The 72,089-nt window shown below is 37.0% G+C and overlaps 1 pseudogene; it reads right to left on the reverse strand.

The window, feature by feature from the left end:
- Nucleotides 1–34,024: 34,024 nt before the first annotated feature.
- Nucleotides 34,025–34,383, reverse strand: LOC110216452 (large ribosomal subunit protein eL30 pseudogene; annotated as a pseudogene).
- Between the last annotated feature and the right edge of the window lie 37,706 nt (nucleotides 34,384–72,089).

A 72,089-nucleotide genomic window follows, 5' to 3' on the forward strand; every position in this document is an offset into this window, starting at 1 on the left:
CATGGCCTGAGACCAATTCACATTTTCTTGGAGGTTTTGGATGTAGGACCTTTGACTTTGTCATCTTCTTCTGACTGTATTTTGATTTTCCTTGTCTCCATAGTAAGGTCAACTACTGCAGTGATGGCAAATTCTTCAACTTCAAAAGATTACAAGCCAAGACAAAAGAGGAAGGAGTGCTGGTACATGATTTTCTGTTTGCAGATGATTGTGCACTTAATGCAGCCTCTGAAGCTGAGATGTGACAAAGTATAGATTGATTCTCTGCTGCTTGTGCTAATTTTGGTTTGGCAATTAACACCAAGAAATTGCAGGTGCTCCATTAGCCAGCACCACACCAACCAGACATGGAACCATCAATTACAGCAAATGGAGAAGTTTTGAATGCTGTGGATAACCTTGGTATTGTACTTTCCAGGGATGTACACAATGAGGTTGATGCATTCATTTTTAGAACTAGCTCAGTATTTGGGAGGTTTTGAAGGAAAATATGGGAGAGAAGAGATATTAGAACGACTACCGAACTGAAGGTCTGCAGAGCTGTTGTGTTGACCTCATTGTTGTATGCCTGCGAAACCTGGACAGTATACCAGCTCCATGCCAAGAAACTGAATTTCTTCCTTTTGAATTTTCTTTGGAAGATTCTGAAGGTCACCTGGCAGGATAAGATAACAGACAGTGAGGTCCTTTCTCGAACTGAGCTGCCAAGCATTCAAAGTCTGCTTCAGAGAACACAACTCCAATGGGCTGACTACGTTGTTCGAATGCAAAATGTACACTTGCGAAAAAGACTGTTTTATGGAGATCTTACACAGGACAAGTGTTCATACGGTGATTAGAAGAAGTGATACAAGGACACTCTCAAGGTCTCTCTTAGGAACTTTGGAATTGATTGTATGACATGGGAGACACTGGCAAGGACCACTCAGCATAGTGTGCCCACATCAGAGAAGGTGCTGTGCTCTATGAGCAAAGCAGAATTGAAATAGCTCAGAAGAAATGCAAGATGAGCAAACTTGAGAATCTACCCCAAATGTTCACAGAGACTATTTGTGCCTAACCTGTGGTAGAACATTTCAAACTTGTATTGATCTGATCAGCCACAGTCAGACACACTGAAACCTGAAACCTGATGTCATTTTGGTCCTCTTTGAAAATGAAGGACAACAACAATTCTGATTTTCCTTGTCACCATAGTAACTTTCTATATTCAGTTTTTTTTTCTGTTGTTCACTCATATCCCCAGTCTACTACTTAACTTTTTAACTATGCGTTAAAGTAGGGTTCTGCTTCCAGTTGGAGGTCATACTGTTCCAAGCTTCAGAGGTTTTGGGCAATTGTTTTCAGAGATACTTCTAGGAACCTTTAAATTTTCAGTTCTTCCAAGGTAGTATGATCTAAGGAGAGGTATTTACTATTCTCCTGGCCTGTGCTCTGGTCTGTGAGTGACCATAAGCACTCTTTTCTGCCCTGCAACTGTGACAAGAACTCTTTTCTGCTGTGTCTGCAAGCTCTGGGTACTAGTCCTCTTCCTTGTCCTGCAACTGCCACCTGGAATGGTGACCCAGAACTGAGTAGGGGAAAAGCAATAGAGTCCTGTCTCAGTGTTAGAAAAAGATCCCTGTAATCTTCTTCTGACCCTCTTACCATCTGTGGGCTTAGAGCTCCGGAAGCAGCCACTGTCACTCCCTCTGCCAATTCAGTCACTCCCAAGGCCTATTCCTGGTGTGCTGTGGCCAGGTGTGTCGGCATGGCCTGTCCTGGATTGAACTCCACTCTCATCCAGGTGCAAGAGACATTTCCTGCCAACCTTCCAAGTTTTCTTAGACTGGAAATTTGTTTCACACCATCTTTTTGTGGGTTCTGTTGCTCTAGAATTTCTTTAGAGTCATTTTTAAAGCTATTTAGAAGGCTTGACTTTAGGCGAGTCCCTGCCTTTACTCAGCTATCTTAGTTCTACCTCTTTCCTCAACTTTAAATGATGCAGTTGGAGGAAATGTCTTCTGAGGTCTCTTCCAGATCTATATCTATTATCATAAGTGAGGGAATATCCTCAAGTATTTTAATACAAAACAGCACGTGCTAAGTTCATCAGAAAAGTACAAAGAGCTATTAGCATTTAAAAGAGAGAGAGAGATGACTTCTAGCTGGAGAGGCCCTAAAGCAAGGGTTTTAAATGTAGGGTCCATGATTTTTTTATATATTTTAATTTTTGGTATTAAAATCTATATTTTATATTGAAACTGGATTTTAATATATTTGGTTTTCTTTGTAGTGCTATATGTAGGGCAGGAACTGTCTTTTTTTATGTACCTCAGTCCTTAGAATAGTTCCTGGCATATAGTAGGTGCTTATTAATTTTTTAAAGAAATGAATTGAAAATAATTTTTATTTAAAGACATTATGCTGAAAAAGCAACCATAAATTTCATCAAACTGTCAAAGTAACCACTAAAAGGTTCAGGGTTAATAACTTTTTTTTTTCCTCTAAGGAAATTTTGAGCTTCTGAGGTAATAATTATTAACTGGTGCTTAGTTTACTTTTAGCTTTTCAGGAGGTGAGCAGGAGTAAGCAGGGGAGATAACAATGAACTACCATTACCCTCATTACACCAGAGTAATAGGTCTTACAGATAGGGGCCAGCAATGGACCACCTGAAGAACCGAGTAGGTAGCTTTCTATTGTTATGAAAAAACATTCTATTCATTTGAAATTAGCATGTCTCTTGACATTCAATATCTACTGTATGCCAGGAACAATGCTAAGTGCTATGTATACAAAGACAAAAAGAAAGCAGCAAATGCTCTCAAGGAGCTTTTATTCCACCTGGCACAAGCTGATGAGTAAATGCAAAGTAATTTGTGGCATTAGAATACTAATAATGGAAAGTATCAGAATAGGGGGAAAATTCCAAATTTCCATATAATCATGGATCCAGAAATGTGGGATCACTGGAATTCATATTATTATTGTGGCTTTCTCTCCTACTCTGACTTCTGACTCTGCCTGCACTACTTGGCTACTTTTTTTTCACATCTGAAGACTACAGGGATACTGTTATTTATTCTTCATACATACACAATTTGTTTTTTGGGGTGAGGCAATTGGGGTTAAGTGACTTGCCCAGAGTCACACAGCTAGTGAGTGTTATGTGTCTGAGACCAGATTTGAACTCAGGACCTCCTGACTCCAGGGCCTGTGCTTTATCCACTTTGGCACCTAGCTGCACCCCACACATACACAATTTGATTGGGGCCTCCTCATCATTTTTCCCACATCCTGGTATTGCTGGAGCAGAAAGTTCCAAGGTACAGATCTCATTATGAAATTCTAATGACTTCCAGGCTTTGGATAGACCAGACCCATCATTTTCTTTCCCTCTTTATTTAGCCCACACTTTATTTCCTACAAATAACCACTGGTGATTGAAGCTCTAATTCCTTCTCTCTCTCTCTCTCTCTCTCTCTCTCTGTTCCTTCCTTCCCCAGCTCCTGTTTAACTCCTCCTGACTCCAGTTTTTAGGGAGTCCATACACTTATGTGCTTTCGTCTGTTGCCAAATCTGCTGTGATTCCACTATTGCAAGGGTCTAGTGTCTAAAGGAGATACTTCTTCAGCATCCCAGTCTTTTATCCCTCTTCCCCCACATCTTCCACCTAGCTGACTGAGAAATGATGAAAAGAATTCCCTGTGTGTCATCATTAAATGGTGGAGGATCGGGGAGGAGTTTTCTCATGTCTACCCTCCACTCTCTCCAACCAATGGTAGGGAAGGACTCCAGAGGACCCCACTGAGTGGTTAGACCGAGTCTCTAGGTGTCAGTTTTTGCTGCAAACAATGACACCTCAGCCCCCCAATCAATTTGCTCCAGGTATGCCAGGATTTACAGATATTACTTTATTCTTATATGTGTATGCAATACACCAGGGGGGAAATTAGGAAAGATCATGACCAAGTTGAGGTACAGATAGGCACTGTATATAGTTTGTTTTATGAAGCAAGGTTCTTAGATTTTTGTGTATGTCATGAATTCCTTCGGCAGTCTGAGGAAGCCTGTGGACCCCTTTCATAGAATAGTATTCGTTGTCCACATTCATCATTGATGGAAGTACTAATTTTCAGTTAGAAATTAGTGAAAATAAAGATGTATTTTTTTCTCATTTAAGTTCACAGACCCACCCCCCAAAAATCTATCCATGGATTGCAGGTTAAGAAAACCTACTCTACATTTTGTACTCACCTACCCCTACCCCACCCCTACCCCACCAAGTAGCCAAATAACCACAACCTGCGCAATGCATTAATTAGATCAAATAAAATAAGGTGACAATCTATATGTGGATTCTTCAGGCATTCAGTGGGCCACTTTAAATTCAGAAAAATTCTACTGGAACTCAGTCTGTTCAGTTATTACTTGTAACATCATAAGACATACCTCCCATGATACAGGATTCCACTTAGAGAAAAAAAAAATTACAAGTTGCATAGTATGAGCAAAGATATGAATAAATCATGGGCTGGGTAAATACTGAGGCCAACTCTAAGGCTGTGAATAATTGTCATTCTGTTTTCTCATTTTTACAGTCAACCTTCTAATAACATCAAAAGATTCAACCTGTCTCCAGTTCTGTATGTTAACAACTGGTACCAGCTGGATTGGCCTAGTAATGGGCCAATTCATCCTCATCAAATGATTTGTTTAAAGAAATGGATAACAGTGAACCCTTCCATCAAAAAAAAAAAATCAGTCATCTTTCCCCCTTCTGATCAGCAGTATCTATAGATTCCCTTAAGTTTTTATTATTTTTTAACTCTCCCCTCCCCACACTTCTGGCTGTTCCTAAATGCTGAGTGATAGCGGTGCCCCAGTAGTACTGCTCAGCAGAGCTTGAAATTATCAAGGGTAGCTGAGGCTGTCTGACAGCTACTGCTATCATGGCCACCAAGTTTGAACAAACAGCCCTGGCTATTTTGCTCACAGGGGAAATAAGGTTAGTGAAAATATTAAAGAAAGTGGAATGCCATTGCCCGCACAGCAACACTCTGCAGTAATTGGCTCTTTGTGATTCATGCTGGCCCAATTCAGAAAACTACAAATGGGAAACTTAAAAGCCGTATTTCAGGAAATGACTCTTCTTAAGTAGCAAAAGAAGATCAAATATCTATTCAAGTAAACAGTTTTTAGCTGCATTTATTATTTGTGCACATGGCTTTTTCTTGCATTATTTTCTGTTCTGGAATATTATGCTAAAGCCATTTCTGAATACATGTTTTTGTTTTGGTTTAAAAAGAGACCAGCTTTGAATAGCATTTGTATTCAGGCATGTATTTATGGATGGAAAAAGATCCGTTACCATCTCCTAATTTTCCCTCAAGGTATGATCTACTTGAAATATTGGGCAAATTTTAACTTTAGTGAAACTAGGTTTTGTATAGATGTGGTCATATTATTTTTTTTTGCATAACATTATTTGCAAGCATGTCATTGTAGTTGACCAATTATGTGTAAACAGAATTAACTGGGTGGTTAAAGAAAGGAAACTACATTATGGTACTTGTTCTGAAGAACACAGGAATATGATAGGAAAATAAAAAGAGCCGAACTCTAAGACTATGGGTATGCATATTAGGAAAAACTAAATCTGTAGGAGATAACACTTTCTTTTTTTTCTATTCTTTTAAAAAATGTTCTTTTTTTTTCCACATGACTGTCATATCCCAATAATTTTCTCCCTCAATCCCTTTTCCACAATACTACCCTCAATTTGCTGCAAAGAAGTCCTGTGATGCAAAAACAATCCCAGACATTGACCATGCCTGACAATGTAAGTTTCATTTGGCACCTATCATTCACCCACCTCTCTTCCAAGAAGAGGCATATTTTCTTCTAGTGTCTGATCACCTCACTGATCAGAATTCTGAGATCTTTCAATATTGTATCCTTTTATATTGTTGTGATCATGATGTAATTGTTCTCCTGGTTCTGTTTACTTTGTTCTGTATCAGAACACTACTTTGTTCTTTCAATGGTCCTCTGATAATCATTTATTCAAACACCACTTCTTTTCCAACATTCATATTGTTTTACTGTTCTTAAAACAAGAAGACAGTAGAATTGGATTTTATTTTCCTATATTAACTATTCTGGATTTCTCTGATTAAAAAAGAGAGAGAAACAAAACAAAACAAAGCCCTCAGTTGATCTTACCAATAACTCAAGCTCTTGTCTTTATCTCTCTCTCTTCTCCTTAACAATTTCCTAGCCTAGAAAATTTCATTCTACTCTCCTTGTCTCTACTTCCTCTCTTCTCTCTCCTCAGTAACTTACAATTTGATTTTAACTGTATCACTCCACTGAAAAGTATTCTCTTCAAAGTTACCAGGGATCTCTGAATTGCAAAATCCAAAGCCCTTCTTACTAATTTTTGTCTTTCTTGAAGTGTCTTCAGGATGACACTGCTACCCACCCTTTAATCTTGGCTTTCCTCTCCCCGTTGAGTTTTCATGACATTCCTTTCTTTTGTTCTTCCTCCATATCTGATTGCTGTTGCCTCTTCTTAGTCTTCTTTGTTTGATCATCATCCTCATACCTCTACCTAAACAGTAGTATATCCCAAGTCTTCTCTCAAATCCTCTGTTTAAGAATGGTACTCGGGGCAGCCATCTTATCATTTCCCACCTAGGTGCACTCCTGGATTTCATCAGTCTCCAAAATTCACCATCCTATAAAGTCACATCAACTCTGAAATTTTTGCCCTTGGGGCCCTTCCCTCCTTTGGATTAGAGAGGGTGGAGGGTAGATTCAGATCCCAAATTTAACCAAGGTAGTCAGGGCAGCTGTCTTCCCATCTGGCTGCAGGACTCATTATGCTCGTCTTCCCCCATTAGATTGTAAGTCCATTGAAAACAGGAACTCAGACCTTTTTTGTTTGTTTGTTTGTTTCCTCAGAATTTAGCAGAGTGTAGGTGTTTAATAAATGTTTACTAATTTCCTGCTCTTTGCTCTTTTTCTTTTTCCATTATCTCCTAGGATCAGCTAGGTGGTATAGTGGATAGAGTGCTTAGCCTGAAGTCAGGAAGGGCCAAGTTCAAGTCTGGCTTTAGAAACTTTTTTGCTATGTGTCCATGAGCAACTCATTTAGCCTCTCTTTACCTCAGTTTCTTCATGCACAGCATAGGGTTAATAATATCTCCTAACTCCCAATGTTGTTGTGAAGATCAAGTGACAGTGGTTGTAAAATGCTCAGCACAGTGCCCGGCATATAGTAAGCACTGACAAGTTCTATTATTATTATTAATGTATTATATAATAAATTATTATTATCTTCGTAGTAGATACCCAGATCTATAAATCCATCACTGACTTTTCTCCTGAGCTTCAGTCCCACATCACCACCTGCATGTATATCAAACTTAACATGTCTAAAACAGAACTTATTATCTTTTCTCCAAATCCCTCCTCTGAGTTTCTCTGCTTTTGTGATTGGTACTGCTAACCTTCGTACAGTTGTTTGTTGATTGAGTGTTTTCCTATGTTCTCTCAGTGAGAGTATATGAAAAATTCTACTAATGCAAAATTAGGAAAAACAATTTTGTTTGATCTTTCCCCCCGATAATACCTAAATTTCAGGCTTCAGGCTTCAATTTGATCTTTCAGAGAACCATTCTCATTTTTAAAAAATTTGTGATGTAGTTAGTTGTATCCAACTCTTTGTAACCCCATTTAGGGTTTTCTTGGCAAAGATATTGAAGTGGTTTGCCATTTTAGATCATTTTACAGATGGGGAAATGAGGCAAACTGGGTTAAGTGATTTGCCTAGGGTCACATAGCTAGTAAGTATATGAGGCCAGATTTGAACTCAGAAAGACGAGTCTTCCTAACTTTAGGCTTGGCACTCTATCCACTATGCTACCTAGCTGTGCCCCCCCTCCAAACCCTACTCCCTTATATTAATTTAGTATTTTCTAAATGATTTAGACAAAAAATTAGTATAACAGAGCTTTAATACAACTATTTGTAATACTTTTGTGTCATCTCCATTGTTACTGTCTCTTTGTTCATTCTTGCTTCCTACCCTCTTTCTCTCCCCTCTCTCCCCATTTTTGTCTTTCCATATTGCTGTATCATTGCTAATTCCCATAATTCACTATATGTAGCATAGTACTAGGAGCCGATATTCAACTCAAGTTGTCTGTCAATATAATGGAGCCCAGGGACAGCTAAGTGGCACAGTGAATAAAGCACTGGCCCTGAAGTCAGGAGGACCTGAGTTCAAATCCGGCCTCAACATTCGACACTTACTAGCTGTGTGATCCTGGGCAAGTCACTTAACCACAATTGCCAAAAAATAAAAAAATAAATAAAAAATATAATGGAGCCCAAGAAGGAGAGAGTTAGAAGAGAGATGAATTAGATTTACTTATTGAAACCTAAAAATCTGCTCCAGAGATACAAAGGAGAAAGATACAAAATGTTGTAACGAAAGAACAGGAAGCATCCAATGTAAAGTTAGAGGCTTTTTTCTTTCCCCTTCCAAATTCACTTATTGAGGGTAATTATCCTATTTTCTGCAGTGACTTGGGATCTAAGTTTATATCAGGGCATGATACTAATATCATAACTGAGGGATGGGAAACCAATGGCACATGTTCATTTCAATTCAACTCAAGTTTTTTATTTATTTATTTTTTGGGGTTTGGCTAGGAAATGGGGTTAAGTGACTTGCTCAGGGTCACGCAACTATTAAATGTTATATGTCTGAGGCCTCCTTTGAATTCAAGTCCTTCTGACTCCAGGGCAGGTGCTGTATCTGCTGTGCCACCTAACTGCCCCTTAAAAAGCCTTTGTTAATTACTTATTACACACTTGGTACTATTTAAGGAATTGGGAATGCAGACAAAAATGTAATACTCCCTGCCCTCGGTGATTTTACTTTCAGGTAGCAGGAAATAATATCTTTTCACAGAAAAGTAAATGCAAAATAATTTAGTTTGAGCTGGCACTAAGAATTGGGGGGACAGTATTAGGAAAGGTCATAGGCCAATAGGATTTATAGAGTCAGCCTGTGATTCTCCCAGGTACTTGATAATTTGGCCATTTATTGTTGTTGTTTGAATGATTTTTGTTTGTTTGTTTATCCTTTTTTGACTTAGACCAGAGGTGGGGAATCTGCGGCCTTGAGGCCACACCTGGCCTTTTAGTTTCTTGGGTTTGGCCTTTTGACTGAGCCCAAGTTTTACAGAACAGATTATTTTATTAAGGGGATTTGTTCTGTGAAGTTTGGATTTGGCCAAAGGGCCGCACTTAAGGGTCTAGAAGGCCACATGTGGCCTTGAGGCCTCAGGTTCCCCACCCCTAGCTTAGACATATAATTTCATTGGTATGAGGATCCAGGGAGCAAACTCCTTCTATCAATTCTGACCTTCAATTGTTCTGAAACCTATAGTCTTGGAAAGTTGCCTGGGTACACTGAGATGTTAAATGATTTGCCCTAGGTTTCACAACCAATATGTTAGAGGCAGTGATTTATCCCCAGGAAACTCTTGAATAATGAATAAAGAAACCAACTCAAAGCCAAAGTGATTGGAGTTCAGGTTGTGCCTATGACACATACTGGCTGTGAGAATTTGGGCAAGTCATTTAAATTCTCTGTGCCTTAGGCAACCCTCTAAAACATGAAGTTGCAAAGAAAGTGCCAACCAGCATTAGTAGAAAGAGTTTCCTCACGGAAATTAACAGATACCAATTTAAATCACAAGTTCGCTTTCTACCTGTATCCCTTCCTGATCTGAAAGCCAGTACTGTGTTCCCTATATGCTATGTGGTGTTTTGGTACAGTACATGAAGAACTGGTATTTTATCTCTGAAATTCAAAGCCAGACAAATCTGCTGGTGGTGAATTCCCAATGAGCAGTTAGTCATGTCTTCCTTTCATTGGAGGGCTACATTCTACTAATTTTATTCAGACAACTTTTAGATCTCTTACCGACCCAAAGAGAGGTAGTTTGTGCTTTTCTTGAGATCAAGGCCTCTCTGGAATTCACAGAGGAGCTTCTGGGCTCATCAATCGACCTGAAGTTCCAGTATTCTAACCTAACTAACAGGCTAAGCCAAATACACACACACACACACACACACACACACACACACACACACACACACACACATACACATGGAGGTATATATATATATACACACACATATATATATATATATACACACACACACACGTGTGTATATGTATATATGTGTGTGTATGTATATATGTATATATGTACATACATATACATATAGATATATAGATATGTATGTATTTTTTCCTCCTGGTTCCCTATCTCCTTCTAGCTATTGGGAGGTGACCTAAGGACTTGTATACAAGTGGAATGGCTATTGGCTAACACAAAGATCTTGGTTTTTTAAGGAAACCATAGTAGCTTGGGGTAAAAAAAAAAAAAGAGTAACAGTTTTAAAGAAAACTACTTCCTTCTATCTTATTATTTTATATATCTGATTTCCATTTCCATGGAAACAGGATAAAAAAGGCAGCTTGCAGCCAGGAATGGATTGGAAGTCCTTCTTCTGACTTTGTTAACTGTTGTCTGCCAGCTGAGATAGACAGTTGCCAGTGTGTTAAAAAGAAAACTATGAAATTGAAAGGGCCAATGGTTTCAATACAGGACTTTTGCAACACACACACATACACACACACACACACACACACATATATATTCATTTTAAAAAGCTAACTACTCTTTTAAAACATGCTGTTTTACTTTTAATCCTCTTAGATATCATAAAATATAATTTCATGATGGATGTGGTTAATAAGTATGCAGCTGACTGCATGTTTCATTGGACTCATTTCCTGTAACTAACATAACTGACAACCAAGTGTGCTGAGACATGTCCTTTGAGAAAGTATGAAGTTCCACTGGAGGTACAGGAAGACTATCAGTCTAAGGCATCTTATAGTCTCTGGGGTATGTGAAGGAGCCAAAAGTGCCTTATTGTCAGGCCAGGTTTGCTCATGCATTAAGTAGCATTTGCTGTCCTTCAGTTTCTATTGACATGTATGAAGAGTCATTTTAATGTTAGGAAGCACCTAGACATCACTATTACAGAAAGAAAAAGCTAGTAAGGACTGGTTGTACCTTTGAGAATGAATAAATTTCTCCACTTTTGGAGGGGCATAAAGACTAGGACATTAGTTCTTCCCTTAGCAAGTAAAAGAAATATTATTTTACTGAAAAAATCAAAATACTATAATAATAATAATAATATAATAATAATAATAGCAGCTAGCATTATATAACACTCAAGGTTTCAAAGTACTTTGCTTACATCATTTCATTTGATTTTCACAGCAACTTCATGAGGTAGATGCTATTATCCTTATTTTACAGATGAATAAATGGAAGCTAAGAGAGTTTAAGTACCTTGCCTACGCATATAGCTAGTAAATATCTGAGACAAGAGGTGAATGTAGGTATTCCTAATACCAAGTTCAGCATTCTATGCACTGCCCTACACCCAGAGAACATTGTACTCCCCATCCATTCAGTCACTTCAAAATTATTTACTGAGTGTGGCCACGTGCATAGAATAAATGGCATTGTTTATGGGGAAGCACTTTTTACATCCTGGGCTCTGAATCCTTGTCAGACTTATGATGCCTTTGTGGGAATGTTATGCTTGCAACAATGCACAACATTTATCTCCTTCATCCCTCCCTTAAATTAAGACATCTGCTTGCTGTCAAATATAGAAAAACACAGGTAAGGATTCTGTTCAATCTACTTACTAAAACTTTTTTTAAGTGCATTCATGGCTTCCATTATTTCTCAACAGCTGCGGAAGGAAATTAAGTGGGGGTGATTTTATGGAAAGAAACAAATACCTTGTTCAGTTAAATATCATTACTTTCGGCAGATAAAAAATTCTAAATCAAGTGATGATCAAAACAGTAGGAGTAAAATTTTGCAAATATGTAGTTTCCTTGGGAAATGGGAGTTGCTTGATCTTAAGCTAACAATCATGCCACCTCTTACTGCCCCTCAGAAATGTGAGGTTTCCATGAAGGGTTTGGGTTGAGAACAAGACACAGAGACTCTGTGTGTATGTATGTACATGTGTGGTTTGAGCACACGTATGTAATCAGGTATAATAGACATTGTCAAGCAGAATGAGTTTCCAGTGCCAGGTCACTTATATGCCAGTTGTCTGACCTTAGAAAAGTCATTTACCTACTCTTTTTATCCGCACATTTATCCACTTTTGTATTCCCATGTTTTAAATGAAGATATTTAAACTTTAGGTTTATTAGTGCTAAAAGAAATGCTCAACAAAAAAGAATTCATGCCGTTGATCTTGCCATCACCCATAAGTGTTGCACGTTTGTGTATGAGCTCTGAAAAGCACATGTTGGCATTCTCCCTTTCTCCTTTTCTCTTACTATCTCAAATCGTGTGTTTTTGTTACTGCTTTGACCTCCAATTACTCGTCTTAGTTCTTTACCTAGCCTGGCTACACTTTTCCCTCTTCTTCTTGACCCTTTGGTGAAACAATTTAGCCCTACACTGTCCTCTTCTTTGATTTGCCTTGTTATCTCATCACTGATCTTGCTCTGCCAAGACTCAACCTGGATTTACTCCAACCATCCAGTTGTCTTATATGTTTTTCTTTCCCATATACTTAGCTCCTACTCATGTTGTGCTGTTACATGAAGTTGGAGAAAGTTGCAAAACTGTGCTCAGTGTTTCACTACAAATTCATGTTACATATCTCAACTGCTGAAAGGAAATCGTTTCATACCTACCTAATTAATTCATTATTCTACTCACCACAGCAATTTTTACAGTTTTTCGTCCTTCCTTAAGCCTCCCATTGCTCCCCCGACCTTTCCCTAGGAGCTAAGAATCTTGCCTCAAAATTTCTTGAAATAAATGAAGCCATTCACTGAGAGCTTTCTCTTAGTGTAGCTCCTAATCTTTCCTCCTCTTTCACCATAATCTCTTTCTTCACATCCCTCTTACATGAAGAGGCAGACTTTCTCCTTGCTAAGGCTAACCACTCTACATACATAACTGATCCCATTCCATCCCATCTTCTTCAGTAGATTGTGTTATCCTGTTCACCTTCCCTACTCTTTCATTAATCTTCAATTTCTCCCTGTCTACCAGTTTCTTTTGTACTACCCACAAGCATATCTGTGTCTCTTTAATACTCCCCAAGCCCCTCACTTTACCTGCCCATTGGCTGCTGTTCATCATCTCATATCACTTTTCTCTTTTGTGACCAAACTCCTCAGGAAGGCCAACTACAACTAGTGTCGTCACTTCCTTATGTCTGGTTCTGTTCTTAATTATATTCAATGTGGCTCCCAACCTCATCCTTCAATGGAAATATCTCTCTCCAAATTTATCGATGGTTTCTTAATTACTAAATTGAATGGTCTTTTCTCAGTCCTTAATCCTCCTTGACCTCATTGCATTTTTAGACATTGCCAATCACCCTTTACTGTCTGATATTCTAAGTTTTTGTGACACCACTTTCTACTGATGCTCCTCCTGCACATCTGACTGCTCCTTCGTTGTCTCCTTCGCTGGATCTTTACCTAAGTTGTGCTTGCTAACCATGGATGCCCTCCAACGGTGTCCTCTCTCTGGGCCTTATTCTCCTCACTATTCATACTATTTTGTTTGGTGGTGTCATAAACTCCTATAGATTAAACTATCAGTCTCTATGCTGAATATTCTTTTACATACTTATCCAACTCTAATGTCTCCTCTAACCCCCTGTATTGCAACTCCAACTGCCTATTCGCTATATGAATTAACAGACATCTTAAATTCAACATATCCAAAGCTGAACTCATTTTTCCCACACCCGAAACCCCTGCCTATGCTGAACTTTCCAACTATTATTGAAGGCACCACTATCCTCCCAGTTGCTCAAGCTCACAATATAGGTGGTGGCATTATTGATTCTTCACTATCTTTTACCACCCCCATATACAATCTTTTGCCAAGGGCTATTTATTTTACTTTCATAACATCTCTTGCATGCACCCCCTTCTCTCCTCTGACACTGCCCTTCCTCCGGTCCAGGCTCTCATTATCTCATTACTGGACTTCTGCAATAGCCCACTGCTTGGTCTCCATACCTCAAATCTCTCCTCACCCTAGACCATCCTCCATCCAGCTGTGAAGTGATCTTCTTAAATTGTATGTCTCTGGCTATGTCACCCCACCCCCCATTCATATGCTCCAGTGGCTCTTGACCTCCAAGATCAAATGTAAAATCTCATTAGGCATTACCATTCCAACTTTCCAATTGTCTTGCATCTTATTCTTTCCTATGTACTCTGCATTCCAATGATGCTGGCCTCCTTGCTGCTTCTTACACAAGACATTCAGTCTCCTGGCTCATTCTCATTAGCTTTCTCCCATGCCTGGAATTTTGTCTTGTCATCTTCATCTCCTGGCCTCCATTGCATCCTTCAAGTCCCAGCAAAAATCCCACTATCTACAAATGACCTTTCTCAATCCCCTTTAAAGCAAGTAACTTACTTTTGTTGATTAGCTCAGTCTTATCTTGTACAAATTTTATTTGTACATAGTTGCTAACATCTTATCTCCTCAACCAGACTGAGTCCCTTGAGATCAGGGATTGCTTTTTTGTCCTTTTTTCTCTATATCTTCAGTACTTAGTAAAATACCTACAACATAGCATTTAATAACCTTGCTGACTATCTAAATGTCAAATATTTGACTTGCATTAGTCTAGGTCTGTTGTTAGGTGTTCTAGGTAGGAAACAAAAGAAGTCTAAGGCGTGGTCCTTACCCTTAATATTAGGATCTACAAGTGATTCCAGAGCTACTGTCCTGATCTCCATTAGGGATTATATTTATGAGGAGTGATGTCATCACTATAAGCCATTCATAATAACTAAGAGGTTAACATTTGTCAGGAATCAATAGCTTCTGTCCTAGGATCAAAAGTTCTGAGCTTGTTTTCAATGCCTTCTGCTCACTAGCACTATTCTTGTTAGCCCTTTTACCTTATAGATTCTGGAATATGCTTGGCTCTGTCCCAAATACCAGTTTCATGATTTCAGCTCTACCTACTTATCTTCTCTTAGAATATAAGTTCCTTGAATATAGGGATTCCTTTTGTTTTGTCTTTTTTGGGGGTGGGGGCATCCTCAGTACCTAGTATAATGCCTAGTACATAATAAGTGAATAATAAACATATAGTGATTGATTGATTTCTTATTGCCCAAAAATGGCTCAGACATTAAGTAGTAGCTTTCAGTTTAATTGCCTAAATGAAACTAGCACAATTGAAATGTTTGGAATGAAGATTAAATTTGGAGTCAACTAACTGGGATTCAAATCCTGGGTTTGCCGTGGACTGCCCATGTGACATGGGATGCAGTCTCTCTGGGACTCAATTTCATTTGAAAATAAGATGGTGGAATGAGAATCTATCCACCTCTAAATTTATATCCCTAGCCTTATATTTACTGCAGTAGTAAGAGTTCAACTCTTTTGCTACCATTAAGTACTGTGGGATTTCAGAAAAGAAAGATTACTGTGTCTTAGAGTAGTCAAAAAGAGATTCCCATAGCATATAGAATCCAAATTGGACATGGAAAGATAAACTGAATACACGGTGAGGGAGAAGGAAGATATTTCATTTGTGTGGAAAAGCATGTTTTGGGAATAAGTGTACCTTGTATAGGGATAGAAAGGAAATGGATCAGATTAAAGCAGAGGATCTGTGCCAGGGAATACTGGGAAATAAGGTTGATGAGGTAGGACTGATATTGGATAGTCTTGATTATTAGGTAGACAGGTTTGGACTTGATGAAGTTGAAAAGGGGACCCAACTTAAATTCTTGAAAAGAAGAAAGATATGATAAGAATTGTATTTTAGGAAGATTCTTTTGGCAGCAGTATGTCTTTTTAAATTATTGTTATGAACTAGGATATCATTAACAAACATTTATTTTCATATAAAAAGTCAGAAAAAAGGCTTACAAATGCATTATTGTTGTTCAGTAATTTCAGTCATATCTGACTTCTTGTGACCTCATTTGGCATATTTTTTTTGGGGGGGGAAGTAGAGATCTTGGAGTGGTTTGCCATTTTCTTCTCCAGCTCATTTTACAGATGACGAACTGAGACAAACAGGATTAAGTGAGTTGTCCAGGGTGACACAAGCTATTAAGTGTCTGAGAATAGATTTGAACTCAAGAAGATGAGTCTTTCTGACTTTAGGCACAGTATCCTATCCACTGTGCCACTTAGATGCCCTTTACACATGAAACCAAACCATTATTACAAATATGTTCTAAATATGCAATTAAATCGAACGCAGTAGAACTAACATTGCCCTACTTACTTGTGTATCCATAACTACTTCTCTAAACTTTTTTTTAAAGATGTTTCATTGACATCTTTTTTTTTTTTTAGTCACTACTTCTATGCCTGTGCTTCCTCTCCTCACCAGTAAAGGCTTCTTTTGCATCTAATAAGTATAATCAAATATATTTGTGTTGTGTTGGTCATGGTCATTTATGTCTCCTTTTGTACTCTACCTCTCCACCAATAAGTTCATTGTCAATCACTAGTCACTGCATTTATTCGAGTTTTTAAGCTTGGCAGCAATATTTAGGATGAATCAGAACAATGAGAGACTGGATACTAGAAGATCAACTAGATAATAGATGTGAAAACTCTTTGAGAAAGTTAAAAAGCACTGTATAAATGCAAGTTATTATTATACATAAATTGTTCAGTAGATTTGTATTTAAATTACATGGGTGAATAGAATAGAAATGAACAGGGAAAAGATACAGTTTTCTTGGAAGCCATCATGCTACATTAACACTGACACAAACCTGCCACAGAAGGTGGGTGAACTGTAGCTAGCCAATTGATCTGTGCATGTTTCCTTATCTAGAAGACTTAGTTAAGAAAAAAAAATGTGCAAAATACGTGGGCTCCAAAGTATTGCACAGGCAGAATATTATATACACACAAAGCATGCACAGGGAATGGAAAGGGTGTAGTGTCATTGCATTATCTTCCTTACTGTTACTCTCTTCAGAATCTAACAATTTTCCTTTCATCTCCCTACTTGTGGTCGGAGAGACTTTTAAATTAAAATATTAATTTGCATTTCTCTAGTTAATAATGATTTTGAGCATTTCTTCATATGACTATGGATAGCTTTGATTTCTTCATCTGAAAACTGCCTGTTCATATCATTTGACCATTTATCAATTGGGGAATGGCTTGTATTCTTATAGATTTGGCTCAGTTCTCCACATATTTGAGAAATGAAGCCTTTATCAGAGACACTTCTAAAAATTGTTTTCCAGCTTTCTGCTTTGTTTCAATCTTAGTTGCATTGGTTTTGTTTGTGCAATATTTTTAATTTAATAAAATAAAAATTATCCATTTTACTTTTCATAATGCTCTATATCTCTTGTTTCATCATAAACTTTTCTATTCTCTATAAAGCTGACAAATAAATTATTCCATGTTCTCCTAATTTGCTTAGGGTATCATCCTTCATGCCTAAATCATGTACCCATTTTGCCCCTATCTTGGTATACATAATATAAGGTGTTGGTCTAAACCCAGTTTCTGTAGAATTTTCCTCATTGCTGACTGTAGATAAAAGAATTGTTTTTTAAAAATTACTTTTTTAAATTTTATTTTATGTATTTAAAATCAAAGATAGCTCATCTAAAGACAAAAAATGATTACATGCCAAATTCCAATCCTGGATTACCCTCCACCTTCTCCACCATCTCTACCATCTCCACCATCTGCCTTCTCTATTCCTACTCACTGAATAGTCCTAAAGAATATCATGCAACCACGCCATCCTGGCTAACTACAAATTGCTATGATCTAATCCCTAGTAGCTCCCTCACTGCACACTTTCATTATTCATTGATACTTTTTTTCTAATTTTGAAAAACATATTTATTTTTAGTTTTCAACATTCACTTCCACAAGATTTTGAGTTCCAAATTTTCACCCCATCTCACCCCTCCCTCTACCCTAAGATGGCATGAATTCTGAATACCTCTTCCCCTAGTCTGCCCTCCCTTCTGTCTCCCTCCCCCCTTCTCTTATCACCTTTTCCTTCTATTTTCCTGTAGGGCAGGATAGATTTCTGTACCTCACTTCCCATATTTCTTATTTCCCAGTTACATGTGAAATATTTTTTTTAAACATGTGTTTTTAAAACTATGAGTTTCAAATTGTCTCCCTTCCTCTCTCCCCACCCACCCTCATTGAAAAGGCAAGCAACTCAATACAGGTTATACATGTGCAGTTATGCAAACACTTCCATAGTAGTCATGTTGTGCAAAACTAACTCTATTTCTCTTAATCTTATTCTGCCCCCTCATTTATTCTATTCTTTCTTTTAGTCCTGTCTCTCCTCAGAAGTGTTTGCTTCTAATTATCCCCTCTCCTAATCATCCCTCCCCATTTTCCTGTAGGGTAAGATAGCTTTTCATACCCAATTGAGTGTGTATGTTATTCCCTCCTTAAGCCAAATCTTATGAGAATAAGATGCACTCATTCCCTCTCACCTTCCCCCATTTTCCCTCCACTGTAAGAGCCTTTTCTTGTGTTTTTTTTGTGAGATAATTACCTCATTCCACCTCTCCCTTTCTCATTCTCCCAGTATAATCCTCTCTCACCACTTAATTTTGTTCTCCAGATATCACCCCTTCATCTTCAACTTACCCTGTGCCCTCTATCTATCTCTATCTATCTATCTATCTATCTATCTACATATAATTTTTTCCCTCCAACTACCCTAATACTGACAAAGGCCTCATGAGTTACAAATATCATCTTTCCCTGCAGGAATATAAACAGTTTAATCTTAATAAGTTTCTTATGATTTCTCTTTCCTATTTACCTCTTCATGTTTCAATTGAGTCTTGTATTTGAAAGTCAAATTTTCTTCTCAACTCTGGTCTTTTCATCAAGAATGCTTGAAAATACTCTATTTCACCGAATGTCAATTTTTTTTTTTCCCTGAAAGATTATACTCAGTTTTTCTGGGTAGGTGATCTTGGTTATAATCCTATCTCCTTTAGCTTCCAGAATATTATATTCCAAGCCCTGAGGTCCCTTTATGTAGAAGCTGTTAAATCTTGTGTTATCCTGATTGTGTTTCCACAATACTTGAATTGTTTCTTTCTGGCTGCTTGCAATATTTTCTCCTTGACCTGGGAACTCTGGAATTTGACTACAATATCCCTAGTACTTTTTGTTTGGAGATCTCTTTCAGGAGGAGATCGGTGGATTCTTTCCACTTCTATTTTTTCCCTCTGGTTCTAAAATATGAGGGCAGTTTTCCTTGATAATTTCTTGAAAGATGATGTGTAGGATCTTTTTTTGATCATGGCTTTCAGATAGTCCAACAATTTTTAAATTCTCTCTCCTGGATCTATTTTCCAGGTTAGTGCTGAGATATTTCACATTGTTTTCTAATTTTTCATTCTTTTAGATTTGTTTTACAGTGTCTTGAGTTCTCATAAAGTCACTAGTTTCCAATTGCTCTATTCTAATTTTTAAGGAAGTATTTTCTTCAGTAATCTTTTGGACTTCCTTTTCCATTTGGCCAATTTTGCTTTTTAGAGCATTCTTCTCCTCATTGGCTTTTTGGACCTCTTTTGCCATTTGGGTTAGGCTAGTTTTTAAGATGTTATTTTCTTCAGTATTTTTGGGGTCTCCTTTAGCAAGGTGTTGACTTATTTTTCATGATTTTTTTGCATCATTCTCATTTCTCTTTCCAGTTTTTCCTCTGCTTCTGTTACGTGCTTCTCAAAATCCTTTTTGAACTTTTCCAATGCCTGGGACTAATTTATATTTTTCTTGGAGGCTTTGGATGTTGAAGCTTTGACTTTGCTGTCTTCTTCTGGTTGTATGTTTTGATCTTTGTCACCAAAAATAAGCATCCTATGGTCTGATTCTTTTTATGAAGTTTGCTCATGATCCCAGCCAATTACTTGAGTTGTAAACTCTTTGTTAAGGTAGAGAGGTCTGCTTCCAGTGTGGAGAATGTACTGTCCCAAGCTTCGGGGTTTGTACAGCTGTTTTTAGAGATACTTCTAGGGACCTATAAATTTTCAGTTCTTCCAAGGTGCTATGATCAAGGGCGAGGTGTTTACTCCTTTCCTGTCCTGTGCTTTGGTCTATGAGTGACCACAAGCCCTCTTTTCTGTCTTGGAACTGTGAGGAAGATTTCCTCTCTACCATGCCAGCACTCCCTCTCACCCCAGGACCTCCACCCAGAACTATGACCCAGATCCAAGCATGGGCAAAGCAAGAGAATCCTGCACCAGCAAAGAGATCCCTGCAATCCCCCTCTGATCAGCCACTTGACTCCCCCTCTGTCTGTGGGCCAGAAGCTCAGGAAGCAGCCGCCGCCCTGGGGCTTCTCTCTCTCTCTCTCTCACCACAAACACAGACTTCTCCCACTGACCTCCTAAGTTGTCTTTGTCATTGGGGGGTTGAGAAGTCTGGAAACTGCCACAGTTGCCTGTGATTCAGTCCTCTGAGGCCCGCTCCAGGGTGCTGCAGCCTACATGTCCACACCGAACTGTGCTCCTCTTCCAGCCCAGAGCAATATACCTTTCTGATCAACCATCCAGGTTGTCCTGGGCTAGAAATTTGTTTCCCTCTGTCTTTTTGTGGGTTCTGCTGCTTAAAAATTTGTTTAGAGCCATTTTTATAGGTATTTGGAGGGGTTTAGGGGACAGCTCAAGCAAGTCACTGCTTTCACTCCGCCATCTTGGCTCCACCCTAAAAAAATTATTTTTCCTAATGGGTGTGTCAAAAGATTGATACTTATTTTTGCCACCCTAAAAATGTTTTAGGATAATTCAGCAAGACAAGATATCAGCCATCATACTGAAAAAAATAATATTTGAGAAAAAATAAACTACTATGAAAATGTCTTAAGGTTGTGCTCAAATGTTCATCAGTTATGCTTTCTTTCTCAACATGAAGGTTAAATTCACTAGCCTTTATCCTGCATATGATTTAAAAATCCATGCCAATTCTCTCAGGAAGTAGTGGAATGGGGGCAGTTAGGTGGCGCAGTGGATAGAGTTTCTTCCTTGGAGTCAGGAGGACTTGAGTCCAAATCTGGCCTCCAACACTTAACACTTACTAGCTATGTGATCCTGGGCAAGTCACTTAACCCCAGTTGCCATAATAATAATAATAACAATAGTAATAATAATTTTTTAAAAAGGAAGTAGTAGAAAATACCTGGGAATTTGAATTGTAAGACTTGAACTCCAGGTCTGCCTCCACCAGTAACTAGATCTGTGCCTTTTAGCAAGTGACATACCCCTAAGTACAAGCTTCCTTATCTGTAAAATAAGAAGTTTAAACCAGAGGAGTTCTGTTAAATGTTTAACAACCGGCTCTTGAAAAGGGAAAACCAAAATGTAACTGCAACCTACTTTTAGGTTGAACGCACCTCATTAACAATTTCTCCATCACTTTATTAAAGTCTAGACAATCAGTAAAACAATAAATTAGGCCTTGATTTGTAGTGTTGCTGATTTCCAAAGTGTAAATGATCACACTGAATTTTTTTAAAAATTTATTATTATCTGAACTTTAGAAATAAAACAAACTTTTCCATAACAGAATAGAATAGGATGAAGAAAAGGTGATCGCACAAGAGCAAATCTAGTATGTATGAGTTGCTTTCACTTTTAAATACATAATAAAATTATCGTGTAACTTCCTTTTTTAATTTTCTTTTCCTTTTTTCTTCCCTCCCCTCCACCCTAGAGGTGGCTATCATTAGACATAAATATGTACATGTATATGTATGTATATATAGACACACATATATGTAAAATCATTCTGTACATCTATTTATCAGTTCTTTCGCTGAATGCAGATAACATCTTCAGTCTTTTGTAGTTAATTTGGGAATTTATAATAGCTAAAATGACTTAGTTGCTCAAAGTTGTTCTTAAAACTGAACATTTAACATATGAGCATTTGACAAGTGGTTTTCAAGAGCTGGTTCAGTGGATTCTCTGAAATCCTTTGCTGGCCTGTAAGAGTAAATGACATATATTTTTAAGGTTCAGTTGGGGTTTTATTTGCTATTGCCGTGTCATAAGATCACAAATGACCTTCCAAGTCATCCTCTCATTTGATAGATGAGGAAATTAAGGCCCATGGTATTAAAGTATATTCCTGAAGTCTGTCCATATACTAGGCATCAAGAGCAAGATTTGAATTTGGGTCATTCTATCAATGATATAGAGCCAGAAGGGAACCAAGAAGTCATCTAGTCCAACTCCTTCATTTTAAAGATGAATAATCTGAAGCCTGGGAGGGTTAAGTGACTTGCTCAAAGTAAGCATGTTAGACTGGATTTGAACTTAGTTCCTCTGATTCCAGAGTAAGTTTCCACTGTACCATATGACTTATTTTTCTTTTCTTTTCTTTTTTCTTTTTGTACTTTGATCGTATACAAGGGCTCTCTTTGTTATCCCAATACCATGTATGAGTAAGTACCTAATGAATGACTTTTGATTGTTGTATTCTTACAGTCAAGGACTTTATATTTTTACACCTTTACTTCTCTTCTCACTGTCTTACCATTTCTTCTCCTTAGAACAAGACAAATATATTTTTAATGTATTTATAAATCAGATACCTAACCATAATCGTTTAATATGCATATATGTACATATGCATATCTTTACACACACATATGCAGTGCTTCTATTTTAGGTTCTATAATCTCTTATATCTTCACAGTTGTTATCACTTTATAATTAATATATTAGTCAAATACAAATGGTGAATCTGACAATAAACACATTGGCATTCAATTGGTAACCTGCTATGGGGTTCAGAAATCAGGCTAAAGTGTAAGTCGTGCAGAGGATACTAAGGGGAAGAGATATGTTTGTGGTGTGGTGTGTGGTGTGCATTGTCTGTGTGTGTGTGTGTGTGTGTTTAAGAACCAAAACAGCTAATAAGATTTGTACCTTGTCACTAGTGTTCACGTTGCCAACCCTCATCAGCTCTTTTCGTTATAGTCTGTTTCACGTGTTATCAACAAAATTCAGTTCCTCAAAGTTTCTATTATCAGTATTAGGAAAATACATTCAGAGATGAGCTTTTGAATGAGCTATTTTATATACTCCAAGGCTTCTTTCACATACACAGTTGAGTGAGACATCATGCACACATTATATAGTCAACTAAGGTTTCAATCATATTGCTTTTTGGTTTAGTAATTCCAGAATCAACCAGAGCTTAATCCTTAACACATTTACATTGGGTGGAAAATAAAAGCATATACTTTTGTGATACATCTCAGTTGCTCTCCACAGTTCACTATCCAAAAGGGTATTTGTATTTGTACTTCATATTACACATCAGTGCCAACCACCCTAGTCCTTCCTTATAGATGGGTTAGGACAAAAGATGTATAACTGGTGGTCTAGCATTCTAGTTGAGTGCACACAAGTTATCAAGAATCCTCTTCCCTTGACAAATGCACATTCCTTGCGGCATTCAGGCGAGAGTCAAGGAATCATTTTATGGGACATTAGCTTCTAAAGACTGTTACAATCTGTATTCTCATTGTACAAAGCTTAGTAGAACAAACAAGTCTTTCCAGAATTTTTTTGGGGGGATGATGATGACAATGATGGTGATGATGGCAATGAGTAATACCCAGTGGTGCTTTCATGTTTGCAAAGTGCTTTACATATATTATCTCATTTGATGCTCACAACTATCCTATGAATTAGGTTCTATTATTCCCATTTTACAGATGAGAAAAAGTGAGACTGAGATAGGTTAAGTGACTTTCCCAGGGTTGCACAGCTAAATAAATGTCTGAGGTCGGATTTGAATTGTGGTTAATAGTATTGATGAAGCACAGGAAGGTATCTTTGTAAACATTCTTTTCATTACAACTTCACCATATTAGAACATCAGTACTTTAATATAAGAAAAAAAATATCTACTAAGTCTGAGTAAAGTTAAGTTGGATCAAAGATTACTATTCCTTTTGTTGAAATGCACAGCAAATCTGAACAATCTTCCTGTTTTATAGATAGTCAAATGAAGACACATATATTTTTATGATAATGAAGAACCAGTACCTGGGTATGAGAGAATATATATGTGATACATTGGTGCAGGGGTGAGGGGAGAGTATCCAGATTCATGATTTCATTGGTTTAAGGAACTCCTGATGTGACAGTTCTCTCTACTGATGCAGATCAGCAGTTCCTCTATAACTTAGAGTCTTCGAGTTGACCTAGACAGTTAGAGGTTGCCCAAGGTCACAGCATCATCATGTTTTAAAAATGCAGGGCTTTAAAAATCCTGGTCTTCCTGACTCTAAGGCTATCCCTCTAAATTATGCCAAACTATTCCTCTTCAAACAGATATAGAGATGTAGATGAAGATGTATATATGTAGATGTACATGCACACATATATACATATGCATGTATGTGTATACATAGCTTTCTATAAATTAGTATATAAATGTATGTATGTTACAGAGCTGATTAACATTTTCATACACATTTAATTTTTATGGATAACTGAGCTGCCTGCCCATTGATACTGTAATCCCTGACACTCAAGATAGCCTACCTTTTCTATTCTAGCTTCTGACAAAATTGGCTATGCTACTGGGATGAGAATCACTACATCACACCCAATGATGAGACCCTTATAGTGTTGTCTTCTCCCAAGTTAGCTGCTCATTCCCAACCTGGACTGGGCCTCACCAGTGATGGCATCAACAACAAACTCCAGAGCAAAAAGCCAGTCTGATTTCAGTTCAGGAAAGCTTCCAAGGCTGCTCAGCTACCCCAGTATGCCACAGTTACACATCTTTAAGACGAACCACCTGAGGAAACTGCACTGGGGGGGCATACCCCACTGAGCCTTGCAAATCCTGCACCAGTTATGACTACATCCCTGTGCTCACTCTCCCTCCAGAAGACAATGGCTATAAAACAGTTGGAATGGTGGTGGACCAAGAACTTCTTGTTAGGCTTTTTGTGGCAATGGATACCCATCAGCTATTTGTTACCTTTCTTCTACCTCAGCAGGAAATGTGGGGAGACTCTCAAGCTAACTAAGAAACTGCCAGGCTTGGCTTGGGGACTGCCATCTACCTTTGTATCATATACAGACCTGATTTCAGAAAATGTTCTGCCAAGGACTAATGGCTTTCAGAAGGAGAGTGCATCCATTTCATTGAGTTTATAGCCAGCGTATAAATATGTTTATTATGTGCTATTTTAAAAAAAAATCCCTTTTGAGATTTCTACTCTTTCAAAATATACATACGTATTTATTTAATTTAAAATAACATTGTAGTTAGCCTTCAGTTTCTATGTCAATGTTTTTCTTTTCTTTTTGTTAAGGTTTTCAAATCATTTCATAAATATCTCATTTGACCCTCAGATAGGTACTAAAGTATTATTATCTCCATTTCACAGATGAGGAAGCCAAGGTTTAGAGAGGCAAGAGACTTATCAGATGACAAAGCTATTTAAATGTCCTAGATCTTATCCTGTACAAAACCAGAATAAGAATAAAGCAGGCAATGGAATGGGGATGAAGAGCACTTCACCTATATCTCCACCACTGAGGAAGCCTGTTATAGCAAGCAAGTTTTCATATTAGGAGTTTGCTGTCATGATATCCTTTGTGGACTATGCTTGCTAGTAAGTGACCATTGTCTTCTTTGGAAGTCTCAAAGAACAGCTAGGTGGCACAATAGATAGAATGCTGGGCCTGGAGTCAATAAAACTTGAGTGCAAATCTGGCCTCTGAAACTTATTAGCTGTGGAACCCTGGGCAAGTCAGTTAATGCCCCTTTTGCCTTAGTTTCCTCATCTGCAAAGTGTGGATAATAATAGCACCTCCCACCCAGAGTTGTTGTGAGGATCAAATGAGATATCTGGAAAGCACTTAGCACAATGCCTGGCACATAGTAAGTGCTATTAAATGTTAGCTACTATTATTATTAAGAGAGTCAGGAAAAAGTGCTGGTGGCAAGAAGGCAATATCCCTAAAAGGAAGTGTGTTATTGCTTACTAGTCTTCAGAAATGAGGCTGGATTGGTGCCTTAGTCACTCTATAGTCTATACCCTCACTATTGAATCTTTAAGTAATTGCTCTCTGTTCAAAGTTTCTGAAGAAGGAGGGGCAGAAGGAGACATTAGTTAGCAGAGAGGTTTCCTAATTCCCAGAGCTGACTGGCCTTTCATGCACTCAGTTCCCTAGGCATTTTTGGAAGGGGGCCTGGCAGTCCAGGCCTACTGTTCCTGGAAAGGAGTTTTCTAGGACAATCACTGCCCTCCTTGAAAGCACAGTGTGTCCTTTGCTTACTTGGAAGCATTTCCTGGTGGCCAAAAGTCTGGTTACTCCAGGCTAAGACTGGTTTTGGAAAAGGCTAGGATGTTTGACTCACAGTCTCAATAGCTGAAAACACCTGAAAACACCATAAGATTAATGACAAGCTCAAGGATTCAAATAACTCTTTTTTCTCAGTAAGGATGTAAGTCCAATAATGTACCAGAGTAGAGTTTCTTAAAATGGAGCTTGTGAATATATATTTAGATAACTTTTTCAATATAATTTGTTTCCTTTCTAATCTTATGTACTCTATTTTTGCATTGATAAAAATATTCTGAGTAGTCCATAGACTTCACCAGACTGTCAGAGAAGTCTATGATACAAAAAAAAGTTAAGAACTCCTGCCCTGAAGGGAAGTCCAAAGACTCTGGTTAAGCTTTCTTTGCTGAAAAGGGAGCTCTGAACCCCATAAGCCTGAACCTTTCAAGAGAATGTTGTACCATGTACCACTGGGCTAGCAAGTAGTGAAGAAGGATTCTATCCCCTGACAATAGGGAACCAGACATAATATGATAGAATCAGACCTTTAATAGCAAGCTGAATCTCCCTTTAGATCAGGACTGGTTAGATAAAATCATCCTGCCTCAAGATGAAATGAGGTCTTGGCTCTTGCCTGCTATCAGAGCAACAAGCTTCCTTGGGTGCTCAATGACCTTGGCCTAACCATCTTCCTTATTCTTACTGACTTGCAACTTTGAATACTTGCTTAATGATCTCCCTGTACTTGCTAAATTCATTTTAAACCGGGATTCAAAGTGACCCACATCTGACAGATCACATTTAGGTCTATGTGTTTCTGATGCCCAATCTACATCTTCCAGATTCTGACCTACAATGAGTAAAAACTAATACTAGCTTGAGCACTTTAGGGAAAATAAAATTTTCTGACTTCTTATGGACATGTGTGACTCAGTGCTGAAGGACTCATGCTTTGAGATAATTAAAGTAATCTCCTTGTTCATAACTGATCAGGAAGAGCCAATGACAGAGTGCATTTTTAAAAGGGAATGACTGTACCATTGGCTTTCTTCTTCAGATTGTCTCGTGCGGCAAGTAGCTCTCTTTCACTATATTTCCCATGAAGGGAAAGGGATTGGGCAGTATACTTTCTCTCACCACAGGGATTATGGTGCCCCTTATCATGTGACAGTTAGAACAGGGGTACTCAATGATGAGAGATCAGGACCAGAACTCTGATTGCCTTTCCTTTGACATTTTCTTTCCTGAGTAGGTGACCAAATCTCAATCTTGACTAGGGTATTCCTAGTCTTGAAAGCAACCTTCTTAATCTGCAATGTACAAAGGTAATAGATCTATTGAATTGACTGGTGTCAGGGGAAGTTTCTGAATCAGAGAGGAAACAACACACTAATAAGGCAAGGCATTTAAGCCATGACTTGGCTGACCAGTAGGCATATAACTCGGTGTTTTGGGGAATTCTTTGTCATAGATTTAGAGCTGGAAGGGCCCTTAGATATCATCTAGCCCAAGGGTGGAGAATCTGTAGCCTGAAGGCCACATGAGGCCCTCTAGGTCCTCAAGTGCTACCCTTTGACTGAATCAAACTTTACAGAACAAATTCCCTTATTAAAGGATTTGTTTTGTAACACTTGGACTCAATCAAAAGGTCACACCCAAGGACCTAGAAGGCCACATGTGGCCTTGAAACCACAGGTTTCCCACCTCTGATCTAGCCCAATCTATTCATTTTACATATGAGGAAACTGAAGCCAGAGTGGTTGACTATTTTTCAAGGTCACACTGGTACTAAATAGTGGAACCAGTATTTGAACTCAAGTACTCTGATTCTAAACTTAGCACTTTCTTTGTCATTCTATACAGTCTTTCCAATATAGTATCAGACATAATGCTCTCTCTCTTGTGTGTGTGTGTGTGTGTGTGTGTGTGTGTGTGTGTGGCATTTGGTGTTAAGTGACTTTTCCAGAGTCACACAGCTAGTAACCTTTATATGTCTGAGGCTGGATTTGAACTCAGGTCCTCCTGACTCCAGGGCTGGTGCTCTATCCACTGCACCATCTACCTGCCCCCATAGTGCTTTTTCTTAAGGAGCTTAAAATCTAGTTGGAGAGGCACATAGATACAGAAATACTAAATAGATTTTGAGAGTTTGAAAAGAATGTTAAAAAATCTTGAATAATTAAATAACAAAAGGCCAAAATTTTAGTGATGACCTATGGAGCAGAGAAGCTCACTGCTAGAGGCAGGCAGTTCACTCTACTTTAGAGTAGCTTAAATTGTGAGGAAGTTTTCTACATATTGAAAATCAGCAATTTCTGCCCATTAGTCCCAGCCCTTTCCTCTGGAGCCAAGTGGAGCAAGTCATTTCCTCTTTCACTTAGCAGTCTATCAAATACTTGAAGGTGCCTATCAAACCTATTATAGTATCTTCTCTTCTGCAGGCTAACCATCTCCAGATGTTCCAACAAATGCTTATATGTCATGATTTCACTGTCTTGGCTGCTCTTCTCTGAAAATCATCCAGCTATCAATGTCCCCCTTAAAACGTGGCATCCAGAACTGAGTACAGTGACCCTCACATTAGGTCTGACCAAGCACATCAGTGGGACCACCAGTACCCCAGTCCTTGATACTATGTCCTTTTTAAGATAGCCTAAAATCATATGAGCTATTTTGGCTGCCATGTTGCATTGTTGACTCATATTGAACTTGTAGTCTGATAGAATTTCAATACCTTTTTCTTATGTAGTCATGTCTCCCCCCATTTTGTGTTTGAGAAGTTGACTTTCAAGCCAAAATGCAAGACTAAATTTATACATATTAAATATAATCTTATTAGATTTGGCTCAATGTTCTACCCTGTCAAGAGTTCTTTTGAATCTTGACTGTCATCCAGGGCATTAGCTATTAGCTATTCCTTCCAGCTTTATGTCATCTGCAAATTAGATAAGCATGCCATCTATGCCTTTATCCAAGTCACTGATAAAAATGTTCAACAGCACACCGCCAAGGACAGAACATACCCCGAGTCACTCCACTAGAGACCTCTTTCCAAGCTGACATTAAGCCATTAATGACTACACTTTGGCTCCAGTCATTCAATCAGTTTGGAATTCAGATAACTTCTCTTCCTCATAGCACTCCATCTTGTCCATGATCATTAATTGTCAAATACATGATATAAATGATGAATGCTTTTAGTTCACAGGTGGGAGAAATCACTGTGGGCTTAACTGGGTTGGGAAAGTCTCATGAAGTGGAAGGGTATTGAGCTGGACCTCGCAAAATTGGTAATTATGAGGGAGAGAAAGTATCCCAAGTGAGTGAACCAGTGAAAATATAGCTAGATAAAGAGTACAAATTCCTCCAACACCTTTGAGATTTTTGAATGAGTAAGGAGATGGTGGATGGCTCTTAGAAATAGAAGCCCTAAGTAAAAAGCTGAAATTTAATTTGAAGTATGTTTTATATAGAGCATTATACAAGGCACTGGCTTAAAACAACTTCTTTGTGTTCCTATCTTCTATGATGCTTCTTTTCTAGGGAAAAAAAATGAAAAAAGGAGATTAGGGACAAGTGGCTATGATTATATCACGTATAGGTATCAGAGCTGAAAGGGACTTTAGTGGTTATCTAATCCAATCTCCTTGCTTTACTATATAAAGGTATACACTCAAAGAAATAAAAATGACTTGTTGAAAATCCCACATATAATACCATATGTGGTAGATGGGCAAGTTGAAACTAGACCATCTGAAGCCGAGTTCAGTGTGGTACCATGTTGCTTCTTCCCTATACAATATTCTTTTAATAGTGAGTTCTCATTGTCATTGAAATGTGTCACAGTGCTTATAATACAATAGACATTATTTCCCAAATATGTTTGTTGCTTACTAGAATCTTAAATTTTTGAACTCTTTATATTTTGGCATGAGGATTTCTTGCTACATTAGATATCTTAAAAACCATAGGGAAAATTCAGGAGGTACTTAAAGAAAAGAATATGAAAAGATAATGAGATGGCAACACATAAAACAAATCAAAGTATTTCAAACGTGAATTGTCTGTTGTTTAACTTCACTATTCTTTGTATCTATGAAAATGACCTTATTGACCTACAATGAACTGGCAGGCCTTAAGCCTGGATGGGCACTTTGCATTGTTTTCCCATTACTAGTGATGGGTTGTGCTGAATTATCCTTGCTCTTACCTGAATCTCCTTGCTGGCCAGCAGTTCACATTTATGAGGCAAGGTTATGCAAGCACTTTATGACAATGGAACGGAGGGAAGCTAATTGGCTCAATTGAGGATGACCCAGCAACTTTGACCTCATAAGCACTGTGCTTTGCCTAACCTCATTTGAGTAGAGACAGACTACGTGGTAGACGCCTTTGTCAGGCATTTATTATGAGTCAAATGAAGGACATAGAAAACTCAGAAGACCAGCACCTATAGAAAGGTATGTGTGTTGGTATAATATTAATGCAGATATGTCATTATGCAAATGGTCTGTTACATTAACTGAAAATATGCATTTGAAACACATCTGCCTCTTTCCTAGCTGGCACCAGTGCTCAGTAGAGGAAGAGGAGAGGAAGAAGAGAAGGAATAAATCTGAATTTCAAACTCTGCCATAGCTGGAAGGAGAAAAACACTACAGGACATTTGCCCAATAGGGACTAGGATCAGAGACTGAGCTGGGAGGATCACAGGGGCCACAGGAACAGCTTCAGGGAAGAGCAGAAGACTAAGATGGCCAGAGGGCTAGACATCTGGTGTCTAAAAGGACACAGAGAGGCTAGCCACATGGTTAGAGGAAAAGGAACTCCTTCCAAAATCCTTGGCTTCAACAATTCTGGATGCAGCTACAGGCTCTAGGGGCATGTATATGAGCACAGTTATGCTTTTATGTGTGTAGAATAAAAAGAAAGACCTGCCGCCTGCAGCTTATTTCTTTCTGCTTCCCTTTTCACTTCAAGATGTTAATAAGCTACTGGGAACTCAAAGGCTCTCTGCTGTCTTTTATAGAAGACACTAAGGTACCATCTCTCCTGAAAATAATAATAATAGGCTTTCCATAGCACCTCAGTGTTCACTAAATACTTTCCTTATACCAACCCATTTTACTGCTTAAAGGTGTTGAGTTTCTGAGAGGTTAAATGCATTGCCTAACTAGGCAATGGCCTAACACAACTTCTCTCATGTTCCCATCTTCTATGGCACTTCTTTTTTCTTAAATTAATTAATTTATTTTTAGTTTTCAACATTCACTTCCATAAGACTATGAGTTTTAAATTTTCTCCACCTCCCTTTCTTCCACCCTCCCCAAGATTACATGCAATCTGACGTAGGCTCTACATATACATTCATATTAAACATATTTTCACATTAGTCATGTTGTAAAGAAGAATTAGAACCAATGGGAGGGACCACAAGAAAGAACAAAGCAAAACAATAATAACAAAAAACAGAGTGAATAGTATATTTCCATTTGCATTCAGACTCCATAATTTTTTTCTGGATATGAATAACATTTTCCATCATGAGTCTTTTGGAGTTGTCTTAGATCCTTGAACTGCTGAGAAGAGCTAAGTTTATCAAAGTTAATCATTGCACAATGTGGCTGTTACTGTGTACAATGTTCTCCTGGTTCTGCTCACTTCATTCAGCACCAGTTCACGTAAGTTTTTCCAGGTTTTTCTGAAGTCCACTTGCTTGTCATTTCTTACAGCACATTATATTCCATTACATTCATATACATGGTGCTTCTATTTTAGAGGAAATAAAAGATTAGGGATAAATGACTATGATTATGTATACAGGTGTCAGACCATGGTTATAATGTTGTCCCAAAAATCTTAGTGCGGTTTCAAGCTATTGTGAGTCCTTCTCTAGGATTCTTTTGTTCCTCTTCCATTTTAATTTTTTGTGTCTCTAGTCTGCTTCAAAATTCAGCTCAAGTGTCACCATCTCCACAAAACCTTTTCTGATACTTTCAGCTACTGGCATCTTCCAAATGAAAAACATTTACTAAGTACCAGACTCTGAGTTAAGTGCTAGGAAGACAAGTCCAAGGAAGAAGGACAGTCCCTGTCCTTACAAATCTCACATTTATTAGGGAAAGTTAATATGTAAAGGAGAGTTGTAGCTAGAGAAGGTGTGTGTATTTTGGATAAGGAAGTCAGAGAATGTAGTGACTGAAGTAGTAAGGTAACTGATTAGTTGTCCTTACCAGGAAATGCAGTATTAATTTATTAGGGTAGAAGGGGCTAGAGTTGAAAAGAATTGGGGATAGGGGTAGGAGGTGAGGTTAGTAGAGTAGAAGGCATGCCATAGAGATGCCTGGCAAGTAGTATAGTGGGCCTGAAACTATGCAAGATAAAATTTATGCTCAATGATCAGAATTCAAGGTCAAAGACACCCTTCGATGTACTAAGAGAGGTAGAAGCTAGAGAACAGGCAGTGTAAAATGGAGATGGCCCAGAAGAATATATTTTAAAAATACTTTTATAGGTACATACTGTCTTCCCATAGAATGTAAGCTCTTTGAAATATCTTGTACCTAGAACATAGTAAGTAGGCATTTAATAAATACTTATTGATTATTTGATCCTTTCTACAATACTACATGATAAAAAATGAATGAAACAGTTTTCAAAGGGTCATAAATTGAGATCTATGATCTAGTACAGTTCAAGTGGTAGAAGTTAAGTTCATAATGCTTGAGTGTCTGAAGTATATCCACTATTCAGTATACGGAAATTAGAATTATACTTGTATGACATTCTTACATATACAAACTTGGATCCAGTTGGAGGAAGACTTGTGTAAGGCAAGTACCTGATAGAGGGGAGGGAAAGAGAAAAAGGAAACAGATCAGTTAATGGTTGTACCATTGTTACTTCTGATTGGGTTTTTCCTTAATAACGTGTGTGTGTGTGTGTGTGTGTGTGTGTGTGTGTGTGTGTGTGTGTGTGTGTGTGTGTGTGTGTAAAATCTCCAAGTCACAATATAGAGCCAGGGCACTGGATAAAGTTTTGGGGCTACCTGAGTTATATAATATTATCCCACTTCCTCCTTAGATTATGAATCTTTGGTTTGTAAAATGAAGACAATGTACTATCTCATGTTGCACTCCTCCAGAATATTTTAAAATAGATAGTCCTTGTAATGCTTTACATTTCCTTTCCTTCCTTCCCTTTCTCTTTCTTTTTCTTTGTTTCTTCCTTCCTTCCTTCATTCCTTCTTCCGTTACTGTTTTTTTTTAAATAAAATACCCATCATCTTCTTTTTGAACCTGTGATTTCACTGATACGATTTCATTGATATAATGAATTCCTTGTAAGGGAACTCCCTTTACATATAAAGATAGACAACTCTTCCTTAAAGAGTCTTAAGGAGTTGCTTAGAATTCTAAGAGATGAAGTTAATTGGCCAGGGACTCCTAACTGATGTGTATCAGATATGAGACTGGAACCCAGGACTTCCTGATTCAGAGATCTGAAAATGACTTTGAGAAAGCCATTTTTAAAAATGGCCAGTTTATTTAATAATAATTTTGTACAGTTTTACTTTTCACTGACCTGTTCTGGCATGCTTCTAATGATATTAGAATTACCTGGATCAATGATAGCCAGTGTACATACTCTGTAGTACTTCCCACATGTAGTTCCCGATTCAGTGTTATTGCCACTGTAGTGATGTATGCCAGTTTTGGCCAACATAGCATAATATTCAATCTCTGATTTCCTCAAGGCTGGGCAGTTGTTAGCTAAAATGACCAATTTGGCTTTGCCTTGTCTGATCATTTTCAGGGTCTGTTTGTAGCCTAGCACGTATTTGCCACTTTTCATGACCAGCTGGAGCCTCAAGTTGATGAATTCCAGCAACTTTTTCATCTTCTTTGTGGCCACCATCTTCTTGCCTGAGGACCCTCAGCCAGAGACCTGCTGCCAAGATGGCTGGGAAGAGAGAAAAGTGAGAAACTAATTTTCTTAAAAAATGTGGTGGGTTTCGTTTTTAAATTTCTTTTCTGAAATTTGAATTTGACTTTCTCAAAGGTGCACAGGAATGTATTACAGGTACATTAAAAATTCCCTTTGACTAAAAATTTTAAGGAATTATTAGCCACATTTTAAAAACAGTAAATAAGAGAATTTTAAACTTGTAGAACCTTATCTTTTCAGTTTAACTCTTAGGAAATGTTCAGTCTTGACTTGGTATATAATAAATTTATTTTTGACAAAATGTTCATTATTCCAAAAATGATTTAGTCAGACATATAGTTAAATAACTTATTTGTATGACTGTGTACCGTTTTAATTTTACTAAGACTGCTAATATCTATAGTGTTTTATATATAAAAGTATAAGATGAAATTATATTATCTTGGAATGCCATTTGAATTAAATTATTTTGTGATGTTATCTCTAAAAGGGACCTCAGACCAATTAAAGATTTTTTTTGCTCCAAATCTATCTTTTAAATTTGCGACATGGACTTTTATGCTGATCTGTATTAAAATTTAACTTTCTACACAATCTGTTAATGTTGATAATTTTTTTAAATAGCAAACAGTAAAATTTTGGGTGGATTTTTTTTTAAAGCAAGCAATGGAGCATGCAAGCACTTTTAATAAAATGAGGAATGTCAGGTCAACATATGTGTGTGTGTGTGTGTGTGTGTGTGTGTGTGTTTGTGTGTGTATAAACTTTTGCTTTTTAGGCAGGATGAGTTTTATCTATATTCTTATCCTGCCTCCAGAAAACCAATATCTTTCCTATGTAGTGCTATTAGAGTGCCCTGTAAAACTGCCTGGTTCTGGAAATGTCACCATAGACAATATACATACTGTGTTATTTTACTGATGGCAGTTAATGAAGCTTGACATAATTCTGGTCCTTTTCACCGTGAAGACTTTGTGTAAATGTGAGTCAATACCTGTGTCTACTTTCTTGAGGTTCTCATGGATTTTAGCCTCGAAGATCTCTTTGATTTTTCATGTGTCATTACATTTTGATCAGCTTACTGCCATATACATGAGTGCTAGAGCCTCCCTGCAGGTATTTTAAAATGTGTTGAAGTGCTGGCTTTTGGAAATGTGCCATCATAGCTGATGCATAGTTTCACAACTATGAAAAGGATAAGAGCCTGTCATCTGTGGGTCCCTTGCACAGCTCTATTATTCTGTAAGAAATGGGAGGGAACCAGAATGCAACCAGTTTTGCTTTTCCTTCTTGTTTTCTGTTACCACTTTATTTATTCATTGATTCAATCTTATTGATTAGCTATCACATAAAAAGTTTCATGCTAGGGGAAATTCTGTCCCATCACAGGATTAAATCTATGTTTATATCTATTTCCATATCTATATCTACACACATATATATGTATATAACATGTATGTCACAGTACCTGCCTTAAGGATCTTACATCTCATCTTCAGTGAAGATAACACAATAATTGTCCTAAACAGAATGCATTCTATACTATCAGAAAGTTTTTGTATCAGCTATTTTGCCTTTGTTTTTCAAAGTCATTATGGAGGATTCAATCTACCCTCAAATTGCTTGTCATATACATAGATGTATTTGTTGCATTCTCACAATTGAATGTAAGTTTCCTGAGGGCAGTGATTGGTACATTTGACCCCTTTTGTATCTGTATCCATAGTATATTACATCTTAATAAGTAAGTGCTCAATAGATGTTTAATCTTTTTCATGTGGAATAGTTAACAATGGAAAGGGAAAATAATAGTGTTTTTGCACAAAAATATGGAATTCATGTTTATTATCAAAGGACTTAAGATATTTCCACAATTATAGATAAGCATTTAGTGTCTAATATGTATGGGAAAAGAACTTTGTTTTAATATAAAATGTTCAAAAATGTTTATAAAGAAAACAGCTTTAATATAGGGTTTGGAAATATTCAATGGTATGGATTTGAAGATTTTGATCTCTTTGATAACACTTTGGACACTGAGGTTTCATTGAAAAATAACTGTCAGTTTGATAGAATTTGAAGAGTTTTGACTTTTTAAGTAAAAACTAAGCCACTGAGAGACACGAGGCACTTATTTAAGCTATTGTACTCTAAGTACAAGAGAGTAGCTAGAGGACAAGAGAAGACAACAACATCTGAGAAATAAAGACAAAGCAAGGTGGGGTTGAAAGTCAGATTCCAACTGTGGAAGTTAAGGTCAACTGACAGAAGCTTCGGTTGAGTGATTCCTTATTGAGTGAGGGAGAATGATGTCTGCTCAAGAGCTATACTCATAGGTGTTACCCTTTAGTGCCACCTGGAGTTGAAGAAAAGTAAAGCTTTGCTCTAGGGCTTGTCTGATTCCTCTGACTTGAGCAGGAAAGTAGAGAAACTTTACACCTACTTTGCTATCCTATCCTGGTGAGGGGAACAATGGTGATATTTGATATTTGCTCCATTCTGATTGGTCCAGACAACATCTGGGTGAGTGAACAACTGGCTGATCTGGTCTGTTATAGCCCAGAGATAGCAAGTTTGATGAGCTTCACAGCTGTCTGGCTTAAAGAGAACAGCTATTTATATTAAGAACTAACACTTTCTAAACATCCTTTTAAGGGTGATGTTTAATTCAAAGAGTTTTTAAAGGCTGTGTTCAATTAGAGAAGATGATTTCCTCAGCTGAAGTGGTAGTGATCAACAGTCAAGCAGCAAGAGGGAAACAGTTTTTTTTTTTCAGTGCAGATGTTATTGAATGGACCAATAATATTGAAGTCTTCAGTCTAGAGTTATGAATTGCCTTGAGCGCATGAGGTTTTATCCTATGTGAGTTTAGAGCCAAGTACCTATAAGTGTGTGCCCAGTCTTCACAATAGTTTTTGAGTGCTTTACTGAGGGATAATGATCTAAGCTTATATGTATATTGTGATGAATTATATTAATACATTAGTATCTATAATATTTATTTTGCCTTAAGTAAATAGTTACATTTAAGATCTAAAATTGTTATTATTTTGTGTAGGCAGAAAACTTATTGAATGGGGTGCAAGAGCTAGTTGGTGAGGAGAGGAATTATATTTTCTCTTAATAGCATTAATTCTCTTATGCTGCCTGGGTGTGTATGTCATTGTGTGGTGGTGATGGTATCTGAAAACTTAATGCTGCTAGCATGAGAACAGAGTGGGAGAGTGAACCAAACCCAGAGATGTGGGGTTATTTACAAATCTCGCTGAGAGATTAAAAAGTCCCAAGACCTACATAGTATAGGTGACTATGCTCCATTTTGTGTGTAGGTCCCACCAAAGCACATATTATAAGGTGTAACACTGCACAAGTATTAGAATAGAACATACCATTACTGTCTTTATAAATTTGAACTAAGAAGCATATAACCAAGAGAGCATATACTAAATGACCCTAGCAGCAATTTGTGGATACTTTACTCTGTAGAGGAGTAATATGGAATGTGAAGCTAAAATGTAGTGAGGATTGCTTTATTCTATTGTAGCTCTATTACTTGTCACAAGAAAAAAATATTTCTATTTACTTTTTATTATAGAGAAATCTAATAATACAAGAATGGATGTGAGAGGCAAGGTGGTACAGTGGAAAGAGAACTGGATTTAGAGTCATGGGATCTGGAGTCAAATCCCAGCACTGATACTTACTGTGTAACCTTTAGCAATCAATCAATCAATCAAAAGGCATTTGTTAAATCTTAATATGAACCAGATACAGCACAAAGCTCTGGGCATACAAAGGAAGGTAAAACATTCATTGTCTTCAAAATGCTCATATTCTAAGGAGAGAGATAACATGTAACTAAAAGGTGACTACCAAATATATAAAAGAGTAGACAGAAATGGCTAGGTGGCAAAGTGAATAGAGTGCTGGGCCTGGAGTCTGGAAGACTCAGTTTCCCCGAGTTCAAATCTGGCCCCAGACACTTACTAGTTGTATGACCCTAGGCAAGTCACTTAACCTTGTTTGCTTCAGTTTCCTCATCTGTAAAATGAGCTGGAGAAGGAAATGGCAAACAATTCCAGTATCTTTCCCAAGAAAACCCCAAATAGGGACACAAAAAGTCAGACACAACTGAAATGACTGAACAACAAAGATGAAAGGTAAACTTGGCAAGCAAGGCATTAGCAGCTGGAGGTGGGTTTGAATGCGGTGAGCTGGAAAGGTTTCTTGAAGAAGATAGGATTTGAGGTGAGACAGAACATATCAGGCTTTGGGCACAGTCAATCAGAGACAAGGAGTTGGGAATGCAAGGAACGCTTAAGTAGGATTCAATGCCCTTTGGTCTGCTCTAGGCCTATGATCCTATGATGTGATATAGTGAGAGGTTTATGAATAATCTGGATTAGCATTTTAGAAGAAAAAAAATCAGGCTAGGTAATCTCTTGGTTGAGGACAAAACTTTGGGAGAAGGGCATCTGATAAAGTTTTAAATTTATGTTTCTTTTTAACACATTTGACACTGTCAGAAATACTTTTGTTTTAGCAGCAGTTCTACACCAAGCATTGGCTTCTACTGCTGTTGGAATACTTAGCCAATAAGCAAAGTGGGTTTGTATTTCAGAATGTTATCATGGGACCGTGGGAAAAAAATCCATTACCTCTAAACTTCAGCTAAGAAAGCTCTTTTCACCTTGTGCATAAAACTCAGTGACAGTCAATCCTTGAAAATTGCTACAGGAAAGGTTTTGAGAGATGGAAAGTAGAATCTGAGTTCTTGAGGGACAAAGAGTCTAATTTATTCAGAAAATGGATCATAAAGGTAAGTTTTTGAAGGATACTTCAACTGGCAGAGCCCAAATGAAATGACTGGCAGAATTGAGGGTGACAAGATCTTGGACATTCATTCAGAAAGCCTGCACATTTTCTTTGACCGGGCAGCACATTCTTTGGTGGCAGGATGGAAAGCATAGGACTAATGTCAAAATGCAATGTTAGTATTTTTTGATGAATGGAGATGGTGTTATTAAGAGCTCCTTCAGGCAATACCTAATTCATTCCATAGCAAGTCATTTTTTATTAACCTGACTTTTCTACAAAAAGTTGAGTGCTCTTTGACAAAACAGTATAGTGGAAACCAGAGAAAGAAAGAAGTATCAAAGTGCAGAGAAAAAGAGTATATAAAATTTGGACTCAGAGAACCCAAGTTCAAATCCCACTTCGGCTAGTTACTACCTCTGTGAACCTGAAAAAAATTTGTTAAGCTCTCTAAACTTCTGTAACATCTGTAAAATGAGGAAGTTGGCCTAGGCGGCATTTAGGATTCCTAAGAATGCATGAAAAAGAAAACATTAGCATTGGAAGGGATGTCAGCAGCTGTATACAATTAACTCATACCTGACAAAATATCCCAATTATAACACACTGTGGTCATCAATATTTTGCTTGAATACTTCTGAAGGTACTGTTTTACCAAAAAAAAATTCACCTTTTAATCTTTAAGTGTTTCTTTTCATTAAACATAAGCTTGATTCTACACCTTATTCTTACTGCTCCCAATTTGGGGCAAATTAGAAGAGGTAGAATACTTCTATCACATGATATTATTCTAGGCACGTTAAAGTCTCCAATCAATGAAATAATATTGAATAGGAGACTTATGGTCCAGCCCTGGGACTGCCAGTAACTTGTGATATTGAAGAAGTTAATCTTTCTGGCTCTCAGTGTCCTCATCTGCAAAAAGTGTGCAACAGTCACATTCCCTTCCTGCTTTTACAGGGTTATTTTAAGGAACAGCATGTAGTAAGTGCTTAATAAATGTTTTTTGACTGACTAAATGATTAAATGTAAGAGTGCTTGGAAAATGAATATGAATATTAGGTGGAAATTATTATTAAGCACATAGAATTAAAAATAGGCAATAAGTCTGCTTAACACCTTTGCCCCACTCTATCCCCCAACCATCTAGAAAGACAAGTCATATAAACCTAGTATTTTAGGTGATGTCATTTCCTCATCTAACTTATGAGACTCAGTAAACCACAACTGTTGTCTTAAGAGGAAGGTCATAAAGAAGAAATATGGAATGTTTAGAATAAATATCAACATAAATGTATACATTGAACGCTGACTTGGACTTTTGTAGTGAAGTTATTCTCACTCAGCTGAGATTGCTCAAACCCTCAATTCAAATTCAGCAATAGGCACTAAACATTTTAAGAAATACTTCACAAGATCCCCCCTTGGAAAAAGGAAGCACATTATTAGGTAGCGCTAAATCATCACTTTACAAATAACCTCATTGTTTGTGACATTCCTGTTCTCCAGGTATCTCCATGTTTGCGTGCTAAATAAATCTAACAAATTTATTGCTTTAAAAGAAAAAAAAACACAGCTTTTGCAGATGTGTATTGGCCAAAGGGCTGAAATTTTGACATAAAACTGTGATTTGTTAATTTTTGGATCATCTCTATTTCTCTTATTATGTTTTCCTTTTCCACATACAATAGCAAGGTTTTTTTCCCTGTTATTAGCTCTTAAGATACATTCTAGCATCCTTGGCTTGTCAGCACTATGGTGACTGTCATCAGTGTCAGTGCCTCCTATCTATGACCTTGACTTTCAATGTATAAGTACCATGAGGATAGTCCTCATGATCAATTCCTGTCTAATCTTAGATATATGCATCCTGATTAGTTCTCTCTCTCCTTTTCCTACTTATTAGGTAACTATGAAGAACTCTATAAAGCAACTCAGAAGCTCCAATGGAGCTATACATAGATAGACACACACACACACACACGTAGGTATAAGTGCTGGTATGTGTGTGTAAATGCAATGAAATATACCATACATGTATTATATATACATATACATACATAAATGTATATGTGTGTGTACATATATATGTATATCCTTACTAAATAATTTTGACAATTATCATAATTAATATATATTAATTATGATAATTAATATATAATTATAGATAACATTTATGTAGCTCTTAAAGTTTTGTGGAGAACTTCATGTTATTTCATTTTATCCTCACAACAACCTAGTGAGGTAGATATTATTATTATGACTATTACAGCTGAAAAAAATGAGCTAAGAGATATTAAAAGATTTGTTGAGCATCATGGAACCAATAAGTCTATGAAAGTAATTGAACTCATATCTTCCTGACTTCAAGTTCAAAATTCTATCCACTATGCTACCTAATTATCCCTTATAACAATCACAATGTCACATTTACATGGCTCTTTAAAATCTAAAAAAAAAATCCTTTTTATTCAATCCTGTGAAGGAGATAGCAATTTATAGATATAGCCCCAACTAATGTCACTAATTAATTCCTTGAAAAAGCAATTTTAGGCAAAACAATGTTATAGGGACAACAGCTCTAGAGGAACAACAACGATACTTTGAACATTTGAACAACCTTATAAATGGCCAACAAACCAAAAACTAAGACAGCATCTCATAGCCTTATATATTGGGGTCCAAACTTAATGGCATTTCTGTGGAATGGCATTGATTAAAGCAACAACATATATTTGGATGATGTCTGCATTTCATGCTTTAGCGATTTCATATTCATTATCTAATTTGGTAATAATAGTTGACATTTTGTATATGGTTTATAAAGCACTTTACATACATCATCACTTAAATTTTCAATTCTTTTTTTCAAGTCACAAGGTTAATAATCTTAAGGAGAGTCATTTTTGTCTTTTAACTCCTCCTACTCTCCCCAACCCCCCATCAATAAGTTGCCGGTTCCCATTGGTTCTACTTTCACAACATACTTCACATCTGTCTTTTTCTCTCCTACCTTATACTGTAGTTCAGGTGTTTATCACCTCTCTCCTGGACTACTGGATTAGCCCCCTAAATAGTCTCTCTGTTTCTAGTCTTCTCTCAACTTTCATATATCAACAAAATTACTATTCTTTCAATTTAGGATCTGGCCCCATCATCTACCTAGACAGGAGTCTTCCGTTGCTCCCTATCCAGAGTCTAGTACCTAAAGTCCTCTATAAACAGATTCCCATATATCTTTCTAGTAGTATTTCCTATAGTCTCCCTTCATATATTTTCCATTCTCATCAAACTGGCATGCTGTTTGCTACACACAACAGCCCTCTATATTCTGTGTGTTTGCACAAGTGGTAACATATAAAAGGAGTACACTCATTGCCTTCTTGCCTTTGCCTCTTACAATTACTTTTTTTCTCCTGATAAGAATTGATTCATCATGAAGTAAGCAGAACAAGAGAAACAATATTCATAATAACTCCAACAGTGTAAAGAGAAAGAACAACAAAAATGAAACATTGGAATAATGTGAAATTTAAATGACCAGACTTGGGCCCAAAGGAGATAGGAGAAGGTAACTCCTTCCCAATCCCTTCTCTCAGAAGGGTGAGCTATGGGTGTGGAACACTGGATGTAATATCTGACTTTCCATTTATTGGTTCATTTTTCTGTACTGTTTTTTTCCTTCTCACTTTTAAAATTTGTTCTAAGGGATAGCACCCCACAAGGGTGCAGCTAGAGTGACTAGAAATTTGAAAAGAACTTGAAAACTCTCAAGCTCAAAGGTCTAACGAAAAGTGATGAGATCTATTCTCTCTCACTCTCACCACTGTCCCACTACTTCACTTATGTCTACAGATAAAGAAAGAGTCTCCTACAAATGGGCTTTGGGTCAGGGGTTACCTAATGATGATGTAACTGGGACATAGAGATGGGAGCTGGCTTGTCGCGTGGATAGAGAATTAACAAATATAAGAGCTAGGAATAGAACATGTATGTCCTCTGCCTTCAAGATCACTGCTCATTGTACTCTACCACAGTACCTCCAACAAAAATCAAACTTTATGTACAAAACATGGCTGACATAGATTAATGTTCTATGAATCCTTTCTCTATATTTCTTTCTATAAACACACCTATGAAAACACTCTAAAAAAGTCTGGACCTGTAATTTTCAGTATTAGGAAGTTCTGTTGTAGAAATTCTTTCCACTAGTGCAGATCACTTAGTTTTCTACAACTTATAGGACTAGAGAATTTTCTGGGGGCACTAAGAGTTAAATTGATTAGCCAAGGTTATACTGATAACATATCAGGAACAGAATATGAAGCCATTTCTTCCTGATTCTAACCCTTGGTTCCTTATCCAAAATAGCACTTTACCTCTTATTTATACTTAGATTTCATACATATACATACTTATAGGCATGTATGTATCTATCTATATATCTATTTATTTGAGTTACCTAATATCTATAACCTTTTAAAAGAGCCTGACTAGTACAAGCTTTTTAATTATTCAGTTTAGTTGGACTCCAGTCTCATATTTAAAATTCACCATCTTTGGTCATTTTGTAGTAAATGAGTGACATGTGTACTCTGATAAGCAGGGGATGTCAATTAACCTTTCTTTAAAAGTCACAAGGTTAGAATATAAGGAAGGAGCTTATCTGTGCCAGGATTACAGCTCTGTGATTTTCCTAGGAAATATAGCATAGTGCTGAGTCAGATTGTCTTTGAAAATGTGTCTTGCCCCTCCCCAGATAATATGCACTCTGTAGCTATGATTGACAATATGGTTGCACACCTCTCCCCACCTCCCCCATCTCTGAAATGAAAATGATGTTCTAACTAAGATGGAAAGAAAATATCAGTATTGTGGCCACTACTCCTGTCTACCTGTGGGTGGTAGCAAAACATCTGTTTTGCATCATCATTGTCTATTTCTTCTGTTGTGGTTTTTCCAGGTGTTTTAAAAACCTTATTTCTAAGAGTTTTGATGGAAATGACATATCTCATCATGTTGTGTTGTTTTCCCCATGATATAACTTGACTGTCTCCAATTGAGTGTGAAACATTTCTGAAAAACATGTCTGTGGAATTGAGAGTTTCTCTGTAATAGATAGCAAACCATAGTTAGTTATAAGTCTATTTGTGCCCCATATTTGGTGTCAGCTATCTTGTCTCTTTTTACATTTATGTTCTCTAGCAATAGTTTCCTATAGAGGTCTATTGTTCTCTGAGTAACATAAGCCCTACAAGAAAAGGAAATGAAACAGCTATATTTATGAAAGGGAGAAGAACAAAGGATAACAAACCAACCCTAACAAAACTGTTCGATAAGATTTTAAAAATACATATTTGTACAAAAGTCATGCTCTGATCCCTCACCATGGGAGACCCATGGATGACCCTGGGTTTTCAAGACTTTGCCCACAGAAAGTAAATTCTGGCTGGTCCTAATCTGTTAAGAAGACACTCCAGCAATGTGCATTGTTTGCTTTGCAAAAACCAATCTAAGTATGGCTAGGCACATTGCTAGTAGGCTGATCAGTGAACACAACATTCTTTGGTCATGGTAATACACGACAAATGACACAAGATAGCCCTTTTTCCAGTATGGCCTCCTTTGTAGTTATCATAGTAGAGTGGTTGAAAAGTGGCTGTAATTAATAAAAACACTTAAAATACATATAAGCATAAACACAGCTATAGATATTCTAAATGTGAGAAACATGTCCAGTTTCCAATAAATTAGCATACAGATAGAAGAATGGAATGAAATCGATACTGAGATTCTCACTTTAAATCAGGGGTTCAGATCCTTGTGTTTATAATCTCCTGAGGGTTCTATGGATAGAGAAGTCACTGGACATGGAAGTCCAGAATGGTAATACAAAAAATTAAATGAATCCTTCCTAATGGACAAGAACCCATTGATACTAATGTGGGAACAATTCTGAAATCAAAAGATTAAAATAAATAATACATTAGAGGAAAGGATAAAAATGTAAAGCAGGAGACGTAAGTCTCGATTCTAGCACAAGTGTTGCCTTCCCCACCATTTACATCACAATTCTCCTATTACAGTAATGAGGTTTGGCTATATGCTAATACAGTGAAAATAAACTAGGGACCTTAGTACATAATAAGCTGACCATGAAATATTAATTATAATTTTGACTTGGAAATATATATGTGATGCATATATGCCATATATATATGCACACACAGAGACGGAGAGGGAGAGAGAGAGAGAGAGAGAGAGAGAGAGAGAGAGAGAGAGAGAGAGACAGAGACAGAGACAGAGACAGACAGAGAGAGACAGAGAGAGACAGAGAGAGACAGAGAGAGAGAGAGAGAGAGAGAGAGAGACAGAGACAGAGACAGAGAGAGACAGAGAGAGACAGAGAGAGACAGAGAGAGAGACAGCCTAGTGAGCCTGGAGTCAAGAAGACTAAGCTACTGATCTTCCTGAGTTCAAATCTGTGTGACCCTGGGCAAGTCACTAAACCCTGTTTGTGTCCTTTTCCTCAACTGTAAATTGACCTGGAGAAGACAATGGCAAACCACTTCAGCATGTTTGCCAAGAAAATGCCCAAAGCTGTCAGAAAGAGTCAGACACGACTAAGAGGACTGAACAACAACAAAACATGCAAAGCAGGATGCCGTCATCGAGGGTAAGATCAAACATGTTTCAGTCTTGTCTTTAAATCCTCATTCCTTGCATTGTTCCTAATATATGGTAAATGATGAATCAACACTTTTTCATTCATTCATAACAGGATAGATGCACAAATAGTATAATATAAAATGTTATGTGAAAACTGTATAACAAAAGTGTTAGTTGTTATGTGAAATTTGAAGGAGGAAAGATTGTTATTGATAGGGTGACCAGAAATTTCATAGAGCAACATGTTTAACTGGAATTGTACCTTGGAACATTAAAGTCCTTCTATAATACTGCTTACTGTTGAGATCCTTATTTTCAGTATTGTATTCAGTGCTGAAGTATAACTGTATAACTAAAGAAGAATATGGAAAACATTGAGGGAGTTCAGAAGAGATTCATGAAGATGATTAAAGGGTTAGAAAATAAGCCCTAAGTGGTACCTTATTTAGACTATAGAAGAGAAGAGTGAAATAATTATAGTTTTCAAATACACTTAGGACTTTTATATAAAGGATAGTGACTGACTGTTCTCAATGTTCACTGAAGATGAAACAAGGAAAAGTGATTATTAAACTTTGGGCATAGAATTTCCTATGAGTGAAGGTATTAGATATTGGAATGGATTTGTAAAGGGTATAGTGAAGTCTTCTCGGAAGATCTTCATAAAAATAGTATTCATTCATATTTATCCCAGGTGACTTTAAGAAGAAGAGAATTCTTCTCAAGGATCTTCCATCCTTATTAATCTTTGGTATTCACATTAACTTTAAACATTTTCTGCACTCTGCTTTATAGACTTTTACCTGTTTTGGTCACTCTCACCTGTGTTCACCCACACATATGTACTAATCACTGAATTAGATAAAGAGAGAGGACATTCATGAAATATATTTTTGTTTGTTGTCATTCTTATAAGCTAGTATTAAAACTATTTTTTAAAGTAACTACTGTACAACAACCACAAAAATCCCCTTATCATCTCACACTTGTAGCAAGGTTAGGGGGATGGTGTGATTATCAGGTTTCTTCAATTACCTCTTTTGCCCTTCACTCTACTACTGACTCTTTGTCTCTGAGATTAATGTTCTTTCTCCCATCTGGAAACATCAAGGGATCTGTAATTCTGTTTCTTTTTATTAGCTCTGAGCTCCCAGAATTAGTCAGCATTTTCAGGAAACAGGCTTTGGTATTCTATCTCTACAATGAGGACATTTTCCCCCTTAGATTGCCTCCAGACAATTGCAAGTTTATTTCCAACAAGTAAACCTGTTGGTGGTTAACATTGGTAATAAAGGAAGGTAAACAGACTTTCCCTAGCTCAAAGTAAAGGGTTTCAGGCTCCGGCAAAGGAGCTCCAGGGAGAAAGGAAGAAAGGATATATCTTTATATACCTTTATTTTCATGTATCTTTATGCAGTATTCAGGCCCTGGAGTATGTTGCCTAGGGGCACTGTGAGGGTGGTGATTTCAACAATGGGGCTTTCCTCTGGACAACTCTAGCCAGATCAGCCTCAGCTTCCTCATATTTAAGTGGTGATAACAATAGTGCCCACCTAACAGGTTTGTTGGGAGCATCAAATGAGATAACGTGTATAAAACACTTTGCATACTCCAAAATATTACATAAAGGTTAGCTATTTATCTGCAGGCATGCCATTCCCATTCAATGCATCCAAAATCTGAAGACTCTCTGTTGATAGAAATTTCCAACTTAAGCTGTTTATGAAATAATTATTTTCCCTCTCTTCTCTTTCAAGGAACAGGAAGAAGGGGCAAAATGCATGGAGTGTGAAAAAGAATACAAGAATTCATATAATATTTCTCCACATAAGGAGTCTCCCTTAAGAAAATATTTCTTTCAAGAGAATATAAAAATATCAAATTCGTAGGAAGGAATGGCCAGTTAGCAGCGAACAGATCAATTTCTCATCACTGTTGTTCCATCTCATTTGGAATTTCTTTCCCACCCTCCCATACCTTCCCCACTTCCTGGAGCTAAGCCCAAGCTTTACTTATGCCAGAGGCTAAATTTGGTGAGAAAAAGTAGAGATGATCAGATCCTTGGGAGGTCTTGAAATCCAGCCAGGGAGACATTTGCCTGACTTTGCATGCCAGGCGGCAGAGGAAGGGAAGGTAAAACTCAGTGTCACGATCTCATTCTGAATGCATTCTGTTCCCTTTGGTGTGGGTAACTCAAAACTAGTATGAGAGGCAGGGATGGGCTCATACCTCTAGCTGTGATGAAGAAGTGTTATGACAAGCTTACGCCCTCTGCCATCACCCCCACCTATCAACAATAGAGTTAACTCTGAAAAAAGGACCCACTTCTAAACTCTTCAGGGGTCCAGACTGGATAAAATTGAGGGGCAAGGGTTATGTAATTAGCTAAAACCATAGCATGTAAACACAATCTAAGTAGTATCATTTTTCAAAAGCTTAGAGCAGCCATGTCCTATTTGAAGTGCTTAATGGATTTTTTTTCTGAATGATTTTATTATTCGGTAAAGTACAATTTCCCTCCCATTATTTATTTATAGATTGTCAAAGAAGATGAGTACAAAAGTTCTAGATTAATAACAAACTGTTTTTTTTTAAATATATCACAAAATTTGGCAACCAAAAGAAACAACTAATGAAAAGCAATGTAGCTTAAAATTCAGTCCTGGCAAGATACAAAATATGTAAGGTTACTAACTGAATAATAATAAACAATATTAAGAGTAATATTTTTATTTTATTTCAACTGTATTTGAGGTCTTTCTATGTTTATGGGTAAAGTGAAACAGTGCAATATAGTGGAAAGAGAGCTGCATTTGGAGTCAAATGACCTTGGGATTGATTCCTGGTTCTCACTAGCTGTGTGATCTCTGATAAGTCACTTTACTGCTTTGATCATTGATTTACTGATGCTCAAAATGAGTGGCGCCGGATGATCACCAAGGCCTTTCCCAGGCCTGATTCTATGATCTTATAATAATTCAAGAAAACATCCTTACACAAACTATCCAGATAACTGAGGCAAACGTACGGGGTAGAAGGTAGAGTCGCTTGCTTTGCAAATCAGACTGCCTCCCTTCTATAATTTTCCACATAAATATGGTCTTGGATTTGTAGATGACCCTTTCATTTCAAGGGAAAAGAGATGTGAGATGAAGGCTCACTTTTGAGTTTCTATACCAACACATTGAGGTAGGTAGGATAAGTACTATTTATCTACTACCACTACTAGTAGAATGTAAGTTGCTTGAGAGCAAGTACTGTCTCACATTGGTATTTGTACTTCCATCACTTAGCACCTACCATGAGACTGGCATATAATAGACACTTAATGAATGCTTAATGATTGACTTATTAATTGATCTTCATTTCGAAGATGACAGCATCCCAGCTCATGAAGATCAAGTGGGTGTGCCCATAATCAACTATTGTGGTTTTAGAATCAGAACTTGGATCCAATACTCCTTGCTCATGTATTTAGTATATGCCTCTGGTGTTCTGGGCACAGTATTAGGTGCTGATGGATGCACAAAGATTCATAAGACATAGTGCCTACAAAAGCATAATTGTAAATATGAGATACATGCCATGTGTCAATTGACTAATACTAGGCCAAGGTTAGCTAGAGTGTTCACCCTCTCCCACTTATTCCCACTCAGGTACTGGATTCAGTTTTGGGGAAGCTTCTTCTCTAAAAGGAAAGGTAGGCTCTTTTCTTGAACTTTCTAACTGTTTACTTTCCCACCTTGGAGTGCTTGGGTAAACCATTTAAAGATTAAGAATTAGATAAGGCTCACGTGTAGAGTCTTTACAAAATGGAGTAGAAAGCTAGCTGGGGTGCACAGGCATAGGACAGCTATTTGTTTCCTCCACATAAAAGATGTGCTTGAAATACAAGAAACTCACGAGTATATTTTGAGAAAGATTTAAAATTTGATAGAGTGAATTCAAACTCCCTGTCACCTTCATCTTAGGCCCTTCACTGTTAAAACAGCTTCCTCATTATCTATGCCTTCTCTTTTGGCAAGTCAGACAGGAGTTGGGGCCAGGAGTATGAGGAACTCAGGAGCTCCTGACCTCTTGAACTCACAAGATTGCCTTCCTCTTTGAAAACATTCATTGCAGGTTGCTGGTTCAAGAAAGGTAATGGAGACAGGGTCCCAAGGCTAAGTTCCTCTAGGTAGCACATACACATATAAGAACTGATGCTATGTTTTCAGGGAGGCAAGCAGGTATCAGATAGAGTTTCACATGATAATTTCTCAAGATAAGAAAGGCAAAGTGAGAGCAGAAATGTTCTGTCCATTCAAAGTCTGCTGAGTTATCCCAGCCTTAATGGTCAATACTGGGATAGCTTCATCATCTAAAAGCACAAGTCCTTTACAGTTGAGCCACATGCATGGCTCAGGTAGTGGCCAAAGCAGATTAGCTAACTTCCACACTTGTTCCATGAGATGGCATAACTCTGACCCCCACCACATACATAAACAGACATTCTTACTCATACTATGCAGAAGGTCAGTCCTCAAATGATATCACTCAGTTGACTGGGGCCAACCTGAATAGTTTAATTGAATTGAATCAACTAATATTAATTATCTACTTTGAGAGGCAATGCAAAGTAATGAACAGAGAACAAGCTTCAAAGTAAGGAATACCTATGTTCAAGTCCTTCCTCTGACACATGCTAATTATGTGTTAAGTGAATAAGAAAGTCATTTAACCCTTCAATGTGCTAGATAAACCTAAAAGAAAGAACTTAAAAATTGAGTTACCAATTTCCATTGATGGAATAGATTCATTAACTGGAAGTTCTTACATCAATGAAAAAATGGGCCAGGAAAACGCAAACATGTGCATGTGTCTATGTAGGAATATACGTATGCATACATATATATGTGTATGTATGTATGTATGTATGTGTGTGTATGTATATATGTGTGTATATATACATATATTTCCAGATCTGCAATAAATTAAGAGATAAAAATGAAATAGTCCTCACTCTCAAGGAGCTTATATTCTACTGTGGGGAAACAAATTTTATAAAACAAAATAACCTATAAAATAAACAGAAAAGGTGATATGGTGTAGTAGAGAAGACCAATTCAAATCTTTCCTCTGATGAAGATTTGCCACAGGCAAATCACTTAACATCTCCATGCCTGGGGCAACTAATTAATTGGAAAGATTTTCCACACTGGGACTTCCCCATGCCAATGAAATCTGAAAAGAAATAAGCAAATGTTAAAATGAAGAGAAAAAAAGCATATTGAAATTGTGATTTAAAAAAAAAAACTACCACCTCTCCCCAAAATCATCCATTCTGAGGTGAAGCCACTGAGCAAAACACAGTGCTTAAAGTTTTAAGCTTAGTACATAACAGTGCAGAAAAGCATTGCTCTTCTCCTTAAATTAATGATCCTTTCCACAGTTCTCCACCTCCATCATCAAGAGACCCTTATGGAATTGATTGAAATAAACAGTCATGCTTTGAAATTTGTCCCCATATTATCTTAAATGGCAAATGTAGCAACAAAATAGCAAGGCAAATGTCTTGCTTGCAAACCATATTATGTTGACAACTAAACCTAGGAAATGCAAAAGTCCTAGTGGATTCTGATAATTCCTTTTTATTATTTTTGGTTATTCTTTTTGGAAGATGAAATTTTCATCTGCTGGCCAGAGATCACATAGGCTCATTGACTTTATTGCATGCACACATTGTGTGCAAACATATATACATCTATATGCATATATATAGAAATTTATGTACCTATTCGTATTTGTATATGTATATACCTTTCTTTTTTTTCTTCTTTCTTTCTCTCTTTCTCTCTCTCTGTCCCTCTCCCTCTCTGTCATCATCTCTGAATCCCTGACTGCATACCCTACTAGAGAGTCAAGCACTGGGGAAAGAAAAGCAATGTCCCATAAACAAAAATAACTATAATATCCATTTCAGTTTGGGCAGGCTCTTTGCCCAAAGTCCTAATTCAAGTGATACTGAAGAGTTCTCTGGAGGTTGTAGATGAAGATAATTGTGTAAATATAGCTCATGTAGTCACTTTCACTATGTATGAAAGCTATCCAGTACAGAATTCTCTCATTCTATACTAATAGTTGAACTATTTTCGTAAAACAAATGGGTTGTGTCCCAAATGTCCTTTTGAGGAGGCAGCATATAAGAGTGATGGGATATTCTTTCTTTTCCTATGGTGTGGCAAAAGTGCTAGATGTACAGGTTATTCTGATGTTCATTGAGCATAATCTCAGTTACCCTTTGGAGCAGCTTGACCCCGGTGACTGACTGCTAAAGGCAAGATGATTTATATGAGAATTTTTGGGAAATTAATTTTATTATTCATATAGCATATTTATATGAATAGTCTATGTTTATCATGTTAATCTGGAAGAAATGACACTGAAGGTAACAAAAAGAAGAAAAGAAACTAGAATAACCAGTTCTCTCTCTCTCTCTCTCTCTCTCTCACACACACACACACACACTCTCTCTCTCATCAAAAGCATTTATTTTGTTTTGTTATATTCCAGGAACTGTGCTAAGTGACAGGGATACAAAGAAAAGCAAAAAAAAAAAATAGTTCCTACTCCTAAGGAGTTCACAGTCTAATGGGAGAGACAACATGGAAACAACTCTGTACAAACAAAATACATACAGACTAAACTGGAGATATTTAACACAGAGGAGAATACTGACAATAGGGATTGGAAAGGCTTCTTATCAAATATGAGATTTTTTTTTTCCTGAGACCTGAAGGAAGCAAGGAAAACCAGGAGATGGGAATGAGAAGGGAAAGAATTCTAAGTATGGAAGACAACCAATAAAATTTGACAGTCAGGATCTCTGCAGTGTGTTGTAAGAGGAACAGCCAGGATACCGGTGCCACTGTATTGCATAGTACATGGGAGGGGAATAAGATAGAAGGAATATAGTTGTAAGGGTTTTAAGGGACAGATATGTTGTTGTTTGTCCTATATTTTCAAAGTTATCTGAAAGTGGAGAAGATAATAAAGATATGGAAATATCACTAGTTTTACTAATACTGAAAAAAATATATATTATGAGAACATCAATAACTATTGACCCTATATGACTGCTTTCCCATTTACACAAAATTGTCATATGGATCAATTATATATGAATCAAGAATGTTCTCAGACTTTTACAAAACCATATTCAATAGTGGGCTCTTCCTTATCTTAACATTAACTAAAATATGCGTTTTTTTGTTTTTCTCAATTAAAAAGCTTTATTTTTCTGTTCCTCCCATCTTTCCCACAATGAGAAAAATAAAAAGTAAAATTTTAGTAAAGAAAAATAAATTTTCACATTGGCTATATCCAAAAATGTATGTTGCACTTTGTATCTTGAGTGTACTACCTCCTGTCGGGAGGTGGACAGCATGCTTACTCATTGGTTCTCTAGAATCATGGTTGATTATTGCATTGATCAGTGTTCTAGAGTCTTCCAAAGTTATTTGTCTTTGCATTGGTGTTGATATTTAATTAATTAATATTTAATAAATGGTTGTGCCCATTTCACTTCACTCTGTATTACTTCATACAAGTCTTTAGAGGCTTCTCTGAAATCATCCCTTTCAACATTTCTCATAACTCAATAATATTCCATTATATTCCTATACCACATGTTGTTCTGCTATTTCCCAATTGACGGGCACTCAATTGATTTCCATCTCTTTGCCACTATATGTATTACTGTACATGTTTGTGTACATATATGTCTGTTCTCTTTTATCTCTTTCATGTATACTAGCAGTATTGATACTGCAGGGCAAAAGGATATGTACATTTTAGTGACTTTGGGAGCATAATTACAAATTGCTGTTCAGAATGATTATACCAATTCACAGTTCCACCAACGGTACATTCATGTGCCAGTTTTCCCCTAGCCTCTCCAATATTTCTCATTTTTCTTTTTTGTCATGTTTGCCAATCTGATGAGCATGATGTAGAACCTCAGAGGTGCTTTCATGTATATTTCTCTAATCATCAATGATTTGGGAGCAATTTTTCTACATTATTATTGAGCAAAGACATAGAGAATATAAGATTTCATTGTGCTCATTGTTTGTCAATTACACACACACCCTTTGATCATAAACACCAAGGGGAGGTATACAACTGGGGGATGTATGCTCACTAAAGGTATTTGCTAAAGTGTGGAAGAGAACAGGCATAGACTTCAGGTTGAGGAGGAAGAGATTACCAGAGAGATTACGGTCCTCCAGATGCCTTTATTTATAGTGATGTTGTACTTATGCTATCAAGTCTTAAAGAACTACTGAGCTTCCTGAAAGAGATCTGTAATGACTCAAAGGAGTCTGGTCTGCCTGTCCATCCACACAGGAAAAAATGATTGAAAGAAGATGGCATATTGCCCAGATTCCAAAATTCATTTGTGTAGCTATCTTATAGAGTTTGTCCATTCGTATGTATGTTGGGGACAAACAATAAAGATAGACAATGATCTGGACCCAGAGTTGAGAAAGGAGAGGACATAGGCTTGATGGCTTTTGAGAAACTGAAACTTTTCTTTACCCCAAGCTTCCCATGAGAGCAAAAGCTCACCTTTCAAATACTAACATTTTGCTGGTATTGCTACATGGAAAAAAAAATACACAGAATATAACTACCTCTGATGAACAATGAGCATCTGAGAGACAGAGACAGAGAGAATGAGAGAAGTAAAAGAGAAGCATATATAGGATGGTGGTACAAGCAGGATGCAATCCATAACCAATCACGAATGTCAAAGAGGAACATTAGAAAAGAAGTCATCAATGAACTACATGACATAAAGGAAAGATGGGCTGCTTATGTGTCAGGAGTTGGAGATAATTGATCAACAGCCAAAGGGTTTCACTGCTAATCATAAGTTATAAAGAGAGAAAGCAAGGGAGCTCTCCAGAACACTGGGTGGATGCCCAGGGATAATCTTTTGGAACAACATAGTTCAGAGTCACATAAGACAGGCAAGATTGGATGAATTATGCTTTTTATTATTGGAAGGAAGTCTCAAATTAATGGGATCACAGATTTATTTGAGTTTTTGAGTAATCAGGAAGGGTAAAACATTGATTTACAATTTATCATAGAAATTTAAAACCATTATTAAACTTAATTTTTTTTAAAAAAGCTTTTTCCCCCGACAACATCAAATATCCCAGTCATTATTTGACACTAAATTGAAGTAAGGTTGCTTCTCTTTATGATTCTAGTTTCTAATATTAACAAATCAGTCTTACTTCATGCATATATATTTGAGTGTGTAGGTAGAGAGAGGGCATTTTTGAACTAATGTTTAACACAATGTGCATAGTAAAAAAAAAAGCTTCTTTTTTTCCTAGAATAATCTGATGTAAGCAGGAAGCCTTCTCATTTTAGATTTGTAGTTCAATTTCTCCAAATGCACAGGTTAATGTATGTGGGCCTCTACTCTTTACCTGTTTATCCAAATCCAAACCTTTATGCCTTTTGAAGGCTTGTTCATCATTAATGGAGAAGTAGAGCATATACTCTGTTTTATGGTAAGGTTTTTGAGGAAAACATCTACATTTTTTTCTTTTCCCTATTTCCAAAGCCTTATACATAGTACATACTTAACGTTTGAATTGTCCCTAACAGAATACATACTTCAGGTTGAATTTCTCTAGGTAAGGGTGTCATGGATTTACTTAGAAAAATACATTTAGTTTCTTAAAAAAAAATCATGATTCACATTCTATTGATTGTCCTTTTGAGGTCTTTTCTTTAAAAACAGAAGGAAAAAAAAGATAAAAGATAAGAAAAAGGTAAAAGCTTTTTTACTCTTGCTTGTTTCTGGAGATACTGTATCTGAAAACTGTACTGGTGGGTCCGTTACCTAGTAGCAAGTAGGTAGAATTTACAGCCTTGCAAGGCCTAGGGAGCAGCTTCTCTGCCAAGGGTGCTCCAAGATTTTTTTTTTAAAGCCTCTCACTTACCCGGTGACTGCCTGCAATGAGTGATTTTAGGACTGGATAAAAGTAAAGAGGCTGATATATGGAATCCACTTTCATTACTGTAAATGATATCATGTGTTTGCATTTACTTTAAAGTTGATCAAATGTAACAGAAGACAGTGTTGACAGATACTGGAGAAGTGTTAACCTTTCCTTTTATCTTTCTTGTGTGCATGGAGCTTGTACTATAAGGCTCCTTAGATAGTTTTATTAGCTGATAGATGAAGAGCTGTACAAGATACACAGACAAAGAATTTCATTGTTAGAAAGAATTGTCTGAAACACGATGAATGAGCTACTTAAACTGTTTGGTTCATGTACAGTAACACCAGGCCTTTTAACTGAATAAAGGAATTAGGATTTTTAAAAAAGCCTGATTTTTTTCTAGTTTGTTTTTAATGTAAATTGAATTTATATTAGCTGATCAAGTCCAGACATGAGGGTAATCAGTTTACATTATGTGAGAGAGTTGTTCCTTTTATCTAAGGAAACAAGCCTGGCTGATTTATGTATATGTGAATTTGTGAATTTTCTTAAAAGTTTGCATGAAGAAATATTTTAAAAGATTATTTGTCATATCAACCTATCTCCTTTTATATTGTGAGACATGGTAAATGATATACATACATGTATATATACATACATGCATGTATATGTTCAATTCATTAAACTTTAACAGCTTAAAAACAAACTAAGATTTTTTTGAACATCCTGTATGTGCATAGCTAACTGTGTGTGTATGTGTATCTCTCTCTCTGTCTCTGTCTCTCTCTCTCTCCATACGCACATACACACATATACATACACATATATGATGTATCTATCTGTCTAGAGAGAAATAGAAAGACATCAGAGACAGAGACAGAGAGACAGAGACTGGCGGTAGCATATGGTACAGCAGAAAGTGTTGGATTTGGAGTCAGAGGACCTTCATCCAAATTCTGCCTTTGTAGAATTTACCTACTTGTGTGATCTTAGGCAAGTCACTTAACTTCTATGGGATTTGGTTCCCTTATTTGTAAAATGAGGGGGTTGGACTAGACAATTTGGAAAGTCTCGTCTACCTCTAAATCTAGAATACTGTACAGCTTTCCTCTCAGCAGGTTTAAATAAAACAAAAGTACTAGGCCAAGAATCAGGAGACATAGGTTTTATACATCTCTTTGCCACCAACTTACAATCTGACCTTAGACAAAATACAACTTCTTGAGTGTTGAATTAGATTATGTCTAAGGTCATTAAAGGTTACTGTCTATTACTACAATCCTATAGAATCTGGTCTTCTGTTTCTTCATCTGTAAAAAGAAGAGATAGTATTACAATATCTCTACGTCTCTTTTCAGGCATGAAATTGTATAACAGAATCTATTTGTATCTGTGTTTTGAGGAGATTCTCATATGTTTGTTCATATATTTGGACTTTCTAATCAAAATTTTAAAGACTAGGCATTGCCCACTGTCACCAATGCCTAGACTTTAACATTTTGACTAGAAAGTCTAAATATTATAAGAATCCCCTCAAAACATAGGTTCAAATAGATTATAAAATTTCATATCTGGAAAGAGACTTAAAAGATCATAGTGGTACATGCACATATAAAACAAAACAAAATTTTAAATGAATATTTTCTACTTTTTCTTTCAAACTGTTTCTAGTTGAGTTGTGATTTTTTTTTAAGAGAAAGGAAGTAAATGGAAAGGGTTATATGGGTAAGAAAAATGAAATCAATGGCAGCAGAAGTTGTTTTGATATTTTTAATAGAAAAACTTTCTGGGGCAAAAATATCCTCAACCAAGGGAAATTCTTTGAATTAGTGTGGTCTATGGTTCTTGACAAGTCAACTCTAAGAACTTGCTGTTTTTGTTTTGTTTGCTAAGTAATGTTGTTAAAATTCTTCTTATCAATCTTAAGCCACCTAGGATAAGTAACATACATACAGCAATATAGCATCCAGTCATTTTTAATTATACCTCAGACAACCCTTTTTGACCTTTCCACAGCATTTGATACTCTTGACTACACCCTCCTCTTACATATTCTTTCCTCCTGGATTTTTATAACACTAGTTCTCCTCCCACCTGACTAATCTTTTCCAGTTTTCTTTGCTGAACCATCAACTATGTCCATGTCTGGATATATTCCAGGACTTTACCCCAAGTCTGTTTCTCTTTTTTTCTCTATATGCTCCCTTTTCTATATCATCAGCTATACTGGGTTCAAATATCATCTTTATGTAGATGATTTCCACTTCTACATATTCAGAACTCATCTCTCCTCTAACTTCCAACCTGACACAATCAACTGCCTATTGGATCTTTCCACTCAAATGTCCTATAAACATCTCAAACTCACTTTGCCAAAAAAAAAAAACAAAACTCATCTTTCCCCTAAAACTCATTTTTCATCCTAACTTCCATTTTTCTTTTATTCTGAACACAACCATCTTTCCTGTCACTCAGACTTGCATTTCAGTGTTATCCTCAACTCCTCACCCTCCTTTACCTCTAACCCATCCATATTTAATCTATTTCCAAATCTTATTCATTCTGTCTCTACAATATAGCCCATATCTGTTCTCCTTTCACCACCCACAAAACCTTAGTCCAAGTTCTCATCACCATTCTTCTGTCTTATTGTGAAAATCTCTCTCTTTTTTTGAGAGGGGGAATTATACTGTGTTTTTATGCATGCAATAATCTGTTCCAGAGAAATAGATTATAACTTCAGGGAGATAATATGCATAAGAAATTTATGAAAGAAGGAAAAAGTCACATGTAATAGCATTTTAAGTGTATACGGTTCTTAACTTCTTCAGAGTTCCTTTGAATTCCACTAACTGAACCTCACAAATCTGAGACTATTGTCATTATTTTATAGAAGAGGAGACTTACAAGGTTCCTACCACAACTGTGTTAGGGATAAGAAAACCGATAGAGTAAAAGTTAAAAGCGTTACTACTCTTGGCCCTCAGTCACAAATATTACCTGAGACCGTACTCCCAAATTCCGGTTTCTCCCTTTCCAATCTTTCCTCTACACAGTTGCCAAATCGGTATTCCTAAAACAGGCAGGTCTGATAACTTCACTTTCCTAATCAAGAAGCTTCAGTGACTGACATTTGGCTCTAAGATAAGATGTAAATGCATTTGTTTGGTAATTTAAGGTCCTTTTCAACCCAAAGTTGAAAAGTAGCTCCAGAGTGATTTTCTTGACTTATTATAGCATATTTTGTATGCCTCCTATAACCCTGATATGCACTCAATCTTTGAGCTAAACTAATCTAACTGATTAAAAACCTACCAAACTGCTCTTTCCTACTCACAAGCTGGTCTACTACTTCCATGACTTTATGCCCTCCACAGGCTGGAATGTTCTCTCATCACTCTCTTATTTTGGAATTGCTGATTTTCTTCAGGACTTTTTTTAAATGCCACCTCCTACAAAAAGGCTTATTCTGATCACCTCAATCATTAGTGCTCCCTCTCCCCCAAATTAATTTTTATAAATTTTCTATTTCCTTATCCCTGTTCAATCTATTTCTCCCTAATGGAATGTATACTCTCTTAGGGGAGAAATTATTTTCATAATTGTTATATTCTTAGGACCCAGCAAAGTGCCTGTCATATAGTATTTAAATGCCTGTTGACTTGAATTAGACTGAATTAGATTTCCTATTTATTAAGTAGACCAGGGGTGGGGAACCTGCTGCCTTGAGGCCACATGCGGCCTTCTAGGTCCTCGGGTGCGGCCTTTGACTGAGTCCTAGTTTTACAGAAGAAATTCTTTTATTAAGGGGATTTAGTCAAAGGGCCACACTTGAGGACCTAGAGGGCCACATGCAGATACAGGCTCCCCATCCCTGAAGTAGGCTATGAGTTTGATTCATAAGTTATAGTGAAAGGCATAACAGATTGTAAAAGTCTTCAAACTCTGCTGATGAATGAAAATGTATTTATTAAGTGCTTACTGTATATTACACTTAAACTGTGTCATGTGCTCTCAGCGAGCTCATATTCTAATGGGGGAGACAACACATGGAAAGAAGGTTTCAGCTGTAAGTCAGCTGTAAATGTTTCATAGCCCTTGTGGAACAGCAGCAAAGTAGATTTCAATGCCTTTTTAATGTCCCTTCTGCTCATCAAATCATATCAGAATCTGATGTTGAACACTGGACAGTGCCCCAAACTTTGGTGCTAAGAACTCTTTTCTGAGTCTTCAGCAGCAGTGGTTATAGTACCTGCTAGAGCATTTGCTGGGCTATATCTACAAAAAGGTTGCTTCTTGGAGTCATGGATGTTGGGACTGGGCTGAAAATATTTCTATTTCTAAAGCCCCTGAGTTCAGGGCCATTAAGGTCTGAGGGGGTGATGGCAGCCTAGGCTCTGGTGGAGGTCTGACTTGCTTGATACGTGCTGCCCCATGGCGTCTTACTGGCTTGCCTGACCTGTGGGTGCCAGTTGTTGGTTGGTGGGGACAACTGGTCCATTTTCCATAGTATTTTGTTTTCTGGATGATGTCTGTAAGGACTGAGCTGGAGGCAAGATAGGGAGGGAGCTACTACTCCCAAAGTTCCTGTGCCCATTTGCCCATTTGCAGCTGTTGGTCAGCAGCTGTTGCTTGCAGTGATTAGAAAAAAAAAAAAGGTAGGCCTTTTCATGATGATTTTCCTTAATGGTGGCTTGGGGTTGGGAGCTGGTCTGGAAGCAGGTCCCAGTGGTTTGGGAAGCACTGCTATTCTCAAAGCTCTTGGGTTCATGACTAAAATCCAACAGATACAAAATGAAGAGGTTTAGTTAAAGTTTAATTCATTTTACTTTCTTCTCTTGATCCCTCATGGTCTCTGCCTTAAGTTTTTCTCTGTACTGAGACAGAATCAGGATGCTTAGATTTTGAAGAGGATACCTTAATGGTCATTTACTCAGATTTGCTCACTTTACAGGTGACAAGAGATTGTAAGAGAATTACAAGAGATATAAGAAAACTTTAGGGATTTTATAGTTTTATAGTTTTAGAATTTTATAGTTTAGAATTTTAGAGAATTCCAGAGAATTTTAGCAACTGACCTAAAGTCATAGGGTTAGTTAGTGGCAGAGCCAGAACAAAAAACCCATCTCCTGATATTCTATTCCCTTGTCTTTACCCTATTCCACAGAAAGGATATTATGATAACTTTACAACTGCCTAATGAGGTGAATTTTTCTATATTAATGTAACACAAACTAGTTTCCTAAACTGTGGGGTCTTGACATCCTTATTCCAGAACAAGATTTAGGATCATTAATTCCAATCATGAGTGGAGGGTGAGGGTAAGGAGGAAAGGGCAGAGGTCAGATCTATATGTGATAAGGTAAGGATGGGATAGAATGGAAATTCTGTACTACTATGCTAGCAACATGTTCAGGCAAAGGCTCCAGTTATTTTTAGCCTTCACAAATTTGCAAAACATGTGAAACAATTCAACAAATATTTATTAAGTACCCACTCTGCACAAGGCATTGTTATTTATACCAAGACGAAGAAAAAGAAGTGGGATATAATTCTTGTCCTCAAGGAGCTTACAATTAATAGCAGGCTAAGGCAAGCAGAACTCAAATGCAAGTTTTGCTCAATAAGTGTTTATTTAATCCTTTTGTCAGAGACTCAATGACAAATTTGGGACCAGTTTCTCAATTCTCTTGGCTCATATGTACCCACTGAAGGAACCTTAGAAAGCTTCTATATGGCACCACCCAGGATGCTGATTCCATTTCCATACCTGCGAGCACACAGTTTATAATGGTAAGGAGTTCATGGGTGAGGTACTGAAAAGGAACAAAGGACAGAAAGGAACCACACTCGGGCAGTTTATTACTGATAGATACAAGCATGATGCCCCCCACCACTTCAGTCTCATGTACTCCTACGTACTAGGAAATTCTTAAGTGTCCACTAACTGGTGTAGTCAGCTTCATTTAAGCCAGATATACAGGTATAAAAGGCTCTTGGGATCATAATCAGTTTATCAAACTTTCCTAATTAAAATGTCCATGTAATCAAAAAGTGGTGGGGGTGGGAGTATTATTGTCATACAACTTGCTGATTGATTGCTCCTAAGGTCCCCTTCCCACTCGGTTCTTGTGAATTTATCCAGCAGTAGCCATTACATATAAGGACAGAAAGTCAGAGTTTGGGGCTGTCAACCAGAGTACTCATACTACCTTATGCCCAAGATGCCTTTGAATTGAAGACCTGATAAACTGCATGTTTGCATGTCTGTCAGTAACAATTTGCCTGAGTTGTGATCACGTCTTCTTGGTACTTTATGCGTGATCTCCTCCCAACTCTTACTGAATGGTTTATTTAAAGACATAAGAAATCCTTGAATTAATAACTATTAGTTCAAAAAAGACTACAATGTAAATCCCCAGAATTACAATATCAAAATGAAGGTTTCTATGACCAGGGCTTTCCAAGACTCCTGAGTTTGCTTGTCTCTCTTTGCAGTTCCTCATTGCTACCATCTGTTATTGCTCTCTGCTGACCTCAGACGGTAATGCTCCGGCATTTCTCTCAAAGATGACGGCACCGGTATATTTCAGGACAATCTCTGCCTCCAATTCAAGGGTTAAAAAAAAATGCTTTAATGGCTCTTCTACTGGAGTCTCCTAATGGAGACTTCCTATGGTACACTCCAACCCTAGTTACAGAGTGCTAAATTGGGATCACCTCTTACTGAGACTATTTTCTTTGCTGCAGCTCACTCTAGATAATCTGGGCACATAAAGAGATATTTTAGAGCTTATCATAGGTAAGTTTCATCAGGGGTCCCTACCACAAACAGTAGGTTCAGGAAAGGTGAGCAAAAGTTATGTTTTCCTTCCCTTGTCTGATACTGTGAATGCTAAGACTCCACTCAAGGCGACTTTCCCCACTTCTCAAAAACAAAACAACAAAACAAAACAAAACAAAATCACTCATTTCTTTTTCTTAAGCATTAGGGTTAGGATACAGACTGGTTCTATGATATCAAAGGTAAAGGGAATTCCCAGGCGGTGAAACTCTCCTCACCAATGTAGGCCAAGTATTTCTCTACAACATATAGTTTTAGAAAGTTATCTTGATTGTGGAGAGGTTAAGTGATTTGCCCAGGATCACACACTCAGTTTTGTCAGAGACAGGACTTGAGCCTTGGTCTTCCTGGCTTTGAGGCTATTTATCCACTATGACCCTTCCTATTGTTGTGAAGTACTTTAATTGGACTGGCTGATTCAAATCACTGCAGCCTGTTATTAATTCCTCCACTCAAGTGGAAAGTGTAGCTTTAATAGTTACTAAAGTTTACGTGCCCTCAGTCTGCTACCAATTACCTAAAGTTGAAGGGAGTTGCTAACTTCAAGGAGGTGGAAGGGAGAGATAACTGACAGTATAGTCAAGTTGTAGTAAGGGCCCAGATGAAGTCAAATAGCATGAAGAGTTTGTAATAGGGCAGTCATGATTCTATTATTTCTTCTGGCAGTATCCAATAGCTTGAACACTGTAGCAGAGGAAGAGAATGAGTGAAGGTTATTTAGGTTTGAGGATGAGGTCAGGAAAGAGAAAAGGACAAGAAGGAAAGGAATTCAAAGTTGAAGAAGGGAGGAACACACTTGGGGGTCTTTGATTTGTACAGTATTAGCAGGGCAGGATAACACCAGATACTAGGTCCAGAATTTAAACTTTCTTACATCTTCTCTCATTTTATCTTTCACTCTTTAGTACTGGAAGAAGTCTGGCAGACTTTCCTAAAGAGAAAGGAGCCACTACCTATTATAAGGGTCATTTTGAAAGCAAGCTGCTCTCTATAGATCACTATTTCTTTCTCCTCAGTTTCTTGAAAGAGTCTCATGGGTAACTTCTCTTGCCTATTCTTCTTTAGCTAACATTACCATTAGAGTGAAACAGCTGATCATTGGGTCAAGACTAGTTAGGGAAATAAATGAAAATAAAGCAAGAGTGATAGACTGAAAGCAAAGGAAGGAATTGCATATGACATCAGAAGTCAACATGAGGGCAAAGGTATTGAATCATTCATTGGTTTCTATCTTTCTCTATAAACTGTTTGGTTTTACAACTACTTCCCAATGACTGTTGTTGTTTGGACCCTGATTGACTCAGAGTGAATGTAAATAGCTATTGTTTCTGTTTTGGCCAGAAATCCTGAGGATCTTCCATTTCCAGATTGATTTTTTTAAACTAGGTAAAAGAAGTCATTCTCTGCTTTATTTCTAACCCAGCCTCAATCACTGAATGAGGCCTTGCTTCAGTCAAAGAGAGTCACGTTAAAAACCTTAGGTTAAAAAGGCCAAGGTCTCCCACTGCATCCAGTGCCATCTTTAGTTGTCCTGATCTCTATCTTGCCCCTGGGCCCAGATGACTCCAGAGGAAAAAGTGAGGCTGGTGACTTTACATAGCCCTCTCTCACTTAAATCCATATCACTTGCATGTCATGGCATCACCTTCCTGACATCATGGTCCTCTCGGAGAATGAAGGACAAAAACAACCTTCTTATTATCTGTTTCTACATGAGCTCCCCCAAACTACTCCATCTATTTTTCTGTAGCTTTGACTAAGCTGCCACACTATGTGCTGATAAGTACCTCTCAATAGGCACACTTAAGACAATATTTGCAGATTGTAGCTTTACTCACTTTTTGCTTCTTATTTTGCTTTTGGAGAATCTTTTATACTTTTTCACAGCCCCAGGAATCTTGGAAGGCAATAAAGGTAAAACCTACCCAGCTGGCTGTGCTTTCTGTTCTCCAAGGATAATCCTGTGGTGTTTGAAATCACCTGTTAACACCAGCTAATTCCTGTTAGGGATTTCAAGTTCTAGAGGAAAAACATGTCAAACTTACCCCTGGATTGGAACCTCTGTTTTAAGGAAGGTAAGTTGCAACAAAAACAAATAAACAAAAAAACCTTGTAGGAGTCAGCATATAGCATTCTACCTCCATCTTCACAGGGTAGCTTTTGTGAGGCAATATAGGCCTAGTAGAAAGATCCCTAGCAAAAACGGGAAAGCAGTGGTTTTTGCCCTGTCTCCCCTATGTAATAGTTGCTTGACACTAGGCAAGTCCTTTTTCCCTGTCTATGGCTTAGATTTACCATCTACAAAATGAAGGGATTGTACTAGATGAACTCTCAGGTCCTTTCTCACTTAAAAAAAAAAGTCTATGATTATGATTCTTAAAAAACTCTCAACATGGAAGATAGTGTTAGATATTTACATTAAAGATAAGAGTCTTTCTGGTTCCTTTTACATCTTCATTCCACTAGGGGAAGTCAAATTACAAAGTGCTTTCACAACTTATACTTTTGATTTACAGTTGAACTGTGTGTTCCCATCTAGGGTTCATCTTACTCATTCACATCTGAGACGTTATAAAGACAGACTGATGAAACTTTGTCATTTGCTGCCCTAGCTATATCTATCCTGGGAACAGAGGACTGCTGTTACCACAACTCTCAACAATAACCTATTTACTAGCTGTGATTTGATTTTAGGGAGGAAAAGTTAGCTTGAAAAAATTTAATTATACCTTTTATTTTTTTTAAAATGACCAATTATTTTGTTTTCAAATTATTTTATTATGAGCTTAATCATTAACAAATATGAATATATCAACATGTAAATAATAACAAAAATAGGGGGTTTTCAGAACTATTTCTGAAGGGTCTGCAAGTTTTTGGTGCTTTTAAAATACTGTGATCTGCAGAGAGGAGTGGTTACTGCTTTTCTGGTCTGTGCTCTGTTCTCTATCCCTGTTTGTGTCCCTGACTGAACTTATTTCTGCCTTTTAGAAGAACACGTATTTATATATGCATTTTTATCAAACTAACATATGGTACATTTATCAATTTTGCTTATTTAAAAAACAAAGTCCCCAAAGAATCTGTGAACTCATTGATATACTCTCTCCAGTGATTCCAGTTGCAGCTCTTTTATACCTAACTGTCCTACATGATTCTTGTCACTGTCCTCTCCAAAATCCCCCAGAGTGAAGTGATGCATGAACTGCAGTACCTGAGCTATCAGCTCTCCCTATGTGACTAGCCCTTCTATTTCACTTTTTTCCCTTTTTCTCTTTGTTTTATATCTCTCTCATTTCTTTACCCTGCTTCTCGTGTGTATTCCTCTAGGGTAGTATGCTAATTGGCTGTCATTTGTTCACATGTACACATAAGCTCCTCATTGCTCATTGGTTGATTCAGTTCTTTGGGAACTTAGATAGTATTCTGTTATTCACCTCCATATATCATCCCTAGCAGACTTTTGAAAGGACCCATTGTTCTAGAGAAAAACTTGGGATCATTAAAAGAAATGTGTAATTTCCCAAAGATATCCAAATCACTCTCCTTATCTAAGTTTCACTCATTCTCCATTCACTATATCTAGACACAGATACTAATAACAATAAATTCAAATTTAATCAAATTCTGTTGAGTTCCTTTTTAATACTTTAAAATTAGTTATATCTTTAATATTCTTTACTTTTAAAAATTTTAGTTTCAAATTCCTTCTCTCCCATCCATTGAGAAGGTAAGCAGCAAGGATAATACTTTTTTAAAAAAGCAAGAAAAATAATGTAAGAACTTTAATTTGTACTCAGAATTCATTAATTCTCTCTCTGGAGGTGTATAGCATTTTAAAATTTGGGATCTCTTTCAGATTGGTGGATTCTTTCAATTTCTATTTTAGTCCCTGTATCTACTATATCAGTGAAGTTTTCCTTGATAATTTCTTGAAATCTGATATTAGTTTAGTCTGTTTCTTTAATCATGCTTTCAGGTAGTCCCATAATTTTTAAGTTATAGCTCTCTGATCTATTTTCCAGCTCAGTTGTTTTTCTAATGAGATATTTCACATTTTTTCCTATTTTTTATTCTTCTGACTTTGTTTTATTGTTTCTTATTGTCTCATAAAGTCATTAACTTCCACTTGCCCAATTCTGATTTTTAGAGAATTACTCTCTTCAGTGAGATTTTGTACCTCTTTTTCCATTTGGTCAATTCTTTTTTTTTTTAAGGAGTTTTTTCATCAGTAATTTTTTGTGCCTCGTTTACCAAGCTATTAATTCTTTTTTCCATAATTTTCTTGCATCACTCTCATTTTCCAATTTTTCCACTCCCACTCATCTTTTTCTTTAACTATTTTGGGAATTCTCTTGGTCTTGGGTCTAATTAGCATTTTTCTTTGAGGCTTTGCTTATAGCTATTTTCATATTGTTGTCTTCACCTGAGTTTTGTCTTGGTCTTCCTGACATTGTAGTAGCTTTTTATGGTCAAATTATTTTTGTTTGTTTATTCATTTGTTTGTTTTTGCTCTTCTTTCCATTCTATTTCTTGACTTCGAATTTTATGTTAGAGATCTGCTTGTAAAGGGTGGGGAGGCTTGGTCCCAAGCTTCTGGCTTTTTTTGTGCTGCTGTTTTCAGAACTATTTCTGAAGGGTCCGCAAGTTTTTGGTGCTTTTAAAATACTGTGATCTGCAGAGAGGAGTGGTTACTGCTTTTCTGGTCTGTGCTCTGTTCTCTATCCCTGATCCTTTACAGACATAAACCTTAGCATTCCACTTTTCCTTGGTACTGCAATCAAGGTCCCTGTTTATTTGCAACTGAATACAAGTACTCCCAGAATTGCGTATGGGTAACAGAGAGGTACAAAGTATAATAATGACTTGAGAGCTTCTGCTCAAACACTACGTTTCAGAAAAGGGAGCATTGATGGGCCATGTAATGAAATAGTGGGGGTGAAAGGCTAAGGAAATTATGTTGCTATAGAATAGGATACTCCATTCAAAACAAGTCTGTCCTTTGGAAATGACTGTAGCTCCACTCCCCAAATGAATCAGAGCATCAGAGATTTAAAGCTGTAAGGAACCTCAAAGGCAGGTGGATGACATGGCATATAGCATTGCTGGACATGGAGTCAAAACATCTGAGTTCAAATTCAGCCTCAAATTGGGGCAGCTAGGTGGCACAGTGGATACAGCACTGGCCTTGGAGTCAGGAAGACCTGAGTTCAAATCTGGCCTCAGACATATAACACTTACTAGCTGTGTGACCCTGGGCAAGTCACTTAACCCCATTGCCTAGCCAAAAGAAAGAAAGAAAGAAAGAAAGAAAGAAAGAAAGAAAGAAAGAAAGAAAGAAAGAAAGAAAGAAAGAAAGAAAGGAAAAAAAATTAAAAAATTCAGCCTCAAATGGTTATGTTGTATGACCCCAAGTAAGTCATTTGTGCTCTATATGCCTCAGTTTCTTCAACTGTAAAATTAGGATGAAGGTAGCACCTACCTCCCGGGGTTGTTATAAAGATCAAATGAGACAATATCTGTAAAACGCAGTGGCTGACACATAGAAGATGCTTAATAAATATTTATTTCCTTCCTTCCATCCATCTAGCCCACCCCCATCTCTCATTTAGAGGTTAAATGATAGTGTCATATTGGTGTTAAGTAGCAGAGCTAAGATTTTAGCCCAGGTCTTTTGATGACCAATTGAGTTTTCTTTCCAGTGGACCATACTACCTCCCTTATTCCTTAGATCTCAGAGTACAGTTTTAAAAATTGCCTCCATTTCCCAGAGGTAGCTGAAGAACAGGAGGTAGCAATTCTGTTAATTGGTGGAGGAGACAGAGGTTTGGAGGGCAGTTTTTGTTGGACTCATCAATAACTGGACCAGCTTAATTATAAGAGCAATACAAAGTAGAGACATATAGGGCTTTTCTGTGCTCTAGGTCTGGCTCCTTCCCTGCAAGGGAAGCTGTGTCATCTCATTCTTTCATTTGCCTTCCTCCCTGTGGCCAGCTGCACTTTCATTTCTCCCTCTTTGGCAGGAAATCATCTGGAAATGGCTATGTTGAATAGCTTTAAATTCCTGTCATTTTAGCTGGGATTCCTTAGAGTAGAGAAGCTCTATATGACATCTCTAGTAATGGGTGGGAGAAAGGGAAGAAATAGGGAGCTTCTTTGTAATGTGTTTAAAAAGCATTTTAATATGTAATTTAAAACGTACCCCATAATATTGAATATGCAAAGCTTTAATATTCTGTTTAAATTTTGCTAATCCATTACTCAGAGGAGTTGAAAACTGGATTAGAGTTTCTCATTTAGAGTCTTTGCACTGCTTTTGGGCTAAGTAAAATGGCCAAATTAAAGATATTAAGCTTAAATGAAAATTGCACCCATATTGTCAAAGTCAGCTAAAGCATTAGCTATACCTCATATTCATTTTATTGGATTTTATTATAGTTAAAAATGCAATGGTTGCCATCTCATTTCCTCTATAGAGTAGTATCAATTGAAAGTCATTTGAGAGGATAATAGTATTATTCTTTTTTAAAAGAAAGCTTACTCTTGGGAGCACAATTTCGAAAATACCATTGTTAAGTTACTGACATATAGGAAGTTATGAGTTGTAGAGCCTTGGATTTTCTAAAGGAAAGAGACTAGTTTCCCTCCCACAGCCCCACCCCATCTATGTTGAGCCCTGAAATGTATTTATTCACTGACCTATTCATTGCACTACATTGTCATTGGTCATGATTTTGTGATCCCAGAACAAAATCCCAGACCCACCATTTCCATCTCTTCACAAATGACCAGACTTAGTATTGACTTATCTCACAGAATTTCTAGCCTTCTAGTCAACTCTTTATTATCCTGTGAGGTCCAGTCTATAAATTGGATGGTTTGTCTATCGAAGCATTCTTTTGCTTCATGACAAGCTCGGTTACCTCTTGATGCAAGTAACAGCCTCTATTACAACTTATACTTGTGACCTTCTGCTGACCTCTGCAATATTGGGCCATAAAACTTAAGTGAACTCGCAATTCTGTGAGACTCTTGGCAAACTTTTACTCTAGCACCAGATTCTTTCCAGCACCCCTGCAAAATTAACCTAGCTTGTATCTTTTTTGATTCTTTTCTTTTTTTTTTCTTTTCTAGTTACAGAATAGAGCGAGGCACATGTGTAAAAACACATTTCTTCTCCACAGTGCCAAGAATATAAAAGAAAGAAAGTTCAAAAATCCAGACAGAACACATTAAAAGTAAGGGAAGATGTATATTTAACAGATTCTACTAAAATACATTCCTGAGCATGGGTTTGAATGATACTGATTCTGAAACAATTTAGTAGCCATTTAAAAGTACTAAAGAGTCACTTAGCACCTACTGTGTGGTGGGTGCTATAGTAGATGCTGAGGGAGAATACCAAGGAAAATAATAAATAACTCTGCCATCCAAGAGAATGCCATCTAATGAGAAAGAATAAGATATTCACACAAATAAAATGTGAAATATGTAATCAACCATCAATAAACATTTATTAAGTACCTCCTACATAATAGGCATTACTATTAAGTACCTAATAGGCATTATGCTAGTAGTAGAAGAGCCACGTATATCAATTGCTGAAAAAAAATTAAAATAAACTTTTTCATCCTACTATCTCTATTTTCTTTTTTAAAAAGTGTAATTTTTTTTTTCAATTAGGAAATCCTCCTTCTTAAACTCTCACCTCCTCCACCACTGATATCTAAAAAAATAATTAAAATCTTGTAACCAGCACATATGATTGAGCAAAACAAATTACCACATAAGCCATGTTCAAAAAGACTTCTCTTTCTGCATTCTGATTTGCTTAGCTTTCTGGCAGTAGGTGGGTAGCATGTCTCATCATTAATCATCTGGAATTCTGGTAGGTTATGTTGCTGGTCAGATATCTCAATTATTTCAAGTTCTTTTTCTTTACCATATTGTTTTCATTATATACATCATTCTTGTGGTTCTATTCATTTGATGCTTCAACTTGTATGGGTCTTCCCAGGTTTCTCTGAAACCATGTCCTTCATCATTTCTTATGGCACAATAGTATTCTATCACATTTATATACTTTAACTTCTTTAACCATTTCCCAATTAATGGGTACCCTGTCAGGTTCCCATTCTCTGTCACCTAAAAAAGAGCTATATTTTTGTATGACCTTTGCTTTGCATAGCATTAATCCTTCTCTTAATCTATCCTCTCTCTAATTTCCCTTTTCTTCCTTTTCCCTCTTATTTTCTTATTGAGTGAAATTTCTGTACCCATATACATGTATATATATATTATGTGTGTGTGTGTGTATTTGTGTGTGTGTGTGTGTGTGTGTGTGTGTGTGTGTGTTTCTTCTTTCCTTTGACCAGTTTGGAAGATGAGGTTCAAGTGTCAATTGTTCCCCCTACTTTCTCCTCCTTGTGTGTGTAGATGTCTACTTATGTACCTTGATTATATGAGAAAATTTTCCATAAACATTCTCTCCCCTCTCTCCAGAGTATTCCTTCCCCTCTCTTTCCATTCATCTCCTAAGATCATCAAGTTATAACAGAATTACTCCCAGGCCTTGTCTAAGTTGACCTCTTCTATGGCTTCTGATAATAGGGTTCAGAGGGAACCTCATCTTTCCATATTTAAATATAAATTATTCATTTTCATTATTCATTCCATTATCCCTTTTTCAGTCCCTTATTATTTATTCATGTTTGCCATTTTATGTTTCTCTTAACTCCTCTGTTTGACCTTCAGATTTTCTACACAGCTTTTGTCTTTTCATCAGGAATGCTTGGAAATCTTCCATTTCATTAAAGAAATGATTTTCTTTCTCCTGAAGTATTATACTCAGTTTTGTTGAGTGATTTATTTTTGGCTACAAGCCTATATCCCTTGCCTTTAAGAATACTGTATTCCAAGTTTTTCATTTCTTTTTAGTGGTAGATTCTAAATCACTTATAATTTTGACTGTGGTTCCTTGGTACCTGAAGTCTTTTTTTTCCCCCCTGGCTGCTTGCAGTATTTTTGTTGGTGGTGGTGGTTTTTACTTAGAAGCTCAGGATTTGAGCTAGGATGTTCCTGGGAATCTTTATTTTAGGTTTTCTTTTCATTGTCATTTTAGGTTTCTTACAGGACGTGATGAGTAGATTCTTTTTCTACTTTACCTCTGATTCTAAGAGATATAGCAGATGGTCCAATTATTCTTAATTTTTTCCTTAATCTGTTTTTTTTATATATCAGTTATTTTAACTATGAAATATCTTACATTTTCTTTTTTTTTCAGTCTTTTGAGTTTGTTTTAGTATTCTCATGGAATAAGTGGCTTCTATTTGATCAATTCCAATTTTCAGGG

The sequence above is a fragment of the Phascolarctos cinereus genome, unplaced genomic scaffold, assembly GCF_003287225.1.
Source record: "Phascolarctos cinereus isolate Bilbo 61053 unplaced genomic scaffold, phaCin_HiC Scaffold_5;HRSCAF=322, whole genome shotgun sequence".
Taxonomy (NCBI): Eukaryota; Metazoa; Chordata; class Mammalia; order Diprotodontia; family Phascolarctidae; genus Phascolarctos; species Phascolarctos cinereus.